Source organism: Oryzias latipes, chromosome 19 (assembly GCF_053564925.1).
Source record: "Oryzias latipes strain Hd-rR chromosome 19, Olatipes_Hd-rR_3.1".
In the NCBI taxonomy this organism is placed as follows: Eukaryota; Metazoa; Chordata; class Actinopteri; order Beloniformes; family Adrianichthyidae; genus Oryzias; species Oryzias latipes.
Genome location: NC_136255.1, coordinates 994,339 through 1,064,019, shown reverse-complemented (window position 1 = coordinate 1,064,019; position 69,681 = coordinate 994,339). Strand labels below are relative to the sequence as shown.

General features: G+C 45.8%; 3 protein-coding genes across 16 annotated transcripts; 1 reads left to right on the top strand and 2 right to left on the bottom strand.

The window, feature by feature from the left end:
• Positions 1 to 10,161: 10,161 nt before the first annotated feature.
• On the bottom strand, positions 10,162 to 36,775 carry LOC101165700 (pleckstrin homology domain-containing family A member 1). Of its 12 annotated transcripts, XR_013651602.1 has the most exons (14): positions 36,651 to 36,767; positions 35,462 to 35,558; positions 33,686 to 33,913; positions 28,974 to 29,030; positions 27,941 to 27,986; positions 27,520 to 27,617; positions 26,895 to 27,020; positions 21,877 to 21,996; positions 20,075 to 20,143; positions 19,613 to 19,677; positions 19,475 to 19,538; positions 19,168 to 19,257; positions 12,300 to 12,464; positions 10,162 to 11,059 (listed from the first exon to the last, which is right to left on the bottom strand). XR_013651602.1 is itself a non-coding variant. In XM_023949531.2 (13 exons), exons 2-13 carry the CDS (start codon positions 33,824 to 33,826, stop codon positions 10,840 to 10,842), a joined length of 1,164 nt encoding a protein of 387 aa, XP_023805299.1. In that variant the 5' UTR covers positions 33,827 to 33,913; positions 36,651 to 36,775; the 3' UTR covers positions 10,162 to 10,839. The 12 variants fall into 12 exon arrangements, 8 of the variants coding, with proteins under 8 accessions (XP_023805299.1, XP_078793827.1, XP_023805297.1 ...); XR_002872120.2 differs by lacking the exon at positions 35,462 to 35,558 and having other exon boundaries at positions 21,877 to 22,002; positions 36,651 to 36,775; XR_013651600.1 differs by lacking the exons at positions 12,300 to 12,464; positions 35,462 to 35,558 and adding an exon at positions 12,839 to 13,749 and having other exon boundaries at positions 21,877 to 21,999; positions 36,651 to 36,775.
• A 9,569-nt stretch (positions 36,776 to 46,344) lies between these two features.
• Positions 46,345 to 61,745, top strand: LOC101161461 (wings apart-like protein homolog). 3 transcript variants are annotated; one of them, XM_011493783.4, is made up of 20 exons: positions 46,345 to 46,684; positions 47,778 to 48,292; positions 49,839 to 50,550; positions 52,070 to 52,413; positions 52,776 to 52,900; positions 53,607 to 53,702; positions 53,777 to 53,947; positions 54,520 to 54,656; positions 54,730 to 54,841; positions 54,926 to 55,165; positions 55,250 to 55,361; positions 55,434 to 55,531; positions 55,660 to 55,736; positions 57,826 to 57,962; positions 58,034 to 58,149; positions 59,518 to 59,691; positions 59,840 to 60,053; positions 60,122 to 60,210; positions 60,884 to 60,979; positions 61,066 to 61,745. In XM_011493783.4, exons 2-20 carry the CDS (start codon positions 47,800 to 47,802, stop codon positions 61,129 to 61,131), a joined length of 3,609 nt encoding a protein of 1,202 aa, XP_011492085.1. In that variant the 5' UTR covers positions 46,345 to 46,684; positions 47,778 to 47,799; the 3' UTR covers positions 61,132 to 61,745. The 3 variants fall into 3 exon arrangements, with proteins under 3 accessions (XP_011492085.1, XP_011492086.1, XP_011492087.1); XM_011493784.4 differs by having other exon boundaries at positions 46,356 to 46,496; XM_011493785.4 differs by having other exon boundaries at positions 46,356 to 46,500.
• atoh1c (atonal bHLH transcription factor 1c) lies at positions 61,531 to 62,398 on the bottom strand. Its single transcript, XM_078937700.1, has one exon. It carries the CDS (start codon positions 62,250 to 62,252, stop codon positions 61,806 to 61,808), a length of 447 nt encoding a protein of 148 aa, XP_078793826.1. The 5' UTR covers positions 62,253 to 62,398; the 3' UTR covers positions 61,531 to 61,805.
• Between the last annotated feature and the right edge of the window lie 7,283 nt (positions 62,399 to 69,681).

Sequence of the window (69,681 nt, the reverse complement as noted above, 5' to 3'; positions counted from 1 at the left end):
TTACATCAAAGGAAAGTATAGCATTAAGTATAACAATACTGTATATATAAATGCTTTATCTTTACTAAACGGCAACAACACAAAATGAGCACAGCTATTATCCAAGTGATTGAATGCTTGTGTGCAAAACACATTTTAGCATTTAGAAACGAAGCAAACATCTCGACACAGTTGTGTTGTGTTTCACATAGCTAATGTTTCTGAGGCACTTGATTGCTATTTTACGGCTTGACTGAACTAAAAAAGACCCCAGTAAAACACAACGTTAACTAACACGCCTCATCTGTGGGACTGTGCTGGTTTTTCAGCATCTCTGTCGCACACATCTGCATCCGAGTCTTGAGGGATTGTTGGTAGGAGAGCCAGAGGAATGTGTTGTCTTAAACTGTAGAATGTGTTAGCGTTGGTCTCGTAATATTGTAATAGAAAACTTCTGTTAGTGGTAAAACTATTAGCATTGCAGCTTGTGTCATGTAGTTGAAAGGGAATTATTTAAGGTAATTATGATTTTCCTAATGTTTTTCCACAGGAATATGAACTCAGAAATGGACAAAGGATTTTCCTTTAGATTATTTGGATTTAATATTTTCTACATTAATGCATGATGTAGAAGATTAATCAGATGGATGTCATGAGAATTAATTCCATTGGCTTAATTTAACAACCAATCAACCATTTGGCTGAGCGTGTTTTTAACTCGTGTGCTATCTTAGATGACCCCCCCCCCTCTTCCATTGAGGTGTTCTCCCTACCATGACAAAGGTGGATAAAGGTGGAAAGATTTCATGTAATCCATGGACACCAGTGAAGATCACAAATCATTGAAGAAAAAAGGTTCAGCGCACTGTCTAGTGGGTCTAGATGACCCCACTCCTAATGTTAAAGTGCCTAGGATAGAACAAGGGTTACAAAAGTAAAAGGTTTGACACTTCTCTTATTGAAATATTGTGACTAAAATTCTGTGAAACCATTTGGTCAAGGGGGGGGGGGGTAAAGGGATGATGTCTGTTGATTGAATTTACTTTTTTTTAACTGCGTTTTCATTTTTGTGTAAGATTCACCAAAGTCACTGATATTTGGCAAAAATAAAGCAACACATTCTGTGCCAACAGTAGCTCAGGAAACACTGGAGAGTGGATCTGAATATCCGTGACATGAATGAAGCATCAATAATGAACAGATCCTGCAGTGTGAGGGTCTGGGGTTCAGTTAAACTGGTATCCAAGAGTTCCCAGCTTAATCCCTTTTTACATTTTTGCTCAGCAACACCCAGATGTATTTAGAGTTTTAACCAGAAAACAAGCACTCAATAACTGTGTGACTGCTCTGCATCCGTCCTGCATATCTGCTGTCATACCGATGCTCAGTCACTTCAGCATCATTCATCTTTCCACTTACAAAAGGTTCAAAGATTTATTGTTACAAAACGCATCAAACCACTGATGCTGAAAGCATTCAAAACACTAGAAATCTCCTCTTTTGGTTTAGAATCAGGTTCATAAACTCCTTCATTTGTCGTGGAGGTTTCATTTATTTAAAGGAATAATTAATGTTTAACTTCAGAAACTATTCCGTGAGTTTTTCAAGCTGGCTTTTATTACCACAGATCCTCCAAAAATAACTGCATTTCCTGTCTAACGCTGACAAAAATAGAAAATTGGTGTTTATTTATTCATATTTAGGGGGAATCAGACTTGAAAAATGGGATTGGACAACTATTCATTAGGACTTAAAGACTGTCCATATAACCTAACCCGGGGGTCGGCAACCCACGGCTCAGGACCGTCAGTGACCATTCCCCACTCCAAGTCCTCCAAGCAAGCCCTCTGCTTGACCTGACAATCAGATGTAAATTGATTTATGCTAGAGTAACAAGCAAACATATGTTTTCTATGCAGCTGTAATTGTCACTTTAAAAAGTTAGAATAAATAAATAATGAGTTATTTAACATTAAGGAGTAGTTACATTTATTTTCCATTACATGTGGTTACATGTATAAGTTATATCTTTCTAACTATTCATCGTCTGCATGCCAGAGAAAGGCTGCGCCGCATTAGAAATGCTCTGGGTGCAACCTGCAACCCTTAATTGGTTCCAGCTGTTGCTCTTTTCCATGTAAATTGTCTTTTTCACATAAATGTATTATAGCGGTGGTTCTCAACAGCAATGTTGCTAAGATGGATATGAACACAGATGGACGTTAAAACAAGCCATGATCATGGAAGTCAGTGAAAGTGGAAACAGGAAAGTTGGGATTTGTTTTGCATTTGGTGAATAAACGACTTTTGAACCGCTTCATGTGTTGGCATGAAGATGTAGCACATGTTGGTTTGACTGTTAATGATAACAAAGACACATGTCTACAGCTGTGTTAGTGGTGATAGAGCATCACAAAAATGTAGGAGGACACACTGCACTTCCATCCATCCATCCATCCATCCATCCATCCATCCATCCATCCATCCATCCATTCATCCATCCTTCCATCCATCCATCCATCCATCCATCCATTCATCCATCCTTCCATCCATCCATCCATCCATCCATCCATCCATCCATCCATCCATCCATCCATCCATCCATCCATCCATCCATCCATCCATCCATTCATCCATCCATCCATCCATCCATCCATCCATTCATCCATCCATCCTTCCATCCATCCATCCATCCATCCATTCATCCATCCTTCCATCCATCCATCCATCCATCCATCCATCCATCCATTCATCCATCCTTCCATCCATTCATCCATCCTTCCATCCATCCATCCATCCATCCATCCATCCATCCTTCCATCCATCCATCCATCCATCCATCCATCCATCCATCCATCCATCCATCCATCCATCCTTCCATCCATCCATCCATCCATCCATCCATCCATCCATTCATCCATCCTTCCATTCATCCATCCATCCATCCATCCATCCATCCATCCATCCATCCATCCTTCCATCCATCCATCCATCCATCCATCCATCCATCCATCCATCCATCCATCCATCCATCCATCCATCCATCCATCCATCCATCCATCCAAGCGGTTCAAAAGTCGTTTACTTCCAGACCATGTCGTGGGGGTAGCAGTCTAAGCAAAGGTGCCCATTTCCCCCTTTGGTCAATTCTGCCAATTGGTCTGGGGGAATGCCAAGGTGTTCCCAGTCCAGTCAAGAGATGCAGTCTCTCCATCTTGTCCTGGGTCTTCCCCGGGGCCTCTGCCTGGTGAGTCATGCTCAGAGCACGCCTTCAGGGGGGCGTCCAGGAAGCTTTAGCCAGTTGAGCCCCCTCATCTGGCTCTTCTGGATGTGGAGGAGCAGCGTCTCTACTCCAAGCTCTCCTACTGTCCAGTCCTTCTTAAGGAGATCCAGTGCCAGCATTCATTGCCAGTTCGTTGCTTCTCTACAGTGCCTAGTCTGGTCGCTCATGAACCTTGTTCATGAAAGTCTGCCTCATGCTAATTTTATGTTTACGCCTTGCCTGCAGGAATTATCCTCCGCGAGTGTCCACCTGGTTACAACCCCCAGTGCTACTCCTACGCTACGGCTCTGCAGTGACCGTTCACCACCCCAAGTCCTTCAAGCAAGCCCTCTGCTTAAACCCTCCAGTCACGCCACAGCCGAGCATTCCGATCCTCATCATACCACGCCTCCACAGTCATCATCAGATCTACATCCAGGAAAATAAGGTAAGTCCAAAGAGATTTGTCATTCTCCTGTGATCCTTCCGGGTCTGTCTCGTTTTCGCAATCATGACACAAAGCTACGTACACAGCGAGCAAGTGTGGTGTGGTCAGAAACACGCGAAACTGGCATTCTTGAACACGCTTTTAGCATATTGATACAGTTGGAGGAGGCTTGGTGTGAAATGTCAAAGCGGTGCAAATCTGGTGAATCTTGCTCCAGGCTGTTTCCTTCACAGCTCTATTCCAACATGTGAAAGACTTGCTGTCATAGAATATCGTTCAGGCATAAGCTGCAATTATTCATTTCTCCTCCCTGATCAGTTTTCAAACAGTTAGCACTTTTGTGAAATAGAAGGAACACCATCCATAAATCAGCACCAAATCCGAGTCTCTGATTGGTCTTGGGCTTAATGTGAGACTTTTGAACGCAAAAGCCTGAAATCTGCATATAGACGAGGGCGGTGTGATCGTAGTGTCATGGAGAAGTAGGCGAGACACAGGCGACAAATGGACTTTTTCTTTTTGTCAAAGTCCCCAAATTCAGGGGACTGTTCAAAGACTTCATGAGAGCTGTTGTGGACGGCCGACAGCCTCTTACGTTTCACCTGCCCACCCTTTGTGTGTTGTTTCACTGTAAGTGCTCATACCTTACCAATGACTAGAGTATGGCGTAAAGGCACCATATGACATCAGGACCCGTCCATCATGAGTACAACCAACTTACATTTGCCTTATGATTACTTCATGACACACTTACCACATGCGCAACATTTGAGTGTTCTATTGTAATGACGTCCCCTGAAGAACCCGTCTTTACGGAACTGCAAAATACACCTACGCTCCTCCAGACGACTGTCCACGGGCCCGGAAAGCACAAAAACCCACAGCACCTCTTCCCACTTTTTACAGTCTTTACGTATCAAATCCATGAAGAAAAACACAAAAAACATTACAAAACCAAACATATTGACTACATTAGAGGGAGTTGGTATGTTCACCTTTCCTGCTCAGTCATAGACTAAAGAGTTATTGTTTAGCAACCCTCACCCATCTGATGAGAGCTTAGCATGGCCATATTGGTGGCTTTTTATGTTCTTAGCAATTGAATTTATTGTTAATTTAAACAATTGCTTTTCAGCTCTTAGCTCCTCCCCCTGTCTCTAAGGGAGCATCCATCGACCCTGAGGAGAAGGCTCATTTGAGTCGCTTGAATCCTGGATCCTTTCAGTCATAACTCAGAGCTCATGACCGTAGGGGAGGGCAGGAAAGGAGCTTGACTGGTAAATAAAGAGCTTTGCCTCTTTGCTTAGCTCCATGACTGCAACGGATCAATCCATCAGTGCCTTAAAGTCATTTTCCTGGCATAAACTATCCTCCCAGATAGTTGCACATTACACACATTCATCTTTCACACGTTAGTGGGAAAACTTTGTGTTCGGACAGCTCATTGCTGATTGAAGGGTATTTGGATCATATCGTTTAGACTTTTTCAGGTTTATCACGTCTGCATATGGTCATATTTTGCCCTCTACTGACAGAACTAATAAAAGCTCAGTGCGGCTCAGACATGTGATGGAAACCTACGTCATTTAAGTTTGTTGCACCACATAGTCAAAACACTTTGTGACATTTGGATGTAAATGTGTCAGAGCTGCCTGGAGGCAGAAGCAATGCAAAGATTTACAGGATCCTCACTTCCAAACACTCTTAAGCATCTTTGTGGCATTATTTCCCAATGAGTCAGCAGCTGTTTGAGCTCAGCACGTCATTACGTCGTGGTCAGGTTGGTAAAAAAGTCCATACATTGGTTCATGAATCTGTCAACTCAAGATGAAGGACTGCAGTTGAGTCTGATCCCTGAGGGGCGTTTGGATGGAAGGTGATGATGCAAAACGTGAACAATGCCAACAGAGGAAGAAAGTCGCTGATTCACACCAACAGCTGTCACAGAAAAGGTCTTTCCCTCTAAAGTTAGCTTCTTTACTCCTCTCTGCAGATGTTTGTTTTATCCCTTTCTTCTTCTTCTTCTTCAGTTTTCTGTGGATGATTCAAAAATGCACAGGCGAGTTTTTGTTCTGGATGCTTCCTGCAGAAACATCTCATTCCCAGCGGTGAATCCACACAGAGCTTCGCTCTACAGTGCAGCCTCCTCTTGTAAATCTTTATTTCTTTAGGCAGTTTCTGGATGATTAGTTCATTCACAAATGTTAAGGGGGTCGGGCGTTCACTGATGCCAGCTGCTGCAGAATTCTTCTGTCACAGCGTCGCCCAAAACAAATTTTAAAAGACCTCAACAAAGTAGTGGGAGCTGAAAGAAATACCAGGCCACAGGTGGATCAGGCAAAGCCCAAGGTGGGAAACAATCAATCAGTTTTAAAAGTCTAAAATATGGAAACTTCTACTTTGGTGTCCTGTAAACCAGTGGTTTCCAAGCTTTCTCAGGCCTTTTCATGCCATGTCCACAGACTGGCCTGTACAAGACTGAAGTGGGCGTCCATTTTCCATTTCTTTTCATTATTGAGAGTAAAGTTTACCTTCATCCTCTGTAAATTATCTGCAGCTGCTTTAAAATGTATTTGTTCACTAGACCAGTGTTTTTCAACCAGTGTGCCGCGGCACATTAGTGTACCGTGGGAGATGGTCAAGTGTGCCCTGGGAAATTGCCCTCATTAACTGATCTAAAAACATTTTCCATCTCCAGGATTTCAGCTCTCTGTTCATCCAAACAGGCCCTGATAAAACACTGAGGAGTTAGGAATATAAAAGATTGTAAAATACCTTTTCTTTGCGTTTATTTTATTTTATTAAAGACATTTTGATAAGAATGACGGTACCGCGATTCAGCTGCACCTTCGGCTGTATTTTGGAAAAGTCCCGTCCCTTTAACTGTCTCCACCAATCATTCTTGGGGGGCTTAATCACACGTCATCAGTCTGACCAATCAGAAGTGGTTAAAGTCTTCACTTCCTTGTCTCGATTTAGCTCGTAAAGTCGCTCAGTTCTAACAAAAATACCAGCTAAAGCTCGTCTTTAGCGGTGTAGCTTTCCACAGAATCCGGTATCAGACCGTGGAACAAGTGAACAAAAGATGAAGCTCTGAAAAGCGATCTCCGGCTTATGCACTACATCTCCCATGATGCATTGGGTTGTGAGAGTGACAGCGCACAAGGAGATCTGTTGTTAAACGTCTTGAAACCAACGAACACACATCAAACTGTTTTTAAATCTTCTAACTTAACTTTTATTACATCTTTTAGAAAAAAACAGCTGCAGTTTCCAACTTTTTCTGTAACAATTATCTCAAAAATGCATGTGAGATTGTGGAGGGAGGGGCTGTAGATCAATACAGACTGAGTTTCTACTTTTTTTTTTTAATTTTTGGATGCTGGTGTGCCGCGGGATTTTTTTTAAGGTTAAAGTGGGCCGTGGCTCAGAAAAGGTTGAAAAACACTGCACTAGATGACCTGTAGGAACCATTAAATTATCATTTGGATTTTCTTTAGCCCACAAATGTCAAAGTGGAAGCTAAGAAATCAGATGCCAACTTCAGCCTCGTCCAACTTTTAAGGTGCAATGTTATCCAAAAAATTGTATTTTCTAGATATTCTCTAGATCTAATAAGACATCAGAATCCACTCTTTCAGCAACTTTATTAGCAGCAGCCTCATTACATCAGACAGCTGGTTACTGAATATTCTGCATTATGATTATGGTCTGAGCAAAAAATCCATATTTGGAGGAAAGACTCCTGGTTTTTGTTGGTTAAATACAAATTTCTCAGTTTAGTGGTCAGTTTAACCCTTGTGCTATCTTGTGGGGACCAGATGACCCCCCCTTCCATTGACGTGTTCTCCCTACCATGACAAAGGTGGATAAAGGTGGAAAGATTTCATGTAATCCATGGACACCAGTGAAGATCACAAATCATTGAAGAACAAAGGTTCAGAGCTCTGTCTAGTGGGTCTAGATGACGTTGGGAATGGGGTCATCTGGACCCAACAAGACAGCACAAGGGTTAAGAAGGTAGTGGATGGATTTTAGAAACCTGACAAAGCGACTATCAGAACCAGATTATAAATAAGATACGGAACATTTTTACAGTTTGAAAAGAAACTTTAAAAAATCAATACAGTCCTCTCTCCACGCAGGGAGGGGGATCCCTGAGTTCTCTGGCAAGACCAGGAGCCGGGGATCACATCACATCTGAGCCTGGGGGTGTCCGTGTCCCTGTGGTGGGGGTTCTGGTCCCTGCCCCTGAGCGCTGGGCCTCGCCAAATTTCCAACTGTGGCCTGGTGGGGCCATGTTTACAACACTTCTTGTGGACCCCCTCTTCTCCTGGGTGTCCTCCTCCTGGGCGGGGACGGCTGGCCCCTGCCTTGCTCCTTCCTGGACCAACCGTGGGCCGGGTGGGTGGCTTCCTGGAGTGTGTGACCCTTGGGGGTCCTGGCTCGTATCTAGGGTTGGGGGGATGCCCAAAACTCCTGGGTGGTGGTGGTGTGCTCGTCTGGGTCTGTGGGCGCTCTTCTGGAGCCCGCACCGGCACGGCGGGGGGGCTGCTCCTCTGGTTGGGCTGGGGCTCGCACTCTCTATTCCCCCTGGTCCTGCTGGCCCTGACCTAGGTGGCAGATGAGATTGCCTGGAGGGTGGTTGTTCTCCAGAAATCCCTTTGTTTATTTTAAATAATTTTTTAAAATGTAAATATGGATCATATTTGCTCACAAATGCTCAATATAGATACTGAAGCTAACAAAGTAATTTCTGACATAATCTTTGTTGTAGTAGGACCATAGGGTCATGATTAGTCCGGACAGAAAGTTTGGTTACATTAGCTTTAGTTTCTTTAGAACTATTGAGCACCTTTATTAGGGATCACATCTCTTAAAATGTGAAAAAAATTATATAAAATATATTGAAGATGGACCTTCTCACAAAATATTGATTGTAGCACGAATATGCTGACAAGTCTTTATTTTATTTAAATGTAGACATTTATTCATTTTTGAGAGATGATTGATTTTTACAGGAGGTTGCACTTTGTTGACGGTCCCTTGCAGGCCGTCTTGCTGCTGCAGTGTCTGCATGTACAGCTCCACTTCTCATTAAAGTGCAGAAAAAAATATATTTTCTCTTTAGAAATGCATTTGGAGTTCACTCTCTGTGTTAATACAGAAGGATTGAGATACTTGCTGTCACATTTGAACGTTTATCAGAAGAGTTATCGAGGCAGGAAGTCTGAAACTGTGAAGATCTTTCTAACGCTACCAAGGGTTCTGAGTCCTGCACTCTGATTGGTTGACACCCCCCTCGCCCCCCTTGTTCCATTATCGGAGACAGATCCATTTTGACACAAATGTCTTGTCAAAAGTCTGAGTGCAGTTGTAGGGAGCTGTGATCCGAGCAGCAGACTTCAGCAGCTAATCACAGATTTGAGGTCGTAACTCTAAATGAAAACATGCAAATGAGAATTTGTCCGTTGTGATTTTGTTTGTCAAACTTTACAGCAGAAGATTTTTACAGACAGATGCAGATTTTTGTGCACAAGTTCTCACATCAAATCTACAAGCTGGTCCATTTAGACACATTCTTACCTTCATACAGAAGCTTCTTCTTCAAGGCCTGCAGATCCAGGGACACTGTGGCGTCGGCTTGGTCTGTCACTTATCCATGTGAGGCTCTGAGCTATGGAGGGGCTGCAGACCACTTTCACTTTCCTCCCATGTCAATCACATCTTTAAAAAATCTGTACATTGTGTGTTTTTGAATAAAGAATGGTTTATTAAAATACAGATTTTGAACATTTTTTCAATAGATGTGAAATGGTTTTATGCAACTATACAGACTTCCTCACACCAAACATGCATCTAAAGGGCCTAAACCGACCAGTTATTTTATAGTAAACTATATCAATGTATATGATAATATGTTACCTTTGGAACACAAAAGAACAATTTTTAAAAATTAAATATTAGTTATTTTCCTGAGCTATTTTACAACTTGACCTCTGAGGCTCCGCCTTCCACGCTGCGTGTTCATGTTGCACATAGAAAAGGAAAGAGTTTTAGGCGCTCGTATTCGTGGATTGGGAGGGGCACATATAAAGAAAATTACGTTTAAAATGACATTTCTGAGTATCTCTTTATTCATTGTTGTGAATCAGGAGCAGATGAAAAAATGCCGTTTGAAAAAGGTCGTATTGTTACGTAGAAAATACCCTGGGGGGGGCCACAAGCTCCCTCCTCAACAACGGGGAGGGGGGGGGGGGGGGTTGGAGTTGTGCCAACAGCTCCGCCCACAACTCAGAGGTAAATTTCTAATAAACTAGTGCCGCTCTGCAGAAACTATGACCAAGAAAACAACACAGGGTTTTTGGTATTTTGGCATTAGAACAATTCAAAGACCACCTGGACACTTTGACACCTGATCAAAAGATGGTCGGAGGGGGACTTTGATGACAAATGGATGCAGAAAAAAGCAGAGGAGTTCAGTGTCTTTAATAAATAGATTAGAAAGAAAGGACCAAAGTGTTCCCGGCTGCAGGGACTTCCAATGATGTCAAAAGTGAGTGAGTCAAGTGGATGTGGAGTTTGGTTGCTTCCTTTTCCCACAACCATAAAAAAACAGTGAAACACAGAAAACCCACCACCAGGGAGGACGGAGACGCTGCACATGGAGCTCAATCTCTCATCCAGACATTAGAGATCAGCAGCTGGAAAAATACAAAGATTTTGAAGCCCTCAGAAAAAGGCGGGAAGCCGGGGCGTCGCCGCCGACCGGCCACAAAAGCTGGTGTCGCCTCAAAAAGAATCCCGTTTGTGCTGAACAGCTCCGCTGCTCTCAGCGCCTTCTGAACGTGGGCTGGAACTGAAGCCGCTCCCAAACGTCCCATCCTTCTTCTGACCTGGCCTTTGAGCAGGGAATGTGTCGGTGCCAATCTCACAGTGCTGCAGTACCGCTGTGAGCCTAAATCTCCTGTCGGCTCCATCTGCATCTCAACATGTGCAACAAGACTGCAGGGACACCACTGGATGCAGTAGGTGTCACTCCCAGAAACATGCGCTGGCACTTTCAGCCCTTAGAGCACAGACATTTGAAGGTCCGGACGTTCCTCCTCACCGTTGCTGCAACGTCTGTGGAGCGACTGGTCCTCCTCTGTCACTCTAAGGACCGCAGCCCCTCCTGCAGGGACAGACGGGGGCGCGTGGGGCGGAGCACCAGCGCGGGATGGACGCCGCTTAACCTCCAAGGCAGAAGACCGAGGTAGTTGTCCTGCTGGCACGTCTCCAGGGAAAGGCTGAGCAGCTGCTGGGGGGCAGTCTGGGTCCTGGTGCAGGGGGAAATAGAAGGTGGAGGAATATTGGGGGTCCCTGCACTCCTGTGGACACAAACAAAGAGGAGATGATGAGACTGAGGAGAGAAGATGGAAGCCAGCCTGGATGGACGGATGGATGGATGGAAAGAGGACCCCACCCCCACAAACACACAGGGTCTCTGCACAGTAGGAGGAACCAAAATAAAGTCTGGAAACACACCTCCTGCTCTGAAGACTGATGAGGAGGAGGAGGAGGAGGAAGCTGTTTTTCCTCTCCTGAATCCTCTGACTTATGTGTCCAACTTTCCTTTTCCAAATTCTACAACAACATTTAACTACAAATAAAAAAAACGCTCTTGTTTGTCTACATCTGTAATTAAACTGAAGATGTGCAGAACGTCCTTACTTATCCAAAGATTTGGTCTGTCTGGATAAAAAAGTCAAGTGTCTTATTGGATCCTCTTCCAGATCAGATAGAATGTCTTACGTCATACTTTGCCCTCTGTAGAACATTCAGGAACTGATGAGTAACCCTAACCTGCTCTGAAGTTAGTGCAGATGTGTGTTTTTTGTTCAGGTTGGTTTCCTAACTTAAATTGTTGCCTACATCAGTGGTCTTCAATCCCTGCAGCTGCACACCGGTACCGGTCCGTGGGTCACTTGGTACCGCCCGCAGACAAAAAAATACTTCGGTTAATTCATTTTCAGATTCTGCAATAAGGTTTATTTTGAAATGACTTAGTTTTGACACATCTCAAGTCGCTCGGTCGCCCGTCTTAAAAACATTCACTACATTTTTTAAAGTGTAGTGAATCAAAAACTTTGGTTGAATCTTTATCACAGGTGATATCATCATCAGACAGTTTCTAATTGTTTGTTTTAAACTACATTTCATGTAGTTGCATTTTAATTTGAAAATGCGATTTTTCCCAAACCTGAAGCCTAACTAAAACAAACGCTTTTGACTATGGAAATATGGTCTGACGTTAAACTGGTCAAAGGCTGGAGACCGCCGGTCTACATGGATGTGAAGCCGTGTCCCGCCTATCCTGCAGGGGGGGGCTGGTGAGCGCATCAAACCAGCACCCAGACTGCTGTCTGCTCAATGATCTGCTTCTGGTTCTGATGAAGGAAAAAAACGTTTTCCTCAGAATCACATGAGTTCCTCGTGGATCTTTAGGTTGGAGTGTTTGTGAAAATCAAAGCTACAGACTGAAGTTTCTTGTTCTCTGCTCGATGAGCAAACCCTGACATGAAACCCTCAGGGTCACACTCCAAGACGTCACATTTATGCCGCACGTACAAGCTAGTAATGCTGGAGCTGTCAGGGAGCAGGACAGGAAGCAGCGGTTGCTATGGAAGCTGAAAGCAGCAGGTGAGATGATTGGACGATGAGCGGCAGGAGGAAGCAGCGGGAAGGATGCGGCGGGGCTCATTTGAGGGGGGGTATAGTGTCAGACCTGAGCCTCTGAAAAGACAGACACAGACAGCAGCAGCAGCAGGTTAGCAAACAGGAAGAACGTTCTGAGGGAACAGGACAAGGAGGCAGCAGGTCAAAGGTCATGGTAATCCATGTGACTTCATGTGACGGGATGCTGCAGCAGATGAATATGCACATGTGACCCTCGATGGTCACACAGCAGACCCCTGGAGCTCATTCTGACCAAAACAGAACCAGAACTGGATGATCATCGTCAGGTGAGACGGTCGTCCACCGTTGACGTGCAGTGAACCCTTTCTGTGGTGCTTGGTGGAGGTGGAGCGGCCACCGTATGAAAGGTCAATGCGTAATAAGAGGAAGCGGTAATGGGTGAGGGGTTGAGGGGGCAGCAGGTGACCTACGTGCTGCAGGACGGCGTGTCCTGCTGTAAAGACGGACTGGAAAGCCGCCTGGCCTGACGCATCTGGAAACGACATTGACAACAGACTCGGTCACAAACAGCAGAATTCCTCCAGCAGAGGAGGTTCATGCCTGTCCGTCACTCATGGACCTCTGTGGACTTTGTCTGGGCCGCTTTCAGAAGCTTGGATGATGTTTAGGCACTTGCACACGTCTTTCACAAAAGTGCACACTCCAAATTATGTGCAAAGGGTTAGGGGTTTGCACATCACTCACACTTAGAGACCCCCCCAGAGAAAATGGTGTTTTGGATGTTTATAGCATGTTCTTTCTATGATGGAGGACATGTAGAAACAAAATTAAGATTAAAATAGCATTTCTGAGTGTTGCTTTATTCAAATAGCTGTGAGTCAGGAGCAGACGACATCATGATGTTTGTTGTGACGTATAAGTGACTACAGCAGGCCTCCAGCTTCCTGCTCTGCTCCATTCTGATCAACAGATCCAGGACCGTCTTTGTTTTCCTGGTCTGAGCTGGAATCTGGATCAGAACTGGACGGATGGTTTGCTCCAATATTACTCACCATTTCATGATGGGGTGTGAGGCGCTGTAAGCTAGTGGGAGAGAGTGTAAACAGATAGATGATGGGAAGGGGGGCTTACTCTCTGCTCTCAGCCCACAACTCAGAGGTCAATTACTAAGGATCTCCTGCAGCCCTGCAGAAACTATGTTCTAGAAACGGCGTAATCATGGTCAAAGGACTCCTGGGAACAGATCAAAGGATGATGGGGGACGGGCTGTAAGCTTGAGTGTTCGTATTTAAAAGGTCCCACATGAAATCTGATTGAAGAGTTTCCTGAAGACAAAGTGGAACTTCTGTAATCCGTCATGGAAAAAGAACAGCTCACCGTGCTGCACATGAAACAAACAAGAACACAAAAACACAAATCTTCACACACGCAATAAAGTAATAAAATAAGCCCCTCATAATAAAATACACAAATAAAAGAAAAATGATTATAAAAAGCTATAAAACAGAGAAGCCAGAAGGCACCGTCCGGTCTGTCCTCCTGTTGGCTGGGGGGTCAGCATTTATGCAGCACCACACACCCCCAGCACCTCCTGCCCCACAGACCCCCCAACCCCCAGGTCCAATGCGCCCAACATGGGCACACCGGGTCAGGAGGACCCGGAGCAAGAGATGCCAGAAGACAAGCAGGGCCAAGGGTGAGAAAACACTGGTGAACAGTCTAGATGTAGAAGTAATAGATAGAAGAGCTAAAATCTAAAAACAGCTCAAACATGAAGATATAGATTTAAATACGTTAAAGCTTGAAAAGTGCATAAAAAAAGTCTAAAACACCTGAAATATAAATGAGAAGAAGCTAAGACGTGTAAAAGAACAACTTGACTTAAAAGCATTAAACAAATAAATATGTGATAAAATAAAGTATAAGAGTAACATGAAGACTTATGACAAGCTGAATGAAATAGATGAAACCTTGACAGTGGATGAGGTAATAATCACATCCTCAGACCAGGCCGTGGATTTATGTCCTGACCCCAGTGACCTTCAGCAGACCCCAGTGACCTTCAGCAGACCCTAGTGACCTTCAGCAGACCCCAGTGACCTTCAGCAGATCCCAGTGACCTTCAGCAGACCCCAGTGACCTTCAGCAGACCCCAGTGACCTTCAGCAGACCCTAGTGACCTTCAGCAGACCCCAGTGACCTTCAGCAGACCCTAGTGACCTTCAACAGACCCCAGTGACCTACAGCAGACCCCAGTGACCTTCAGCAGACCCTAGTGACCTTCAACAGACCCCAGTGACCTACAGCAGACCCCAGTGACCTTCAGCAGACCCCAGTGACCTTCAGCAGACCTCAGTGACCTTCAGCAGACCCTAGTGACCTTCAGCAGACCCCAGTGACCTTCAGCAGATCCCAGTGACCTTCAGCAGACCCCAGTGACCTTCAGCAGACCCCAGTGACCTTCAGCAGACCCTAGTGACCTTCAGCAGACCCCAGTGACCTTCAGCAGACCCTAGTGACCTTCAACAGACCCCAGTGACCTACAGCAGACCCCAGTGACCTTCAGCAGACCCTAGTGACCTTCAACAGACCCCAGTGACCTACAGCAGACCCCAGTGACCTTCAGCAGACCCCAGTGACCTTCAGCAGACCTCAGTGACCTTCAACAGACCCCATTGACCTTCAGCAGACCCCAGTGACCTTCAGCAGACCCTAGTGACCTTCAGCAGACCCCAGTGACCTTCAGCAGACCCTAGTGACCTTCAGCAGACCCCAGTGACCTTCAGCAGACCCTAGTGACCTTCAGCAGACCCCAGTGACCTTCAGCAGACCCTAGTGACCTTCAGCAGACCCCAGTGACCTTCAATAGACCCCAGTGACCTTCAATAGACCCTAGTGACCTTCAGCAGACCCCAGTGACCTTCAATAGACCCCAGTGACCTTCAGCAGACCCCAGTGACATTCAGCAGACCCCAGTGACCTTCAATAGACCCTAGTGACCTTCAGCAGACCCCAGTGACCTTCAATAGACCCCAGTGACCTTCAGCAGACCCCAGTGACATTCAGCAGACCCCAGTGACCTTCAGCAGACCCCAGTGACCTTCAGCAGACCCCAGTGACATTCAGCAGACCCCAGTGACCTTCAGCAGACCCCAGTGACATTCAGCAGACCCCAGTAACCTTCAGCAGACCCCAGTGACCTTCAATAGACCCCAGTGACCTTCAGCAGACCCTAGTGACCTTCAGCAGACCCCAGTGACCTTCAGCAGACCCCAGTGACCTTCAATAGACCCCAGTGACCTTCAGCAGACCCCAGTGACATTCAGCAGACCCTAGTGACCTACAGCACACCCTTGTGACCTTCAGCAGACCCCAGTGACCTTCAATAGACCCCAGTGACCTTCAGCAGACCCCAGTGACCTTCAGCAGACCCCAGTGACCTTCAATAGACCCCAGTGACCTTCAATAGACCCTAGTGACCTTCAGCAGACCCCAGTGACCTTCAGCAGACCCCAGTGACCTACAGCAGACCCCAGTGACCTACAGCAGACCCCAGTGACCTTCAATAGACCCCAGTGACCTTCAGCAGACCCCAGTGACCTACAGCAGACCCCAGTGACCTTCAGCAGACCCCAGTGACCTTCAGCAGACCCCAGTGACCTTCAATAGACCCCAGTGACCTTCAACAGACCCCAGTGACCTTCAGCAGACCCTAATGACCTACAGCAGACCCTAATGACCTATAACAGACCCCAGTGACCTTCAGCAGACCCCAGTGACCTTCAGCAGACCCCAGTGACCTTCAGCAGACCCCAGTGACATTCAATAGACCCCAGTGACCTTTAATAGACCCCAGTGACCTTCAGCAGACCCTAATGACCTACAGCAGACCCTAATGACCTATAACAGACCCCAGTGACCTTTAATAGACCCCATTGACCTTCAGCAGACCCCAGTGACCTACAGCAGACCCCAGTGACCTTCAGCAGACCCCAGTGACCTTCAGCAGACCCCAGTGACCTTCAGCAGACCCCAGTGACCTACAGCAGACCCCAGTGACCTACAGCAGACCCCAGTGACCTTCAGCAGACCCCAGTGACCTTCAGCAGACCCTAATGACCTTCAACAGACCCCAGTGACCTTCAATAGACCCCAGTGACGTTCAATAGACCCCAGTGACCTTCAGCAGACCCCAGTGACCTCCAATAGACCCCAGTGACCTTCAGCAGACCCTAATGACCTACAGCAGACCCTAATGACCTATAACAGACCCTAATGACCTATAACAGACCCTAATGACCTATAACAGACCCCAGTGACCTACAGCAGACCCCAGTGACCTTCAATAGACCCCAGTGACCTTCAGCAGACCCCAGTGACCTACAGCAGACCCCAGTGACCTACAGCAGTCCCAGTGACCTTCAGCAGACCCCAGTGACCTTCAGCAGACCCCAGTGACCTTCAATAGACCCCAGTGACCTTCAGCAGACCCCAGTGACCTACAGCAGACCCAGTGACCTTCAGCAGACCCAGTGACCTTCAGCAGACCCCAGTGACCTTCAATAGACCCCAGTGACCTTCAACAGACCCCAGTGACCTTCAATAGACCCCAGTGACCTTCAGCAGACCCCAGTGACCTTCAATAGACCCCAGTGACCTTCAGCAGACCCCAGTGACCTTCAATAGACCCCAGTAACCTTCAATAGACCCCAGTGACCTTCAGCAGACCCTAATGACCTACAGCAGACCCTAATGACCTATAACAGACCCCAGTGACCTTTCAGCAGACCCCAGTGACCTTCAATAGACCCCAGTGACCTTCAACAGACCCCAGTGACCTTCAATAGACCCCAGTGACCTTCAGCAGACCCCAGTGACCTTCAATAGACCCCAGTGACCTTCAGCAGACCCCAGTGACCTTCAATAGACCCCAGTAACCTTCAATAGACCCCAGTGACCTTCAGCAGACCCTAATGACCTACAGCAGACCCTAATGACCTATAACAGACCCCAGTGACCTTCAATAGACCCCAGTGACCTTCAGTAGACCCCAGTGACCTTCAGCAGACCCCAGTGACCTTCAGCAGACCCCAGTGACCTTCAATAGACCCCAGTGACCTTCAGCAGACCCCAGTGACCTTCAGCAGACCCCAGTGACCTTCAATAGACCCCAGTGACCTTCAGCAGACCCCAGTGACCTACAGCAGACCCCAGTGACCTACAGCAGTCCCAGTGACCTTCAGCAGACCCCAGTGACCTTCAGCAGACCCCAGTGACCTACAGCAGACCCCAGTGACCTACAGCAGTCCCAGTGACCTTCAGCAGACCCCAGTGACCTACAGCAGACCCCAGTGACCTTCAATAGACCCCAGTGACCTTCAATAGACCCCAGTGACGTTCAATAGACCCCAGTGACCTACAGCAGACCCCAGTGACCTTCAATAGACCCCAGTGACCTACAGCAGACCCCAGTGACCTTCAGCAGACCCCAGTGACGTTCAATAGACCCCAGTGACCTACAGCAGACCCCAATGACCTTCAGCAGACCTCAGTGACCTTCAGCATACCCTAATGACCTACAGCAGCCCAGTGACCTTCAGCAGACCCCAGTGACCTACAGCAGACCCCAGTGACCTTCAGCAGACCCCAGTGACCTACAGCAGACACCAGTGACCTTCAGCAGACCCCATTGACATTCAGCAGACCCCAGTGACCTTCGCAGACCCCAGTGACCTTCAATAGACCCCAGTGACCTTCAATAGACCCCAGTGACCTTCAGCAGACCCTAATGACCTACAGCAGACCCTAATGACCTATAGCAGACCCCAGTGACCTACAGCAGACCCAGTGACCTACAGCAGACCCAGTGACCTTCAGCAGACCCCAGTGACCTACAGCAGACCCAGTGACCTTCAGCAGACCCCAGTGACCTTCAGCAGACCCCAGTGACCTACAGCAGACCCAGTGACCTACAGCAGACCCAGTGACCTTCAGCAGACCCCAGTGACCTTCAGCAGACTCGCGCCTCAGGACTTAATGGCTCTCGGAGGTTCATCAGCTTTAAGAAGGATTAAGACCATGAACACTTTTAAAAACTATTAAAATAATCTTAAATCCATCCTGAAGCGGACAGGGAGCCAGTGCAGAGATCGGTGTAATGTGTTTCCTCTTCCTGGTTCCTAAAAGGCGGCCCTTTATGATGACGCCATAAGGCTTTAGCGTATGATAGGAATCCATGTCCTATAATGCATTTGGACCTCTGAAAAAATACTGCTGGTGGCGTGCTCGCCATACTGGCGTGCTCGCCTGAAATTCACGCCTTGTGTGTCAAGAATCTTCTTCCAAAGACGCCCAGATTCCCAGCAACTGAAGACTGTAGACGATCGTCTGCAGATGCGCTTTATGTCTCTAAGACTGAAACACCATATTGGTTTTTTTATATTTTTCTTAATAAACAGACTTTTGTCTCATAAATGTATGACTTCAATTTTGTAAATTCTAAACTTATAACTATATTTTATAAAAAACTTATCCTACTCAATGTATTTCTGTTGTTAGTATTCTGGTGTCATGGTTCTGTATTTACCAGCCTTTGTGATTTCTGTTAGCTGAAGCCACGTTCCATTAAAGAGTTTTGTCCAGATGTCCAGTTTCCTCTACGGACCCATACAACCCAAAAACCTGTCGCACCTGTACAGGTCAGCCCTCTTCCTGCTGCTTATTGCAGATTCCCACACGCTCAGTGTTAGACTACATGCAGGTAAAGAGTCAAATAAGACATCTGCAGGTGAACATGTACCGTGTTTGCTGACCGCCCCGGGCCGCGCTGTGCAACAATGGCTCCAGAGATGGCCTTGATCCAGCTGTGCATTTCCTCTGGACTGTCAGCCTGATGGATGGAAAAAGAGTCTGAAGTAGAACATCACCCAGCCTCTTTCTTTGTCTCCACTGTCATGTGAATTCCCATCATGTTTTTAAACAAGCTTCAGCCAGTAAACAGACATTTCCAGTTTCAGAATCTCCTCATGAATTGGGAGTTTGGTGAAAATGAGTGACCATCAGGAAGCTCCAGCCCCAGGTCCTGAAGACAGAGAGGCAGCAGGCACCTGTATGTAGAAGGTTCTGGAGCTGGTCACCAACTCAAACAGGTTGTCCCTCAATATCAGGTCGCTGCAAAGCAGAGAAATAGCTGCTTAGCCTCTGGAAGAGCTCAAAAACACACAGGTGAGTTCAAGTCAACTCACCTGTGCTTGCATTCCTGGATTTTGTGGATCTCCTTTAGTGGGACGACTCTGAGGGCCTCTCGGTCCTGAAAAAACAAAAACACCACAGCTGAGTTTACGGGCTCAGTTCTGCCTCCAGACACAATATTTAGTGATGGTAAATCCACATCAACATGTGTGTGCCTGTTGACCCCCACACAACCCAATCCAGCCTGCAGAAGCAGGTCACATGCACACGTGCACTGGGTGTGTCTGTGCACGTGCTCAGACAGGCTGTGGTGAGCACATCGCCCACTGATCTGTCCACACAGGCATCATTCCACTGAAGGACGCATGTTGCAGCATGTGGAGAACAGCGAACAGGCCAAAACATGCCAGACACACACACATACACACACTTGTCCACACGTGTGTATGGGGGGGGTTCAGATGGATTTATTAGAAGCCCCGGCTCTGTGACCAAAGGAAAATCAAGGCTCTAACCAGGTCCGACTTGAAGTATCTCACAGCTTTTTCATCCAACATGAAGTACCTCCTCTTCCAGTTCTTCATCTGTAAAACCCAAAGATCTCAGATGAATTACAGAAAAACCATCACAGGTGATCAAAGTCCTGCTTAAAGGTCCCTCACGCAGTGAAGAAACATCAGAATCATTAAGCTGTAAAGAAAAAAAGAGGTTTGATGCTTTTTAACTCGTTTGCTTTAATCATTACCTTAGTCACAGCATCGCCCCTCAAAAGTAAAATGGTAAAAAGCTCCTGGTGTAAATTGGGATTCCAGCTCATAAAACCCACAAAAAACGGGATTTCAGAAAAAAGAATCCCATTTACTTCTGAGTTTTAGCAAAAAAGATCAAGACAGAGATACTGATACCATCAAAGCAAACAAAACAATGTGTTTTCTAAATGACAGCTCCATCTTTCATACTTCAATAGTCGTCTCCATCCAGATCCTCAGCAGAAGGAACCATGAAGTGGGATTTTGGGTTGAACAGCAGAGTTTCCCAGCATCGGACCCCAAATCCTGACTGACTGTGGAGATTTCACTCTGGACCTGCAGCAGCTCTGGTTCTGCTCCTCACCAGTCTTCCTCCCATCCCTCTGACCATGACGCCAAATGAAAGGCAGACCTTTGCTTTCATCACAAACAGTTCAGTCCTTCTTCTACTTGGTTCAGTTGAGACGTTCCCTTCCGTTGGTCCAGGCTCAGACGTTTCTTGATCCGAGGAACCCGATAGTTGGACCCCTTCCCTTGAATGTGGTGGTGTTTGAAGCTGTTCCTCCGCCTCATTTCACTCTTTCTGCAGTCCATCAGTTTCTTGAATCTGGTCCTTTTGAGGATCCGCTGGAGCTCACGGTCGTCTCTGTTGCAGCTGCCACAGTTTGTCCTTCCTTCAGACTTTCTGTTGATCTGCTTGGAACAGCCGCCTCCTTGGCGAGGAACTTTTGAGGCTTACCCAGACTATGGGGGGGATCAATGATGGTCCTCTGGCTGGTGGTCAGGTCTGAAGTCTCCCCCATATCCAACCCAACTGAACCAAACTGAACCTGTGGAGCTGCTTTGAGTTAGATGATCAGTTGGTGAAACTCAGCTCATGTCCCGCAAAATGTAGACAGATTTCTCACAGTATTCTCCTTTTTTCTTTTTCTTTTATGAGCTGGAACTCCAATTTATGTAAAAATAAACAAAGACTTGAAATCAATTAAACTGTGTCTTTATTCTACAAAAGTTTATTTTTTAAATTGAATGATGGAAATGAAACGCTTTTCCATGATACAGTATTCTACGTTTTGGAAAGGGTGAGTATTGGAAAACCCGTCTTTCCACAGCAAACAGCTCCTAACGACTACTAACGGCTACAGCAGACGGTCTTTGGAAAAGACTTTAGAATAATGCAGAAGCCGCTTCATCAGCTGAGTCCTCCACTTGTCTTCAGTCATTTTGAACCTTCGTTTTTAAATATCTACTGACTTTAACTTTCTTTAGCAATCATCGGAGCTCTACACTGACTGTAACCATTTTTAACTAGTTCATCTCTACCCACAGCGACCTTTAACCCTCTAACACCACAGCTTTAGCTCCAGTGGTTACGTACTTTTGACATCCGTAACATTTATACCGCTCATGTAATGAATGTGGTTCTGAAGCGCAGAAAAGCGGCTCTGTAATACTTCATGTCAGAAATATTTTGATGTGATCCTGGTCTTACCATGGGGGGGTAAGACTTTTGGGGGTGTTGGTGAGTGAGCTGGATGGGTGGAGTGTGTCGGGGGTGTGACTCTCACCACAGCTCCCTGTTTAACGCAGTATCCGGCCTTGATGAAGGGCTGGTCCTGGACTGTCCGGGATAGGAAGAATGGCAGCTGGTTGGGCGCCCGCCTCCCCTGATCCGACCCGCTGTCCCCCTGCTCCTTAACACAGACATCAAGCACCCCACCAAACTGAAATCCGACAAACTGCTCTCCTTTTTTCTCATTTCCGTCAAAACTCACTTCTCAAATCACAGAGTAAATAAAACAACGTACACTTTCAAATGGCGTGACTTGAACATTTTTCAGGCTTTTGATCCATTCTTCTGTCTCAGTTCTGCCTCATTTCTCTACCAACATTCAAACGTGTTTTTTGTTTACATCTGTCTTCAGACACATTCTGGTCATCTTTCAAAATGGTTCTAACATCCATTTTCAGGAAAACAAATGCGTTCCAGAACAGACTGAAATCTCCTAAAAACATCAGGTCTGGACAAATGTGAGTGAAGAAACACTGAACGCCTAAAAAGGACTTTTGAAGTCCTTCAGGACGGAGACCCACAGCTGCTCATTCAACCAGGCAAAGTCACAAGACGTTCCAAGCTTTGGTGAGGTGACAGCACTGGAAGGTCCGGCTGGTTCTTGTCATGCTGGAACGCTGCTGCTCTGTCAAAGCTGAACTTTAACTCTACGATATGAGTTCTTTACCAAAAGTGGAAGAACTCAGAGATCACACGAGGCTCAGATCTAAACCGACTGATTTGGTTAACTACAGGTCCTCATTTACAGTGCAGCCTGGAACTGCAGGGGAGATTCATGGCAGGACGTGAGCGCTCCTCACAGACACCACTGGTGATTGACAGCTGCAAGAACGAACACGATAGTCTGATTCACAGGAGGTTCCTGACAACACAAGTCCGGCCAGTCTATACTTGTCCCAGCGCCTGCTGGGTTGCTGGACCTGGGGAGCGGCAGGGACGCCATAAGTTACCCGTAGGCAACATGCTCCAGAATAAAAAAAAGGTTGAAAACGTTACTCAGTGCTTGCAGAAAGTGGCTTTGTGCTGCTAACAGAAAAGCGCATGGATGGAGGCGCTTTGGTCTAGTGGTGAGGACAAGTCCTTCATATTTAGTAGCGGTGCACGCGCCTTTGGCTGAACGGACGGCTCCCAGCTCAATGCCTGTAACCCAGAGATGCTTTTTCCACTTTAACCTCCACTGTATTACCCCTCATATGTGTGGAGACCAGAGACACCCGCGAATACGCAGAACCCCCCCCATCAAGCCGAAGAATGTCCGTCACCGACCCTTCCTCATTAAAAACCCTCAGAAACATTTCTGATGCCTGTAAAACATTTACTCAATGGAACATTACTTCACAAAAAGACTTTTTAATTCAGAGCATTAGACCGTAGTGTATTTTATAAAGCACGTTAGGAGAGTCACTGTCTCTACCTCCTTTATCACTAAACTGAGAGTTTCATCCATCATTCATTCATCCATCATTCATTCATCCATCAGTCGTTCATCCATCATTTATTCATCCATCATTCCTTTATCCGTCATTCATTCATCCGTCATTCATTCATCAATTATTCATTCATCCATCATTCATCCATCCATCCATCATTCATTCATCCATCAGTCGTTCATCCATCAAACATTCATTCATCATTAATTCATCCATCATTTATTCATCCATCATTCATTCATCAATTATTCATTCATCCATTATTCATTCATCCATCATTCATCCATCCATCATTCATCCATCCATCCATCATTCATTCATCCATCAGTCGTTCATCCATCAAACATTCATTCATCATTAATTCATCCATCATTCATTCATTCATCCATTGTTCATTTATCCATCATTCATTCATCCATCATTCTTTTATCCAATATTCATTCATCCATCATTCCTTCTTCCATCATTCATTCATCCATTATTCATTTATCCATCATTCATTCATCCATCAATCATTCATCCATCATTCATTAATTCATCCATCCATCATTCATTAATTCATCCATCATTCATTCATTTATCCATCATTCATCCATCATTCATTCATTCATCCATCCATCATTCATTCATCATTGATCCATCATTCATTCACCCATCATTCATTGATCCATCATTCATTCATCCATCATACATTCATTCATTGATCCATCATTCATTCACCCATCATTCATTGATCCATCAGTCGTTCATCCATCAAACATTCATTCATCATTAATTCATCCATCATTCATCCATTGTTCATTTATCCAATATTCATTCATCCATCATTCCTTCTTCCATCATTCATTCATCCATTATTCATTTATCCATCATTCATTCATCCATCAATCATTCATCCATCATTCATTCATCCATCATTCATTAATTCATCCATCATTCATTCATTTATCCATCATTCATTCATCCATCATTCATTCATTCATCCATCCATCATTCATTCATCATTGATCCATCATTCATTCACCCATCATTCATTGATCCATCATTCATTCATCCATCATACATTCATTCATTGATCCATCATTCATTCATCCATCATACATTCATTCATTGATCCATCATTCATTCACCCATCATTCATTGATCCATCATTCATTCATCCATCATACATTCATTCATTGATCCATCATTCATTCACCCATCATTCATTGATCCATCATTCATTTATCCATCATTCATTCATTGATCCATCATTCATTCACCCATCATTCATTCACCCATCATTCATTCATCCATCATTCATCCATCCATCATTCATTCATTCATTCTTCGGCAGCCGGTAAAAACGCCTACGGGCCGTGTGCATATCTGCCCCCCTCCTCCCCCACAGCACCCCCTCCAGACGCAAACATTTCATACAAGCATCTTGACTTGTCTGCGTTTTTGTGATGAACCGGAGGACTAAAAAAAAAGTGGAACACGACAAAGAGGGGGGAGCAAATTTTGGATTCAAGATAAAGAAAAGTCAGAAAGGAAATGTTGCATACATGTTTTGTTGCATACATGTTTTGTCGCATGCATGTTTTGTCGCATACATGTTTTGTCGCATACATGTTTTGTCGCATACATGTTTTGTTGCATACATGTTTTCTCGCATACATGTTTTGTCGCCTACATGTTTTGTCGCATACATGTTTTGTCGCATACATGTTTTGTCGCCTACATGTTTTGTCGCCTACATGTTTTGTCGCCTACATGTTTTGTCGCCTACATGTTTTGTCGCATACATGTTTTGTCGCATACATGTTTTGTCGCATACATGTTTTGTCGCATACATGTTTTGTCGCATACATGTTTTGTCGCCTACATTTTTTGTCGCCTACATGTTTTGTCGCCTACATGTTTTGTTGCATACATGTTTTGTAGCCTACATGTCTTGTTGCATACATGTTTTGTAGCCTACATGTTTTGTTGCCTACATGTTTTGTCGCATACATGTTTTGTTGCATACATGTTTTGTTGCATACATGTTTTGTAGCCTACATGTTTTGTTGCCTACATGTTTTGTTGCATACATGTTTGTTGCATACATGTTTGTTGCATACATGTTGTGTTGCATACATGTTTTGTTGCATACATGTTTTGTTGCATACATGTTTTGTAGCCTACATGTTTTGTTGCATACATGTTTTGTAGCCTACATGTTTTGTTGCCTACATGTTTTGTTGCATACATGTTTGTTGCATACATGTTTGTTGCATACATGTTGTGTTGCATACATGTTTTGTTGGATACATGTTTTGTTGCATACATGTTTTGTTACATACATGTTTTGTTACATACATGTTTTGTTGCATACATGTTTTGTTGTATACATGTTTTGTTGCATACATGTTTTGTTGCATACATGTTTTGTCGCATGCATGTTTTGTCGCATGCATGTTTTGTTGCATGCATGTTTTGTTGCATACATGTTTTGTTGCATACATGTTTTGTTGCATACATGTTTTGTTGCATACATGTTTTGTTGCATACATGTTTTGTTGCATAAATGTTTTGTTGCATACATGTTTTGTTGCATAAATGTTTTGTTGCATACATGTTTTGTTGCATAAATGTTTTGTTGCATCCATGTTTTGTTGCATAAATGTTTTGTTACATACATGTTTTGTTGCATACATGTTTTGTTACATACATGTTTTGTTGCATAAATGTTTTGTTGCATACATGTTTTGTTGCATAAATGTTTTGTTACATACATGTTTTGTTGCATACATGTTTTGTTGCATACATGTTTTGTTGCATACATGTTTTGTTACATACATGTTTTGTTACATACATGTTTTGTTGCATACATGTTTTGTTGCTTACATGTTTTGTTGCATACATGTTTTGTCGCATGCATGTTTTGTTGCATACATGTTTTGTCGTATACATGTTTTGTTGCATGCATGTATGTTTTGTTACATACATGTTTTGTTGCATAAATGTTTTGTTACATACATGTTTTGTTGCATACATGTTTTGTTGCATACATGTTTTGTTACATACATGTTTTGTTGCATACATGTTTTGTTACATACACGTTTTCTTACATACATGTTTTGTTGCATCCATGTTTTGTTGCATAAATGTTTTGTTGCATACATGTTTTGTTGTATACATGTTTTTTTGCATACATGTTTTGTTGCATACATGTTTTGTTGTATACATGTTTTGTTGCATACATGTTTTGTTACATACATGTTTTGTTGCATACATGTTTTGTTGCATACATGTTTTGTTGCATAAATGTTTTGTTACATACATGTTTTGTTGCATACATGTTTTGTTGCATAAATGTTTTGTTGCATACATGTTTTGTTGTATACATGTTTTTTTGCATACATGTTTTGTTGCATACATGTTTTGTTGTATACATGTTTTGTTGCATGCATGTTTTGTTACATACATGTTTTGTTGCATACATGTTTTGTTGCTTACATGTTTTGTTGCTTACATGTTTTGTTGCATACATGTTTTTCAGTGAGGTTACTGCGGCCCCACAGTCCAACCGCTCTGCTGCAGGGACAGCAGGAAGTACCTGCGTGGCTGTGATGATGGGAACTCCTCCAACGATCTCCGTTTTGTAAGAAACCTGCTTCATAGCACCAAGGACTTCCTGTGGATTCTCCACATGGCTGCTGTGTCCTTCTCCAGGTTTTGGCACCTTCATCCCAACAGAGAGAGACTCTTAGGCAGGTGTTTTCTGAACTGACAGGAGCATTAACACCACAGGCACAGTTCCAGTTTTGTCATCACTGAGAAGCATTTACTGTGTATAAGAAGTGGACTGAGTGTGACATCACCAACAGCAAACGGTTTACTTCCAGCTCCAACAAAGTGAAGTCAATTCAGTCGTTGTTTCTTCACGGTAAAGACGGCACCATGTTGGAGCCAGACGACAGTAAGCAGTGATTGGTCCGAGTCGGTCGGAGTTATCGTTTCTATGGGAACTACTGTCACCAATTACCAACCCTCCAGTTTATTTTTAGCCTCAGCTCTCTGGTCCAATCAGGTCTGGAGTGGGATTTATAGATGCTCTCTTTGTGTTCTGAAACTGAGCTTCATCTGTCTGCTTTCATGGCCCATTTTCCAAAACTAAAGCGTGGCCAACAGGGCCACCTGTGACCCGTGCCCGTGAGAGGATGTTCGTGGAACGTGCTCACCGTGATCTTGGTGGCGTTGTTGAGGACATTGATCCACTCCACCAAGTCCTGCTGGTCGTTGGCCTGCAGGTAGAGCTTCCTCATGCCTGCATTAACCACTGCACAGACCACAGAGAAGGATATGAAAATATCTGCCCCCTCCCTGCAGGTCAGTTTATTGTCATTGCAGTTTCCTCCTATTGAGTGACAAACAGCCACTGTTGAACATTGGAGGAACAACAAGCAGACAAAACAGAGGAAATACACCAAACAAAGAGTGGGGGGAGGAGGGGGGCACTCTGAACGAGACAACCAGGTTCATGTTGATGGTAAGTTTTAGCCTGAAGACCATTTGACAGAATTCAGAATACTGAGCTCTGGATGACGCAGAGGAAGAAGAAAACGGAGAAAGAGAAAAGGGGGGAAACCAAAGCGGACCTACCAAAACAAAACTCTGCCTTTGGTCTGAGCTTGGTGGCATCGCTGACCTGAAACGGCATCAAGCATCAGAATGGTTAGGTGGGTGGGGATCCAAGCACCACTTTAGAGCCACTGTGGATCATCAGTGACTGTAAGAACCATCGTGAACTGAGGAGTCACGTCAGGACATTTATTTAGTCATTGATGAACATTTTTGATCAAAGTTAGCTTTTAAATGAGAAACATCAACAGAGTCTGACATTCCCGATGTCATCACAGGTGGATGTGGGTAAACCTGTGCGCAGGCGGCACCCACTAAATATCACTACATATCTAGAGTGTACACCGCTAGGTGAACATGGAGAGAAAGCCTGCAACTTGCAAGGTTAAGAAAGGTCCAGTACAGAATTATGTTTGAAATTAACCTCCGCTTTGTTTCATTTAACTGAAAGAAAATGTCAAAGCCCACAGAACCTAAGTAAGGAAGGTTTCTATAGTCCAGTAATTGGGATTAATTACTGAAATATGAGCTGTAATTCGTTACGTTCCTCCATCACTGACAAAAGTAATTAAATTACAATAATATGTTACTTTGTAATCTGTTCCCCCCAACACTGGCTGTATGTAAAAGAAGTCATGACTTTGAGATGTTAAGTTTCAGATGCTTTTGGTGTTGAGTATGACCACAGAGATCCCAAAATAGCCATGGGAGAATATTATGGAGCTTAGAGATCTAACATGAGCAGAGATGAGGTCCAGAACAGAACCCTGTGGAACCCCAAAGGACGGGCAGTACCAGATGAATCTTTTCTCCTGATAGGATGAAGTTTCACTCTGAATAACAGCACTTAGATCATTTAAAAACAGTGCCAGAGCATTTTGTCTAAACAGATGACATGAGGTTTATGTTCTCATCATCCACTCTGTCTTATCTGGAGGCTGCAGACAGTAAAAATCTGCATGGATGTTATACACCGTATGTCATGAAAATAAATAATCTAAAAAAATCCAAAAGTGAGAGCTGGTAAAAGACGTGTCCTCTCCCAAACACTGACCTTAGAGATGTAGGTGAGTTTGAGACATCCCACCTTCTCTGCACCTGCAGGCAGATTCTGCAAAGAAAGCAAAAACATCAGCTGATGACAGAAACAACTGCTTACAAATATTTGCGTAGAGGGATCTTAAGGTTTTCCCTCGTTTTCTGAAATTCATCCTCAGAGTGAACAAAACATCAGAGTTTAAACATGGACAATCCATAAAAAGGTTTAATATTTTTTTTATTGTTTGTTAGAAATGAAAGACGATAAAAAATCTCCAAAATTAAATAATTCATTCATTCATCTTCTTCTTCAGTTTGTCCCTTTCGGGGTCACGGGGCTGCTGGAGCCTATCCTGGCCACTTGTGGGCGAAGGCGGGGGACACCCTGGACTGTTCGCCAGTCTGTCACGGGCTAAAATAATAAGAATAATAATAATTGATACTTTATTTATCCCTCAATGGGGAAATTCTTCTCTGCATTTTGACCCATCCCCTGGGGGGAGCGGTGAACTGCAGGCTGGCCGCGCTCGGGGGGGCGACAGCTGGCTGGGGAGGGCGGGGATCGATACGCCGACCCTTCGGTTGTTGGATGACCTGCTCTACCGCCTGAGCTACACTGCCGCCCAAAGAGAGAGGTAATGAGCAGAAAACGTTTTTTTAGCCTTTCGGCTCCTCCTTTGTTGCCACAGCAAACCTTCTGCCTCCATCCATCTTCATCACCAACACCAACCAGCCTCACATCCTCCTTCTCCACATCCATCAACCTCCTCTTTGGTCTTCCTCTTTCCTGGTACCTCCAACCTCAGCATCCTTTTACCAACATCATCATTATTCCTCGTCTCAACGTGTCCATTCATCTCCACGACATGATCTGTTCCTCAGATGGATTCCCAAAGAGAACCTTAACATCTTCATGTCTGCTGCCTCCAGCTCTTCCTCCTGTCTCTGAACCAACAGCATGGCTGCTCTCACCACAGTCTTCTTCACCTTTCCTTTCTTTCTGGATGACACTCTTTAGTCACACCTGAAACCTTCCTCCACCCGTTCAGACCTGTTTCCACACACCTCCTAAGCACTTTAGGACTGTTGACCCTAAGAACTTAAAGCCCTCCACCTTCTCCCCCTCTGCTCCCTGTAACCTCCTCGTTCCACTCGAGATCTTCTCATGTATCGTCTTTCTGCAGCTGACCATCAGAGCAAACCTCCACCTCTCTGGATGTTCCTTCACCTGTTCTCTGCTCTCACAACAGATCACAGTGTCATCTGCAAACATCATGATCCACAGAGATTCCTGTCCAACCTACTCTGTCAGTCTGTCCATCACCACAGAAACAAGAAGGAGCTCAACGCTGATCCTTGGTGCAGCCCCACCTTCAACTCCTCTATCATGTTCCTCCTCCATCTGCTTTTCAGAATTCTCCTTCCGTCTTTTCATCACAATTAACATATTTCCATCAATCATCCTAACCTGCCGAACATCCTTCCTTGCATCTCGGTTTCTCCATCTCACCAGTAAAGATCCTTTGTCTCATACAAGTCATCTCCACCTTTACCTTGTGGTGCCCCCCCCCTCCCCCGTACCTCTGTCTCCTGTCCTCCCTCCACTCTTACATGTCTCCCTGAGTTCCTCTGTTTTCTGGAAAACTGTCTTCAACACTGACATTTCCATTCTTTTAGTCCACCAGCACCATCTGTCCTTCTGCATTCCTGTCCTGAACACCAAACGTGACCATCGCTTCCTCGCCACCTTTGTTTCCTTTACCCAAAGGTCCGGTAAAAACAAGAGTCAAAGCAGGAACCTTCTGAAGGAGCTGGCGGTTTTATACCACAATGCTTACAATCTTTCAAATGAAAACACAAAGAGAGGAAACCCACGGCTGTGAAGCCTTTGTAAGGACATTTAGCTGCTATTTTTATGGAGCTTTTATGAGTCATCATTCAAAGTAATAAGCAATTCTCAATAAACAATTCAATATGCAATTCATGCTTGGAATATAAAAATACATTATGCAATTTAGAATTCAGTTTTTAAAATGTAGAATTCAATATGATAATTTAAAAAATAAAATATTAAATGAATTCATTTTAAAGTCACTTTAAATCTATTGCATTGTAATATTACAATGTTCTCAGCTGAATTTGCACAACAGCTGATAGCTTCAGTCATTTGTTGATGCACAGTTATATTTTATGTTTGGTGTGAATATCTTCCTGTAAATATCCTACCCTATCTTTACTTTATTTAACCTTTGACCTTTTGGCATTCAGAGTGAACAGCAAAGTAAACATCTCATTGTGCAGGGAAACCCGTTTCCTTACTGAGCAAATGACAATAAACCCCTTTGAATGCTTTGAATGCTGTTTTGGTGTCAAAATGCAAATGAAAATGCAAAACAGCACCTCCTGTTGTAATGCATTTTCATTTTCATCGCATCGTGCTTTATATGTGTCTAGTGCTAATATCGCATATTGGGAGTTTTCCTCGTATCGTGCAGCCCTAACACCAAGTCTTTCATACCGCTGTGAAAGAAAAAGCCCGGAGCAAGATTCACCAGATTTGCAGCGCTTCAACATTTCACACCCAGCCTCCTCCAACTGTAGGTGGTGGGCAACAGTAGACAGAGACTTAGAAGGCCCTCCCTGCTTCTCCAGTGTGAACACCATGGACTAAATTCAAGAATGTGCGTTTGGTGAAAAAAGGTAAAACGGTGAGACTTTCAGAGAAATGTCCCTATCGCCTGGATCAAACCAGGAGGAATGGATCTGAAATTTAGGCCAATACGAGATGAGGAAAACTCGCAATTTGCGATATTAACGATCAATACTGCCATGACGATAGAACTTGCGATACATGTCCAGATACCAAAATAACCAAATACATCATTTCCATTTCACTGGAACAGTGTAATTTTAATAAGACTCAACATACCTTAAATTATACTCCAAATGACCCTAGTTTAAATAGGAGGCGAGCATCTGACATGAAAGGATTCCATCCGATTGGTCAATTTTATAAATGGATTTATTTGATTCGTTAAATACTTAAAGTTGCCATAAGGTTGTTTTAGCACATTTAAGGTAACTATTTGTTGCAATTTTAGCCGACTTTTGCGATACGCGTAATGCACAGCTTGATATTGCGATAAGGATAAATGTGTGCCATTTATTGTGTATGTTTACTTTAAATGTATCCTTTGCTTGAAACAAAAGGAAGGAAAATAAAATAAAAACATTTTTGACCTGCTATAAATAAAGATTGTGTCAAAGAAAAAGAAAGTAAAACCTCTTTCAGGAATCTGACAAAAGAGTTCCTGATCTTCCCGTCTCTGCAGAGGTTCCTGTTCCAGCAGGTCTTAGAGTTTAACGCCGGGACTTTTCTTACAGGCCACTTCAATACATTACTTCCTTATTGACTGGAACCTCGTAACAAACCAGCTTTTATATCTGAAAGGCGTCATCTCTAAGCTGACGTTCCTCCTGTATGTAGCGTGTTGGCAGGAGGAGAACGACAGCAGACCATAGCCAGCACGGGGGGGGACAAAAAAAGGTTAAAGGAGGAGGAGAAGGACAGGACATGACTTCCACAAATAGAACAAGTCTGAATGAACGGATACTTTGTCTTATTGATGCTAGTGTGCAGCTCCTCCTCTTCCTAGTCTTCCCAAAAACCCAATCCTTCTACTGTAAACCGGACACACAGATGCCTTTTCTACCAACAGTGGGATCTGCTAGTATTGATTTGAGCAAATATAGACTCTGAAAAAATGTAAATGCAACATACATGAACAGAGATCAAGTACCGGTTCACAAAGAGAAAGCGTGTCTAGGTTAAATAGCACTATGAACTACTTTATGTGAACTGTATGCATATGGATTCTGCAAACAGCCCTTTAGAAGTAAATGTACAAACAAATTCTATAATGATATCTTCTCTAACTTCAGAATTACAAATGACATCTTTTCTGTCGCCTTTTCCCTTTTGGTTCCTTTGGATTGTTTTAGACGACTTTGTTTTGTTCCTTTTGTCTGGATGTTGTTTTCCTTTAAACACATGAAGTCTACCTACAGAAAGGTTCATTTAGAATGTACCTGAGGATTCACATGCATTTGGCTTCTCTGCTGTGTGGTTATGAGCTGGCTTTATACCAAACTCTGCTTCTTTACATTTATATCCCGCTAGATCATCGTCCACACGGTGACGGGCGCTGAGGTTTGAGTCTGCTAAAGTTCACGTTCTGTTCCCCGTTTGGACCCCAGAGTCAAAGGACAAAACTGTTTACATCTAACCAGGAAGTACAGGAGCACGGATCTAAATTAATGTGATGAAACGGAGTGAAACTAAACCGGAAACGTTTAAGGAAGTACAGCGTTAGTAGGATTCTAGATGTTTTAAGGTTGTAAAACCCTCACTACACACTAAATACACTTTTCTTAAACATGTTCATACTTTTCTCTCTTGTTTACACTCTCAAAGTTTAAACCTTCATAGAATAAGTCCAATATAACAGAACAAACACTAAGATCAGAAAGCTGAACGCATTCTGTACAGCAGACATTGGTTGACAATAGTCTACAGCCAATCAGGACACAGAACACAGAAATGTGCAAAATAGGACTAAAAACTCCTGGAAACATCAAGAGCGCAAAAAGGGGAACCGCAACACAGAGAGGGAACGCTGAGTAGAAATGTAAACATGCAGAACTCTACAGCAGCTGCACACGGCTCACCTGGGGGTTGTCCATGTACCACTGCAGGCTGCCCTGCTGGCTGTCCAGGATGAAGTAGCGGCGCAGGAAACGGCCGCTGTTCTCATCCTCCTCCACATCCAGGAAGCCACAGATGCGGTTCTGTCGGTCCACGTACGGCATCTCAACCCCGGCCAGCTCAGCCCGCCCTGGGGCATCACAGGGACTCTGCGTTCAGCTCCAGTCACGCTGACTCCTCCAATGAGCTCACTGGTTGAAAATGATGTTTTACCATCAAAAATACAATCCCCGGTCTAAAGCCCCAGTCACAACTGCCCTTACGACGTGCAGACGACGCATATTCATCCGTGAGGGCAGTTCAGACTAGGGGTCGTGTCACACAACCACTACGTACATTTTGCGCACGTTGCACTGATTAAAACTTGGTAAACGTGAAAACATACGGAAAAAGTGAGAAAAGTTGTGGTCTTTATGTGAAATTTTCACAGATGTTTTATGAGTTAACCATGTTAAAACCATGGAAGCAGTACGAATAAACCATGGAAAGAACATGTAAATCAAAGTAAAACATGAACTGTGCGTGATTATTGCCCTTTTTTATGCAATTCCTTAGGGATTCGTACGTCAATTACATACTTTTAACGTGATATGTGTGATATGTGTGCTGTATATGCATATATTATATATATATATATATATATATATATATATATATATATATATATATAAAAGGTGTATATGTGTGGTACATCCCTGAAAGGTCCATTAGATCAGTGTTTTTCAACCTTTTCTGAGCCACGGCACACTTTAACCTTGACAAAAATCCTGCTGTTTACCAGCATCCAAAAATTAAAAATAAAAGTACGTAGAAACTCATAGTCTGTATTGATGTACAGTCCCTCCATGATCTCACATGTATTTTTGTGATAAATGTGGCAGAAAAAGCTGGAAGCTGCAGCTGTTTTTCTAAAAGATGGAATAAAAGTTAAGTTAGAAGATTTAAAAACTGTTTGATGTGAGTATGTTATGGTTTCAAGACGTTTAACAAAGACGACTCATTGTGCACTGAGACACTGTCAATTTAACCCAATGCATCATGGGAGATGTAGTGATGTCAGACAGACTCTCTTCTCTGAGCTTCAATGTTTTGTTCACTTGTTCCACGGTCTGACACCGGATTCTGTGGAAAGCTACACCGCTAAAGACGAGCTTTAGCTGCTATTTTTGTTGGAACTGAGAGACTTTATGAGCAGAATCTGAACAAGGAAGTGAATACTTTAACCACTTCTGATTGGTCAGACTGATGACATGTGATTAAGCCTCCAAGAATGATTGGTGGAGACAGTTAAAGGGGCGGGACTTTTCCAAAATCAGGGCTGTAGGTGCGGCTAAATCGCGGTACCGTCATTCTAATCAAAATGTCTTTAATAGAATCAAATAAACACAAAGAAAAAGTATTTTCTGATCTTTCATATTCCAAACTACTCAGTGTTTTATCAGGGCCTGTTTGGATGAACACAGAGCTGAAATCCTGGAGATGGGAAATGTTTTTAGATCAGTTAATGAGGGTCATTTGTGTGCCACGACATACTAAAACTGGTTGAAAAACACTGCATTAGATGCACGTGGGGCAGTCGTGGAAAGCCATAAATTGCATATGCATCTTGCTAAAATAATGCATGTTTGCCTAAGATTTACATAATAAATGCGTATAAACTATGTAAAATACGCATAAACTGCAGAAATTCTCAGCCGACCAAAAAATGTGAACAGCTCAAAACGAAACCCTCGACGGACCTCTGTGCACATCGACGAACGCAAGAAACACATGAATGATGAACATCACAATGGTGCGCAGCATGGTGGTGTAAGGCTGCTGATGTGGGCTCTTCAACTGTGGGAAAACAAAAAGCAAAAAACCTTTGAGAAACCTCTTGATGAGTGGGCCTGTTCTTGACAGAAGACAAACATCTCTCACATTTTCCGTCTGCATCCTTCTTCTGAAAAACCACACCCCCACTGTGACATCACAATCAGCTGATTCTTTGGATGGTTGTCAGTCAGATAGACCTGTCAGGTCTGTGACATCACAGCAGTGGTTTCAGGAGAAGACAATCACAGGTGGGTGGCAGTGCGGACGCCACTGGAACTCGGTTTTGTCGTCTGGATAAGTCCAGAATTTGGATCTGCCGTGTCCTGATCCGAGGATCTTTTACCTGACCCAGTCCCTGACGGTTTTGCTCATTTTGCCGTGTCTTATCTCCAGTTCTGCTCATGTGCAGATCAATGTTTTGATCTCATGCAGCGTGCGTCACGTCTAATCTCCAGCAGATATTCAAAGCGCTCTGGAGAATTTGGCCACCGGTGTGCAGTGGGCAAAGCCCACCAGGGCTGCATCTCCGATGTCTCCTTCAGAGGTTTGGAGAGTGGACAGGTGGAAGAATCTTTGACCTCAGGACCAGCTGACTGTCAAAACTTGGAGTGCACTTCCTGTCACATCTCACACTTTGCAAGGAGCGACTATTGAGGGAATGACCATGATTGGCTCTACATCTGCAGCACGTGAGCGTGCCTGCCCCATTGCGCCTGCGTCAGACCCTCACGTCTCACCCTGGGGTTAGTGGTGTCTGAGGGCTTGTCCCACTTTGGTAAAGGTGTTGGCTGGGTTCGGACCCTGAAGCACCATCTACCAGACAGAGCAGGGAGCCACTGGCCTCACGTTTCTGTCCAGATTATTTTCCAGGGTTTATCCTATTCGCGCGCGCCGCTCAGGTGCTGAGAAAAGCGCTCGTGGCTCCCATCATGCCCCTAACTGCTCCTCACGTAAATAATCGACTGCTGTCACGGACGGGCCTAACAGCCGCGGTTCTCGTAGCGCCGCCGATATTGTTGGTCAACTGTTGACTCGTATTTCTTGTTGTACAGACGTTCGCGCGCGCGCGTGTGTGTGTGGGCAGGAGAGCGCTGACGTTGATGGAGTACTTACAGAGCTCGGCTCAGTCCGGGGCTGGTCAGGCAGGCAACTGCGCGGTACCACTGTCAAACCCAACGTCGACACGGCGCACCACTTCCGGTGGCTTTGTCAAAATAAAAGACGGGCGGTGTTTCAACGAGAATTTCAAAATAAAAGATCTTTTGGAGAAGAAAAAAAAAAAGAAATGTGACATCACTGCAAAAGTTGTGAAATACATTATTTCTAGTGTATTAGGATGTTAGGACATCCAAAACAAGCACAAAAGTAGATTTAATTGCTGTGTTTTTCCCTTGCTTTGCAGCTTAGCAGGCAAACAGGAGCTTCTTGTATGCACAGATTTAAAACCCTGTTTATGTTACTGTAAGTTTTTTTCACCCATAATTCAAAGGAATGTGCAATTTTTAATTGAAAAATCAATTTGCAATTTGATCATGTAATTTATGCCACTAAATTAACTTTTAAGTCTGTTAAAAACAAAGAAAATGTGTTTTCTTTTCATTACATCCCTTTAATAAGTTTTATTTCTTGTTAATTCAACTACATTAACAGTTTTTTCTTGTCCAGCAGCTGAGCAAACAGATCAGAGATGAAGGTCTCCTGTGTTTGACAGATTTTACTGTTACAAGGGGGGGGGGGATATGAGCCTACTGACACACAAGGAGTATATTTGTGTAAACCCTTTCTTGTATTTGAGGAACTTTATTTTTAATAATTAGTTTGTGTACATTTCTTGTTCGACTGAACGGAAAAGAGAACAGAGGAGTGAGTGTAATGTGTGGGGGGGGGGGGGGGGGTGTAAGGCACGGAAAGGGGGAAAAAAGGGGGTTGTAGAAGTTGGTTAAAAGACTAGGAGAAGAAAAAATTACAAGAAGAGGCAACAAGTCGTTGGAGGTTTATCAATATTACTGTCACATGAAGATGTGTATCACAAGGGGTGGGGCCTGTCCACAGATGCACTCAATATTACAAATAAACCTGTTGGTTCCAAAAACCTTCACACACAAACATGTCAACATGTACACAAAACAACTACAGAACAGCCCAAATGCACTTATGCATGCAAACACCTGTCATGTATATCATTCTGTCGCACATACTATTTGTGCAAAGGTAAGAGTTTGTTGTTTCTACTGTGGTGGATTATTGCATTTTAAAAGATGGGGAGCACCTAGTTGCCCCACACCAAGGCCCCCACCAAAGGCGAGGCAGCAGTGGCAGCCAGGGCCTCCCAGACACCTGCACGGGCAGCAGATCAAGGGAATCTGCTTGTTGGACAACCCAACATCAGCCACCCAGACCAGGCCTGGAAAGATTGCCATAGGGGCCCCCAGCACCAGAGAGCAGGGGGACACAGGGCACACAAGTCCCAGCCCAGTCAGAGACCACTCTCCCGCTGCATCAGAAGGCCCAGCACAAGGCCCCAACCACCGAAGAGGCCCCCCAGCTCCAAACGAGCAGCCCACCACCAGAGCAGAAACGTGGAGATGGTGTGGTCTGCTATGTCATGTTGCCTGGCTCTGGCAGTGCTCCGCCTTGCACCAATTCTAAGGTAGCAGTTCTGCTGCTGGGTTGTTGCCCTTCTACAGCCTCCTCCGATTCTCTTGATGTCCTGGCCTGTCCCTAGGTAGACAGACACATCAAACTTGCCATCATCCGAGCTACACCACCTGAGCCACGTGTGTGGATTGTAGACTTTTACCTCATGCTGGCGTAAAAGCACCATCGTCATTCACAATGACTAAAACAGCAGGCAGAAAGCATCAGGACTGAGATTTGGTCTGTACCTACCTTCTGCAGGACCACTCCTGCTTATTGGCAATAAGTTCCACCTGTTGTCTACTTCATTTGTAAAACAGAAAGTGAAATTGATTGTCAATCAGAGTTGCTTCTTAGGTGGACAGTTAGATTTCACAGAGCTCTGATTGTTGGTTGTTGACTTGGAGTTATATTGAGTTGTTTCTGTGTTCTCCTTGTTTTTGTGAGCAGTGTATTTACTGACCAAAGACAGACGAAGAGGCGCTTTGCAGCTGACATGCAGTTGGTGTCCTGCCACGTAATCCATGGACTATGTGAGGCGGCGAGTCTCCAAACTGATGATACCCAGAATCCCTGAAGGAAAAACTCCATTCAGTGTCAATTTTAGAATCAACACTGAAAGTTCCTTGAATTCTACTCTCAGGACAGTTACATTTAATTCAACGAGTGTTGATCTGCTCTAACTTTTTAACAGTTTTGAATTTGCTGTTGTGGAACCATTAAGGTGTTTGAACTGCTCCAAGTCGGACTTGTCACCCAGGACATGTCTGCTATGGAACACTGAAACGGCCTTTAGCCAGAGACAGGTTAGCTCCCAGGATCACTCAGGCTCTGATGGCCCTCCACCATGGTAGGGTGGTGTTTCACTGATGGCCTTCCACCATGGTAGGGGGTGTTCCACTAATGGCCCTCCACCATGATAGGGTGGTGTTTCACTGATGGCCCTCCACCATGGTAGGGGGGTGTTTCACTGATGGCCCTCCACCATGGTAGGGTGGTGTTTCACTGATGGCCTTCCACCATGGTAGGGGGTGTTCCACTAATGGCCCTCCACCATGATAGGGTGGTGTTTCACTGATGGCCCTCCACCATGGTAGGGGGGTGTTTCACTGATGGCCTTCCACCATGGTAGGGGGGTGTTTCACTGATGGCCTTCCACCATGGTAGGGGGGTGTTTCACTGATGGCCCTCCACCATGGTAGGAAGGTGTTTCACTGATGGCCTCCACCATGGTAGGGTGGTGTTTCACTGATGGCCCTCCACCATGGTAGGGTGGTGTTTCACTGATGGCCTTCCACCATGGTAGGGTGGTGTTTCACTGATGGCCTTCCACCATGGTAGGGTTGTGTTTCACTGATGGCCCTCCACCATGGTAGGGTGGTGTTTCACTGATGGCCTGCCACCATGGTAGGGTGGTGTTTCACTGATGGCCTGCCACCATGGTAGGGTGGTGTTTCACTGATGGGCCTCCACCATGGTAGGGTTGTGTTTCACTGATGGCCTTCCACCATGGTAGGGTTGTGTTTCACTGATGGCCCTCCACCATGGTAGGGTGGTGTTTCACTGATGTCCCTCCACCATGGTAGGGTGGTGTTTCACTGATGGCCTTCCACCATGGTAGGGTTGTGTTTCACTGATGGCCCTCCACCATGGTAGGGTGGTGTTTCACTGATGGCCTGCCACCATGGTAGGGTGGTGTTTCACTGATGGCCTGCCACCATGGTAGGGTGGTGTTTCACTGATGGGCCTCCACCATGGTAGGGTTGTGTTTCACTGATGGCCTTCCACCATGGTAGGGTTGTGTTTCACTGATGGCCCTCCACCATGGTAGGGTGGTGTTTCACTGATGTCCCTCCACCATGGTAGGGTGGTGTTTCACTGATGTCCCTCCACCATGGTAGGGTGGTGTTTCACTGATGGCCCTCCACCATGGTAGGGTGGTGTTTCACTGATGGCCCTCCACCATGGTAGGGTTGTGTTTCACTGATGGCCCTCCACCATGGTAGGGTGGTGTTTCACTGATGTCCCTCCACCATGGTAGGGTGGTGTTTCACTGATGTCCCTCCACCATGGTAGGGTTGTGTTTCACTGATGGCCTTCCACCATGGTAGGGTTGTGTTTCACTGATGGCCCTCCACCATGGTAGGGGGTGTTCCACTGATGTCCCTCCACCATGGTAGGGTGGTGTTTCACTGATGTCCCTCCACCATGGTAGGGTGGTGTTTCACTGATGTCCCTCCACCATGGTAGGGTGGTGTTTCACTGATGTCCCTCCACCATGGTAGGGTTGTGTTTCACTGATGGCCTTCCACCATGGTAGGGTTGTGTTTCACTGATGGCCCTCCACCATGGTAGGGGGTGTTCCACTGATGGCCCTCCACCATGGTAGGGTGGTGTTTCACTGATGGCCTGCCACCATGGTAGGGTGGTGTTTCACTGATGGGCCTCCACCATGATAGGGTTGTGTTTCACTGATGGCCTTCCACCATGGTAGGGTTGTGTTTCACTGATGGCCCTCCACCATGGTAGGGGGTGTTCCACTGATGTCCCTCCACCATACTAGGGTGGTGTTTCACTGATGTCCCTCCACCATGGTAGGGTGGTGTTTCACTGATGGCCCTCCACCATGGTAGGGGGGTGTTTCACTGATGGCCTTCCACCATGGTAGGGTGGTGTTTCACTGATGTTCTGCCACCATGGTAGGGGGATGTTTCACTAATGGCCCTCCACTCCTCCTGTTCTGTTTTTCATTTTTCCAAAACACGATTCTTTATTTTTTCTTTGCTCTTTGTCTTTTGTTCTTTCACTGTTTTCTTTTTCTTTTTTGTGATCTATATCCAGCTTTTCCAGCTCTTGTTGTTAAGCTTCATTTCGTTGCTGTATGGGCTGGAATGGTCACAATCTTCCTCATATTTTTGTTCCAGATCATCTGGAGAAATGTGCAGGTTTTGCCTGACAGTTTCCTTCTTTTCTTGGATCTTGGTGTTAAAAACTTTCACAACCCTCAAGAAAAGTGCACTCTTCTCCGTTGCATCATCATGTTTTACTTTTACAGCTTCATACTTGACCCTCATTTCTTCCAGCTGGACGAGTTTGTCTTCCACTCTTACTAAAGTCATTTTTCTTTGCTGGACTGTAGTGCTGGAACTCTCTGCCACCTAGTGGTGAACCTAAAGATTTGAAAGCCTAACCTCCTGTCTTATTCTGAGCCTGTCTGGATTCTGGGCTATTGCTGACCCACCCCATCTCACAAAAGTGTAAAGGCTAAAATGTTTGTATTTTGATTACACGCTGGTCACATGGAACTCAGAAGATCCAGCCATCTAGAGTCAACTGAGCTCAGCATAACATTTGTCGAGGCGTGGGGCTCAAGTTAAGACTGCTGTTCCTCCTTAGTGTTTGTTCAGTGCAGACCAAAGAATATGACCCACCTCTTGTTATTTGTCTGTGAAGACTCTCATTCATCCAGGTAGATTCCATCATAGTAGTAGGTTTAAAGGTTGTCATCTGGACTTGGTTTTTAAAGTTTCACCTCTTATCCAAAAGGCTTAGTCAGTTCGTATGGAATTGACTAAGCCTTTTGGACAAGAGGTGAAACTTTAAAAACCAAGTCCAGATGACAACCTTTAAACCTACTACTATGATACCTCCTGTTAGTAACCAATTTCTCCCTACTTTGTCTGATGTTTGTGCTGACAGAGTTTGTCTGTTCTGACTGGACAATGGACAACATGCAGGAAACCAAAAGACTCCAAAAACGATTCTTTCTGTTCATCAGTGAGACTGTAGACTTTTTGAATCCCAGAAAATGTCCTCTCTGAACCATCGTCTCCCAATAGCTGGTTGTTGTGAGATGCTCCGTGTCTCCCCTCCTCTTCTGCCTTCGTCACAGATGATCCAGCGATCTTAGTGTCAAAGACCTGATTGTTTTTACAGCACTCTCTGCCAGCTTTGATGACAGATGCTGTGCAGTGTCTTTCTGCCAAGCAGTGTGACGCCTAAAGTTTCCAGGTGTCACCAAAAATTTCTGCCAGATTCTCAACAGCGAGCTCCTGCTCAGGGAGTTTTTTGGCATCCTTGCAAGACTCAGATCTGCTTCTTATTGTCTGGATGTTGAACCCCCTAGTGGTACAGCAACATTGGTCTGATGGGCTGGCAGAACGTCCGATGCTGGCACAGCAGAGCTGGGATTGCAGGGTCCCAGGCTGAGCTCCTTGTAGTCCTTCTTTTGCATAGATTGCGGGGTTCCAGTGAGCTGGGCTTCAGGCCAGGATGACTTGACTAACAGCCGAGGACGCTGTGCGAGTCAGTCAGCTTCAGGGCCTGGTGCTGAGAAGGTCGACAGCAGAAAACAAACTACTATAGAAGCGCCACTGTAAAAGAGCAACCAGGGATGCCGGCACAAAATACTTTGATGAAACACTTGAGACACGCTACGATAAAAATGGTGTTTTGATGTTTTCAACATGTTTTTTGTGGCATTTTTCCTCCTATAATTTCATTTCTGAGTATTTATTAATTAAAATTGTTGTAAATCAGAAGCAGACTCAAAAAAGCTGTTGGAAATAGCTTGAAAGTGGGACATAGAAGCTACCGTGGCAAGCAACAAGCTCCCCTCTTCCCATTCTGATCGTCCACCTGCAGACCAACAGATCCATGACCGTCTTTGTTTTCCTGGTCTGAGCTGGATCTGGATCAGAACTGGACGGATGGATGGATCTGATACTGATCACCATTTTTGTTGCACGGGTTATGTTAGGGGGTGTGAGGGCCTGTAAGCTAGCGGGGGAGAGTGTAAACAGATGGGTGGTGGAAAGGGGACGGGCTTACTATGGCGGCCCAGAAGGGTCACAACACTTTTATTTTGCAAAACAAAATAACGCGCTACAACTCTGTCACAACACTAAAAAAATTAACTCACAACACGAAACAATAACTCACAACACAATAACTTAGAACAATAACACATAACTTTCAACACAACACTTCAACTTACATCACAACACAATAACTCACAACACAAAACAATAACTCTCAACACAATAACTCACTTCACAACACATCAACTTACAACACAACACTTTAACTCACATCACAACACTTTATCTCACAACACAACACAATAACTCACAACACAACACACTTTAACTCAAAATGGAAGTTCCTGTGCTTTTATTCTGAAAATTCCACTGGGCTAAAACATCGGTAATCATGTCTCCATTAAAGGTTCATGGAACTTCAAGGTCAAATTGATGAGAACCACGAAGAAAAAAGTTTCTGTGTGTCGGTGTGTGGAACTAAACTTTGGAACGGTTTAAGTAATGAGCTCAAAAAATGTTTAAATATTCAAGAAAATTTATAATGAAACTCTGATTTCAGGATATGAAGATAAGAGGATTTATGGATCAACGGGTGTTTTTTTTTTTTAACTTGTCCTGTCCAACAGCTGGGCAGACAGATGAGAGCTGAAGGCCTCTTGTGTTGGACATATTTTACTTTAACAACAGGGGTTATGAATCTTCTGACAAACCAGAGGTATGTCTGAATAAACCCCTTTTGTAGTTGAGGCCAAACTTTATTCTTTTTAATCATATTTGCAAATCTTTTGTGTTGGACCGGACGGAAAAGGAAAGAAGGGAAGAAGAGAGAGGGATGGTAGAGAGGGGGGGGGGGGTGGAGGGTGATCATAGGAGGGGGGAGGTAAAACCATGAAGCAGCATAAAGCAACAAGTTGCTGGAAGTTTATCATTACAGTAAGGTTCAGATGTAGTACAAATCTCAATCACGCAAACTATTAGTGCAAAGGTGAGCTAACACCTGTGCTCAGGTGAGTGTTTATGTTCTTCTAAAATGGATGGTGGAATGTGAAAAGGAGGGAAAGTGCCCAGCCATCCCCACACCAAGACCCCTGCCGCAGCAGCAGCGGCAGCCAGAACCCCCAACGCCACACGGCAGCAGGCAGAGAACAACCGCCCCCCGGGAGATCACATCCACCACCCAGGCCAGGGCCAGCAGGACCGCCGCGAGGCCCCCAGAGCCAGAGAGCAGGGAGGCATGGGGGGAAAGAGAGGGCCGCCCCAGCCCAACCAGGAGAGCAGCCCCCCCGCCGCGCCGGGAGGGCCCAACGCAGGGCCCCAACCGGGAAGGGCGCCCACAGCCCCAGACGAGCACCTCATCACCACCCAGGAGTTCTGGGCATCCCCCGCCCCAACCCCAGGTACGAGCCAGGAACCCCCATAGGGAGACCCGCTCCGCGCTCCAGGCAGCCACCCACCCGGCCCACGGTTGGTCCAATAAGGAGCAAGGCAGGGGCCAGCCATCCCCACCCAGGAGGGGGGCACCCCGGGGAAAAGGGGGGCCCACCAGGGGTGTTGTAAACATGGCCCGACCAGGCTCAACAGGTGTTTGAATAATTCCACATACATGTGTGAACTTGATTGTGGTGAAATAATCAAAGCTCTTTTAATTGCAATCAATGAGTTTTTACATTGTAATGTGCAAAAGGATTACTGAAAGGTTTGACTTGAATCTACGAACGCTTCTATCATTCGCTTCTATGACACGTGTCTATGACACGCTTCTACGACATGCTTTCTACGACACGCTTCTACGACACGCTTCTTTGACACGCTTCTATCATATGCTTCTATGACACGCTTCTACGACATGCTTCTACGACATGCTTCTACGACACGCTTCTATGACACGCTTCTACGACATGCTTCTATGACACGCGTCTATGACACGCTTCTACGACACACTTCTATCATACGCTTCTAGGACACGCTTCTATGACACGCGTCTATGACACGCTTCTATGACACGCTTTCTACGACACGCTTCTACGACACGCTTCTACGACACGCTTCTACGACACGCTTCTTTGACACGCTTCTATCATATGCTTGTATGACACGCTTCTACGACATGCTTCTACGACACGCTTATACGACATGCTTCTACGACACACTTCTATCATACGCTTCTAAGACACGCTTCTATGACACGCGTCTATGACACGCTTCTACGACACGCTTTCTACGACACGCTTCTACGACACGCTTCTTTGACATGCTTCTTTGACACGCTTCTATCATATGCTTCTATGACACGCTTTCTACGACACGCTTCTACGACACGCTTCTTTGATACGCTTCTACGACATGCTTCTATGACATGCGTCTATGACACGCTTCTACGACACGCTTCTACGACACGCTTCTATGACACGCTTCTACGACAGGCTCCTATGACACACTTCTATGACACGCTTCTATGACACGCTTCTTTGACACGCTTCTAAGACACGCTTCTACGACACACTTCTATCATACGCTTCTACGACATGCTTATATGACACGCTTCTACGACACGCTTCTATGACACACTTCTATCATACGCTTCTACGACACGCTTTTATGACACGCTCTTCACCTCAAGAACCTTTTGATCAAACTCCTCTTTCCAGATCTCTCCGTCTGTTCCTCTTTTCATCCACACCATGATGAAACTGCTTGAACCCTTTCTTCTTAACGTCATGCCGTTTATAAACTTTTAAACTATTAACTATATTCTTTTTCTGTTTTCTATCAATAAAACACAATAAGTTATTGAACAAACATTGGTTAGAACAAGCAGAAAAAAACTTAGCAGACAAAATGCAATTTGAAGCTAAAAAAGAATCAACACTGAGAAAAGAAATGGGGGGAAAATGACTAAAAAAGTATTCAAATGTTTTAAAAAATATATATATGGTTTTTTTTTTTACAAGGGGAGACTATGGATATGAAACGGTGTCTTTAAAAATGCATTCCTAAATATAACAACTAATTTTAACAACACCGGGTATCATTTAAGTGTTTATATCTGCCTCGTTTTTACTTTATTTTATGAAGCAGCAAGGATGACGCATTTCCTGACTCTCACATTGTGGAGGATTTTCTCCGAGTTTCAAGGCTGTACTTGAATGTACCATCGGTGAAGATGTGAAAGTGGAAAGATTACATCAGAACTTCCGGTTAATTTATAGAAGTAAGTTCATCTGCACACCGCTTTGATTTTAAGCTGGCTGATGATGAACCATTTAAAATATTACAAATTGTGATTGTTTATATATAATACATGCAATAAAACTGATTTTAACATCTGATAAATAAATTATCGTCCGACCTTAATTTTGTAGGGTATCTAGTTCCGGTGCTCTCACGCCATCCGCTTGGTTTGATGCGGTGGAGGATCAATGGCAGCCTCGGTTTGACCCAGGGAGAGACCATTGTAGACGGGTTTGGCCGATAATTCGAGCTGGTTTCCTCGCGTGTCATCGTAGGTATTTCCCCGCATCTGCTTCCCTCCCGCACTGTTTTCACGCACTGACCTGCAGGAAGCGGCCTCTACCTAGTCTTGTTTATAGTAACGAACAGCCCAGGGCAGGGGAGCGGGCCCGGCCGCTTGCCGTTTTTTGGCCATTGGTGTTCTCGGTGGTGTCTTAAATCGCCCCTTCGGCTGCTCAGGTATGTGTTCACATCTTCGGTACTGGAAACTGATCGCCGTGGTTGTGTTTTTGGATCGGCTTATGCGGAGTTATTGTTAGCTGCTAGCATCGAGCTAGCTTGTCTGAAGCTAACGCCTGTGTTAGCTTTCAAGAAACGTTTACACAATGAAGGAAAGTCAAATGAATACCATAGATTTTTTTTACACCAGTTTACTTATACTTATCCGTTACTCTCATCTTCATGACTGCTTTCGCTGCGTTATTACAAAATGTAGCAGGTTAGCCCGTTAGCATCGTCCGGCTTGTTAAGCAGCTAGCTGATCTGTTGCTACATCCTTTAGTGGATTGATCAGGGTAAGGCTGATTCATAGACGTATTACTGAGGGTGTTATTGCTTTAAAGTGGATATGTTTTCGGTTGTGTGCATCGTAGAAGGACCCAACTTGAAAATCAGTAACACTGAAGCCATAGGCCTTAGGGCGGCCACTTGTGTTTTCACTTTTTACTGCAAAGAGGAAAACCGTAATTTCTTTCTTCTATGTTCGACATGTCTCTGCGTGGATATAAACCTCTGTTGGTTATTTTGTTTATGCATCATTTTTGCTTTGATTGCTTGAAATAAAACATTTCCAATCCAATCTTGTGAAAACTCTGTTAAGCTGAGATGCAAGTCAGTCCTTCTGCTCATGTTTTGGTTTTGAAATATTCTAAACATTTAAGTCAGATTTTGCGGCCTTGTTGTGTTATGCTTTTGTAAGCGTTAAGCTAACTTTGACAAAATAAACATAAAAATCCTCTCATTTAAAGTATTTTTCTTTAGTTGGAATCTTAAAACAACAAATAACGATTAACAAATGACTTTGTAATCGACTGAGTTACATTTTTTAGTGTGTGTGTGTGTGTGTGTGTGGGGGGGGGGGGGGGGGGGGGGGGGGGGTTAGCTGGTAATGACCTCGGACTGGGAGGTTGTGAGCCTGGCTTGACATGATTCATATCTAGATTTTCTGTTCCAGCTGATTGCTTGAGAATGAAGACGCACTTTAAACACTGGAACTTTTTCACATTCTGGACTCCCTCATTTGTTTTTTGTTTTTTCTCCTCTTTTGCCTCAGAGATCATGAACCACATTCAACAATGACATCCAGATTCGGTAAAACCTACAGTCGCAGGGGAGGGGAGGGCACCTCCAAGTTTGACGAGGTTCTGTCCACCAAGAGAGGCACCCTCAGTACCAAATGGGGCGCCACCACTTACAAAGCCAAGGTGGGCTCCAAGCGAGCCGGGGCCCCCAAGAACGACTCTTTCCTGGAGGTCTCTAAAAGGTCCCGGCCCTCCAAAGGGGACTCGGAAGACCCTTTCGGGTTCGACAGCGATGAGGAATCCAAACCGGTGTCATCACGAGTGGCCAGCAAGTCATCGCCAGGCAAACCAGCTTTTGGGGAGCCCCCGCAAGCAGAGAGGCCAAGCGTTTTTCTCGACACGGGAAGCAAATCCAGCTTCCTGGGATCATCACGCATTACACAGTCTGATCAGGGAGTGTGGTGGGGGTCTACCGACACAGGCCAGCCGGACATTGTGATGGAAGACACCCCTCGGTTTGGGACCACCGGCAGCAGCACGAGCACAGGTAATGCATGCCGAGTTCATGCGTGACGTCATGGTCCAGGTTTCCAGCTGAAAGTCTGTTCAACTACAGTCAATGTCGTGGTTACTGGAGAAATCGAAAATGTTTAAAGAAGTTTCTCTGAAAAATACGTGATCATTTAAAAACACCAGGCAGGCAAAACTTCTTCCTGTTAATCAGATTTCATTTATTTATTATTAACAGTAAGGATGTTAAATGTCACACTGGTTTACAAGGACTTCTCATAAAGTTTAAGGGTTTAAAAAAGTGGAAAAGGGACAGAATAAAGAACACATACATGAACACATGTATCAGGTCTGCTAATGTCCAAAGTAAAACCTTTTTAAGTCTTGCAGGAAATCTAAATCTCTAAAATGTGGTCTAAAATATTTGTTCGTCAGCTTTTCCGTGTGTGTTTACCTTCAATGAAATCCTGTTAGTAATCCACAGTTTAACGTGGCCCGCGTACCAGCCTGAAGTCTTTACATCGCTTCAGAAATGTCTAGAGGAACATTTAACGATGTCCCAGAAACCCATTCAGGCTTACGGTTCTCTCCTGGTTCTAAATCATCTATAAGATGTTCTGTCAGGTTGACTAACCTGCACAAGACTCAGTTCTTAGAACCCAAACTCATTCATGTCTTCACTGACCTTCCATGTTCCCACAAACCCCCTATGAAGTTGGAACTATGGAATTAGTTTGACCAGATCTACAGTGAAGGACTGAACCCTAATTCTGAAAAACAGATCCTCTTCTCTCTGCCATAAAATGGGAATAGGCTGACAATTCCTAACATTTTAAGCTTTAAGGGGATGTCTCCGCTCACATCTCGGTTGAATGCTGATGAATATCCTAATGTTTTAAATATTTACATTTAAAACAAAAATTCAAATGAATCCCCTTTTGATTTGATGAAAGTCAGACTACGCTGTAAAGACCTAACCTGGAAAAGAGCATCAAGCCGCGTTCTCTGTCGCTGCAACGGCTGCCTTCAACGCACAAATGCACACGTGGACATTCTTCAGTTTCACTTCACTCTATACGATTTTATGATGTAAAAACCAACAAGAAAAACTGTAACAGAAATGCTTATTTTGCCCAGAAAAACGAGCTGTTGTTTGTTTTTTTAAAGTAAATATCTGCAGACTATCATCTAGACATCTTTACCGTAGAACCTTTACTGATCGATTCCTGATTCCTGCCTGCTCCTTACCCCCTCTGGTGTTTGTGGTTGTGGATGGGTGGAGCCTATCCCAGTTGTCACGACCTCGACCCATGCGTCTGTTCAGAAAACGCCGCCTCATTTGCAGTCAACCAGAGATGAAACATGAAAGCGAGAGCTGACGTGCTCACACATCCGTCATTTCAGCTGCAGAGCTCACCTCCACTGCAGGTGGAGCTTAGTTTCCATTCAGACTCTGCAGCCCTTGTTTGAAGCAAAGTCTCCTTTAGGTTTCCGTGAATGTCTTTACTAACGTGTGAGTCTGAACCTGGCTTTGTCTTCTGAAGCTTTTTGGTAATCAGAGCTGATTCTGCTTCTGTCTTCAGGAAAATCCAGACAGGGCTCATCTTCATCAGACAACCAGCACAGTTACTCATGGTACCAAAATGCCTCTGAGAGCGACAGGAAGCCCTTGGCCCAGACCACCACCCTGAGGACGGGCTCCAAGACGGAGCCCAGTTGTGAGTCCTGGGACGTTATCATGGGTCTGCGTCCACCGTCGCCTAACCAGGAGCCTCGCAAACCTGCCCCCACACTCTCCTGGGCTTCAGCAGGCATCTCAGTGGAGAATCTGCAGCCTTCTTCACACTTCAGCAGCCCGAGTGAAAGATGCGACGTGGTGAGGGAGTCTGATGTGTTGGAGGTGTCAGATGTCTCCCAGATGTCCTCGTTGTCTCTTGAAAGAAATTTGAACTGTCGGACTTACCGGAGGCCTAACAAGCAGTGCTCTGGCAGAGTCTCAGAGTCCAGCTGCTTCTCTGGCTCTGGTTTGGGCTCAGATCTTCCCAAAGCCATAGCAGAGGACTGTAACACCAGAGCAGCAGGTGGTGCCGGCAGTCGGAGCAGGACAAGGGACTCCACGGTGCTGCACCCGTCCTCTGTTTCCGTGTGCAACGTCACCATCCAGTCCAACGCGGCTGAAGAGTTGAACAGCGACGCAGCGCCTACTAGCGGTGGCGACACGGCTGCCTCTGAGGGCACCGTGCAGCATGGGGGACCGGGATGGCAGCGCAAAAAGGTGGAAACGCAAAACTCAAGGTAACCTAGCAACAAACAAAACCAAGCGCTAGCTGGAAACACCATTTGGTGAAAATGTATTCTTTATGTCTGCTTCAAGAGTCCAAAACCAGTGGGTTTTTATCTGTAGCAGACAAACGTTTGGAGGCAGGAAACAGCCTTGATATCAAGCCATCCTGACCACATCCTTGTGCGTTTGTGTCATGTGTCCTTCACTGCTCTCTCCTGTCACACTTTGTTCTCCGAGTGCTTCTGCTGAAACCGGTTCAATGCTCTGTTTGGCGTAAACATGTCACAGGAAATGAACCCGGGTTGCGTCGCTCTTCTCCTGGTGCGGGTGATTCTGGGACCGCTGTATGTCATTCAGAGGTTTATGATTGGAAATGTCCTGATCAGGTTCTGTTTTTGGCTTAGATCTGATAGTTTAATAAATGGTTAAAAATGAACAAATGTAAAATAAACGGGTCCATTTTTTCCCTTTATTTTTAACTTTATATTTTCATTTAACACTTAAACAGAAAACCTCTGTGACGTAGCTTCAACAATTAAGCAAAAATAGTACAACTATCAACTAGAAAAGATAGTGAACTATTAATTAGGTGATGGGCTGCACGGTGGCGCAGTGGTCAGCGCTCTTGCCTCACAGAGAGAAGGCCCTGGTTTGAATCCCGGCTGGGACCTTTCTGTGTGGAGTTTGCATGTTGTCCCTGTGCATACGTGGGTTTTCTCCGGTACTTCAGCTTCCTCCTTAAGTCCCAAAACACGCTTCATAGTTGGTTACTCTAAAGTGTGCATTGGTTAGTGGGTGTGATTGTGTGGCTCTGCAACAGAATGGCGACCCGGTCCAGGGTTCACGTCGCCTTCAACCTACAGTAGCCGGGACAGACTCCGGCTACGCCGTGACCCCGAAAGGGATAAAGCGGATTAGAAGGATGGATGGATAAATAGGTGAAAATTAGTCATGTGTGAAAGTGCAACTTTAGAAGTGTTGAACATTTTTGATCATATGTGATTAATATCTGCATTAAAGTTTCTTTCAACATCGTTGTCGTAGCATAAAATGATGCTGCGTATCCATGATGTAACCGTTTCTGTGAATATCTTGCTAACTTTACTGAACTGTTTTCGTATGGCTCCAGCTCAGAATGCTGTGGTTTTCTGCTGGGACAGTAAAATGTTGTGATGGTAGAGCATTTATCTGGACTAACAAGCTTAAATATATAAACACTCAGGATGCAACGTTCCATTCTGATGGAATCTGAAACAATGTGATCGGATTGGGACATCTCTGTTTCTGATCATGAGCTGCTGGGGAAGCTGAAATCCACTAGGATCTCATCTTCATCAGCACTCAAACGTGTCAAACGTGGAGCTAAATATGGCGCTGGAGCGTTTTCCTCTACCCTGGGTGTGTAATGTCAGCGACCCTGCAGATCGGGCTGGATTTCCTCAAATCAGGGCATCGTTCCTTCAGTTCCTGCTTGGGTCTTCCTCACACAGTAACCTTCCTCTTCCTCCTGTCCCTGTGTTTCATGTGCAGGTTCAGGCAGACCAAGTCCAAGAAGGAGGAAACACAGGACCTGTTTGGTTTTGACCAAGAGGAGAACAGCTCTACCAGAACAGACGGCAGCTCTACTTACAAAATCAAATACTTTGGCTTTGATGACATGAGTGACAGCGATGGCGCCGAAGACGACAACGTGCACAGCTCCAAACCCAGACAAAGGGCCAAAATAAGCGACGTGTCTGCAGTTCCCCTCTTGGGTCCTGTGGACGAAAGGTCTGCCGACATCCCAGACCCCTTTGAGCGGCTGCAGAGCCAGGAGAAGCCCCCCATGAGGGAGAGCAAGAGGCACCCAGAGAAGCGGGGCGGCAGGATAGCAGGTGAGTGCACACGGTCATTTGGCACTGGAACATGTGGTGGGAGGGGGGCCGGGTTGGTCAACATAAAGCCTTGATGTTAACAGATTCCTACATTTGCACACTTGGAGATCTCGAGCGAGCGCTGAAGTCACAGGATTGGTGCCTTTGGCTGCTGAAAGGACTCACCTTGTTCCCTCACATCAGCCTCCGCTCTGTCACATCCGTTTGTCCATCGGTGTGTTGTGGTGCCGTTAGACTGGAGCTGACATCACTGCTGTTAGTCATGTCAGACTGCAGGGGGAAGCTTTTGTCAGTAGGAGCAGCAGCTTCATTTCAGGCTGCATGTTCATCAGTGATTGTTTGCCTTCCGGATCCTCCTACAGATGCTCTGGACTTCTCGGACGATAGCCTTCGGGTTCTGGCCGGCGGTCCCAGGAGGCCACCCCCCAGCAAACCACCAGAAAAGAACGCAGACTCTTTCCGAAGGATCTTCAGTGCACAAAAGAAGGTCAGAAACCACCGTCCATCACTCCAAACGTTCAGTCTTCCACTGAGGGACAAATGAAGGGGTGGGGGTGTGCATGCATGGGGCATCTAAGAAAGTACCCCAACCCTTGGACTGGATTTCATCAACCAGCACTCATTCTGGTCTGTATGGTCAGCCAGGACACGATGTGCTGCGTTTGTGAGATGGTTTAAAGAGCACCAATACAGATGTGGAATGTCTCCCATTTCACCTCAACAACCCTCACACGAAGCCTTTCCCCTCACATGACCGCCTGTGTAAAAGGGGGGGGTCATCATCCCGCCTTTATTGACGTGGATCAAAGGAAGGAAGACTTTAGCAGTTTTTGCTCTCAATGTTTTCAGACAAAGCGTGGTGTTTGGTTTAAAGCTGCAGCTCTAGTCTGAATGAGGTTCATTCAGACTAGAGCTGCACGATATGCCATGTTAGTGATCAATACTGCAGTGACGACATACATGAACACACAGCTACACAACCACTGCAACAGTTTCATTTAAACCAGAGTTAACCCTGGTCAACATAGAGGCCAGCATCTAACATAAGGAGTCCATCCGATTGGTCAAATGCAGAAAGGGCCTTATTTCATTTTTTAAATACTTCCAGCTGCCGTTAGATTGTTTTAGCACATTTAAGGTAACCACCATCCTTTGCGATTCACAAAGGCGCTTCTGTGGATTTGCTGTTTCAGTCTCCCACCAAAGCCGTGTACAACGCCAGACACTGGACTGTGGAGACTGAGGAGGAGCCCCCCCCGCCGTTCTTCTCCCGCTCACATCCGGTTAACGTAGGAATATTCTCCGACACGTCGACGCATCCCATGGAGATGCCGCAATGCAGCTTCCTGTCTTCTCCTTCCAGGCATCCGTCACGGCCGGAGAGTCCAGCAAGGAACCGTCCACCTCCCAGAGAGACGATGGTCTCTTCAAGGCTCCTCCCCCTCCACCCAAAGTCACCAAGTGTGTGAGCGTTCCTCTGGACCCCTGTCAGGACACGGTCACTGCACTGAAGTGCCACAAAGAACACAAGGAGGTAAGTAAGGAGCTTTTCTGTCAGCATGTGGGCCTGTTTTCAAGTAGACAGCCAAGCTCCGCCCAGCAAACCCAAAGACCTTGAACATAAACTACTGAACTGTGGTCAAGCCTCAAATCTATAGACCTGAACCGGAGGAGAGACGAACCCTTCCTGCCCCGCCACACCTTAGAGCGCTAACTTCCTCAGAACTGTTGCTCCTGTTTGCTGCTCAGCACATCTGTGGGCAGCACACATGCGTTACCATGGAAACAAAGGTAGAAATAGGTGCTGGTCGGGTTAAATGTTGACCTAAAGTTGAGAAAACTCAATCTTTTCAATGATTGTCTTGTATGGAGAGAGGAAATGTCTGGCTCACACCGTCAGGAGTGCAAAGGTGCTGCAGGGAAGCATCCAGCAACAACCTGATGGAGTCTGGGACATTTTTCTGTATCAAACAACGGATCGGTTCTTTTCCATCCACCTTCTTTCTTGTTGCTCCTCATTTTCAGGTGTGGGTGGGGCAGTGGCATCTAAAAAGCAAATGTGTCTTCAGTTGGTCTGAAGCTCCGCCCTCTCCATGTGTTTTCCAGCTGTACACGGTGGTCCAGCATGTGAAGCACTTTAATGACGTGGTGGAGTTTGGAGAAAACCAGGAGTTCACTGATGACTTTGAGTACCTCGCCACCGGACTGAAGAGTGGGCAGCCCCTCAACACCCGCTGCCTCAGGTGAGGAGTCTGCTGGAGAGCAGCAGCAGCAGCAGCAGCAGCAGCAGCTCACTCTTCTGTGATGTTCTCCCAGTGTGATCAGCCTGGCCTCTCGATGCGCCATGCCCAGCTTCAGGATGCACCTCAGGGCTCGAGGGAAGGTGGCCCAGGTCTTCAAAACCCTGAACGATGCCCCGCAGCAGCCGGTAAATGTCTCACACACAGACCCAGGTGAGTGTGGTGGAGGCGGGAAGTGTGCCCATCTAAGTCGCGGCCTGTCGTCTCTGCAGAACTTGGCCTTGTGCACGGCTGCCCTAATGTACATCCTAAGTCGAGATCGGCTCAACATGGATCTGGACCGGTCTTGTCTGGACCTGATGATCCGGCTGCTGGAGCTGGACCAGGATCAGGGGGGTGGGGCTGACTCCAGCGTTCAGTTCAGCGCTAGAGAGTTGGCCAAGATAAAGGAGAAAATCAGGAAGCTGTGTGACACGGTGCACAACAAGCACCTGGACCTGCAGAACATTACGGTACCAAAGTTTGAGCACTTTGCAGTCCGGCTGCAGGTCTGCTTTGGTTCTGCGGTCTCTGAGGCGTGTTCTCACTCTCTGCAGACGGGTCATTTGGCCATGGAGACGCTCCTGTCGTTGACCTCAAAGCGAGCGGGGGACTGGTTCAAAGAGGAGCTGCGCCTGCTGGGAGGCCTGGACCACATCGTAGATAAAGGTGAGCTGGAAAACGGAGAGCTCGGCCCAAAGGAAAGAGTCTTCCTCACTGTTCACGCCTCTGTGTCCACAGTGAAGGAATGTGTGGAAAACCTGGACCAGGAGCACCAGGAGGAGAAGCTAGTGACATCGTTGTGGGGGGCTGAGAGGTGTCTGCGAGTGCTGGACAGCGTGAGTGGACAATCAAACATCGTATCAGAGCAGACATCTAACCCTTGTATGGTCCCTGCATGCAGGCGGTGGTGGGGTGAATAGGCCAACGCAGAACCGGACTTAATGCTGCATTTGTTTTCTGACAGGTAACCGCACACAATCCAGAGAACCAGAGCTACCTGATAGCCTACAAGGACTCCTCGCTCATCGTTTCTGCTGCAAAGTGAGTGGAAATGCAGATGTGCATGATCCCCGGGGTTGTGCATCATTTCCTGGTGGTGTCAGTCACAGCGTTGATCTCTGACCTGTGACCGATGATCAGCACAGATGAGACATGACCTCTGTAAACGGAGGTTTAGCATGACCGTGACCTTCATGGTCCTTGAGGGTGGATTTGAAGAAGATGAGCCTGAAGGAGATCACGGAGGGCTCCTGTTGGGCTTCACCGCCGGCCTCAGTGTGAGCCCTCTGCTGTCTTAACTTGATTAAGCTCAGGCTGCTGTGCCCCCCCGTCCTCCTCCTTCCCCCTATTTCCTTTCTTATTCTCCTTTTTCCTCTCCTGTTCTCTGTTTTCCCTTTTCCAACTGCCTGTGAGCGCTCCAGCTGTCTGCCAGCCTAATTTAATAGTAATATCAAACGATCACTAATCTGTGTAAGCAGCTTTAACGTTAATCTGGACCCCCAGTTACCCGTTAACCTTTAACCCCGTCACACCAGAGCTTCAGCTCCGGTGTTTACATTCGCGTAACTACCGTAACTCTTCAACTCTTGATGCAATCGCTGTAATTCCAGCGTGATCTCAGTTTTGTGCAAACAGAATAAAGAAAAGTATCAGTTGATGGCGTAAATATTTCACTACTGTAAAGTATTGTATCTTAGCTCAAAGCTGCTTTTCTTTGCATCAGAATCCAGTAGAGTTGCGTAAACGGTTGAAGAGCCAACGGTCCTGTGTTAGCAGGTTAAGCTAGCTTTGCATCATCATCAGTTTAACTACCATCTCAAACAGTGGTTACCACTTTAAACTGAGCTAAAGTCAAACACTTTAGTCCAGGGGTCGGGAACCTATGGCTCGCGAGCCATATATGGCTCTTTTGATGGTCACATGTGGCTCGCAGACAAATCTTTAATTATACTTTTTTTATCATTAGTCCAGTCCTTCTCGGGCGCGAAAAAAAAAAAAAAAAAAAAAAGAGGCGCGCAATAGTAGCGGTGCTTGGAGAGAAAAATCTGCGCCAGCGCTATCAGTTTACTATTATCTATAATTTCACAGAGTTTGTACCAGCTGGAAACCTGTGAATTGCCGTGCCTAAAACTGCGCGCTCCCGTCTCTGAGAAAGAGCGCGCAGTTGCGGGGACGGGATGTCAGAGGATGAAAGCAGGGGGGTGGGGCTGAGGTGTTGTGGGGACAGGCAGCAGGTGAATCGCGCAGGGATTGTAAATAGGTAAAACCCACTGCCTGTCACTCACTGCAGTGTGTGAGTGTGTGTTTGGCTCCCCGTCTGCATGTGAGCAGTCTTTGTCACATCTACAGAACATTCAGACCTAAGATCACGTTTAAAGTCTCAACGCCTGCGTGAAGCAGAAACTCACCACGTATCAACCAGACTAGACCATCAGCAAAACTACCACGAGAAATACTCATCATTTATCAGCAACAGCATAACAATGTTATTAAAAAGAATCCACAGACTTATTGTACTTTAAAAATGTTGAAATTACATCAAATGCACACATTCATTTGTATATTTAGTTTTAAACATATTGTCGCGGACTGAGCGGCTGTTGGGCCGCGTTGAAAGTTCTGGAGTTCATTGACCGCATCAAGCAGAGATCTGATTGGCTCTCAGTTCTGTCGCTCAGCCTGTTGTTAGGTAGTTTGGACCAATGGGGTTCAGCTATGGGCCGAATAAGGGAAATGGGAGGGCTGGAGCGGGAGCAGGTGAATATAAAGTTGGTAGAAGCGCTCTCTCTCGTCTCGTGTCGACAGGAGAGATTAAGGAGTTGCTGAATTAATTTTACGGCGTTTGTTGTGGTCTACAGTAACCAGAATAAAGAACCTTAAAAGAGGTTAAGTCTCCGTGCCTCAGTGTGGGAAACTACATTATTGTATGGCTCTTTCGAAATTACATTTAAAAATATGTGGCGTTTATGGCTCTCTTGGCCAAAAAGGTTCCCGACCCCTGCTTTAGTCCATAAAGTAGCGCCCCCCCCCCCCCCCCCCCCCCCCCCGCTGTCTTGAACAAGGCCACAGACTGGTCTTCAGGGTGTTTGGGGGTGGAGAGCAGACGCTCATGAAGGCTGTTGTGTGTCAGGGCGCTGCGCCACTGCGAGCACATGATCCAGCGCTACAGCAGGGAGCTGAGCTCGGACGGAGCGGCGATGGGGAAGGCGGTGGAGAACTGCATGAGGGCCATCATCGGAGTCCTGCTCAACCTGACACATGACAACGGTAAGTCTGTGCAGTCCTGCATGCTGCCAGCTCCTGGACGGGTTCTGATCCCTTCTTGTTTTATTCCTCAGAGTGGGGCAGCACCAAGACTGGAGAGCAGCAGGACCTGATCTCCACGGCTTTGAACTGCGTCCTCAGAGTGCCCCAGTATCTTCCTCAGGAGCAGAGGTTCGACGTCAGAGTGCTGGTGAGCTCTGACACTCCATTCACACGTATGGAAAGGCTTTGCTTCATGCTGCTGAGGGTCTGCAGCCTCTCATCTTCACGGCTCTGGAGACTTCTTAAAATGTTCTGGTTGTATTTTAGTCCATCTGAATGTGGTTGGTGTGGATCATGGAAGGATGGACAATGCTTCCTCTGATTCTTAAAGCTGGAATCAAACTTTTTCAAAGCTTCATATAAGCGGTGTGAGGTGTAAGTGGAGGATATAACTAGAGTTACCACAACACCATGTAGGACTGGAAGAGAAGGTCCAGAATCATCTCCAGGTCAAAGGTCTCTGTCAGATCTGAGGTTCAATGAGGGGGTGTGATCCAAGTAAAGTGATGAAGAAGAGTTTGATAAGCTAAGACGGCAGATTGTTGGCAGAAACTGCAGAGTTGCATCAGATCTTCCAGGCAAACGGAAACTATTGCCAGACTTGATATAAGTGTTAAAGGTGGAGACGTTGGAGAGAACAGTCAGTGTTGTCTTTAGGAACGGTCTCTAATGCTTGAGCAGTGCAGCTCTGGCTTTGTGTGGGGAAAAAGGAGGCTGGAGCTTGGGCTGTGACGATAACCGCCACACGGCGCCCCCTGCTGGTTCATCACCACGGTGATCAAAAATCCCACACCGTCACAGCTCTAGCTGCAGCTCCCAGTTGTTAGTCTGACACAGCAGTTTAAACGTACTAAAGCAACCTGGACGACCAGAGTCCTAAGGTGAAGCTCCTGAAGTTTCTGCAGGAACAAAGTGGAAGCCAAAGACCACAGACATGCAGCTAGAGCTCACGGCCAAAACTCTTTTGCTGTCTAGTGGGGTCATCTGGACCCACTAGACAGTGCTCTGAACCTTTTTTCTTCAATGATTTGTGATCTTCACTGGTGTCCATGGATTACATGAAATCTTTCCACCTTTATCCACCTTTGTCATGGTAGGGAGAACACCTCAATGGAAGGGGGGGTCATCTGGACCCCATAGGATAGCACAAGGGTGAAAAGAAAAAAACCTAAATACACTGCAAAGATACGTGGATGGAGGGTGGGTGGAGATTGGTTGTAGAGGACTCGGTACTGTCAGCTCACTCTCTGCTGGGTCAAAAGGGGAGGAGCCTAAAGCAGGTGTTGGGTCAGGTGATTTTAGGATGTGGGGCATAAATAATAGGACGTAAAGGAAGCTGGTTATCTGAAAGTCCCTGCGATATGGGATGTCTTTGAAGTCTCAACCTGGTTGTACTTCATTTGAATTCATTTATTTTTGTATTCTTATTTTTGGGTTGGACCTGTGTGTTTTGGAAGGCTTTTAGCTGATCTGTTGTAGGTTTCCTGCTGGACTCACAGCGTCTGTGTGTCCTCAGGGTCTGGGTCTGCTCATCAACCTGGTGGAGTACAGCGCCAGGAACCGCTACTGCCTGATGGAGATGGAGATGGAGGAGGGTCAGGGTCCCTGCGACTCCACCGTGCTGCTCGCCCCACAGCCCCAGCACGTCGCCAGCACCGGCCCGCTGAGCGCCATCGCTGCTCTGGTGCAGGTAGAGTCGCCGCCAGCAGTAGAGGGTTGATGGGAATCCGGTGGAGCTTCAGCCCCACCTCTGCCGAAGCTCCCGTCCGGACTCGGCGTGTCAGAATTATTGCTGAGTCGACCTCTGTCGATGATGACCCAAACTCCTTGGGTTTCAGCTCTTCATTCAGCGGGAGCAGGCTGCCATTCTGGCAGAGGCGCAGACCGATGACCTCATCAAAGAGGCTCCAAAGCCGGCCCTGGACCAGAGTGGCGAGTGGCAGGAGACGGGCGGGGAGATCCAGTGGGTGGCCAATGATTCAGACTCCAACAGACAGGAGGACAGTATTAAAAAGAAGGAGGAGGAGGACGAGCCGCTGGACCTGAATAAAGGTAGATGAGCGGTTTTGGTCCTGATGGAGGATCAGGAAAGTCCTGATGCAGGTTTTCTCTGTTCCCAGCTCTTCAACATGCAGGAAAGCACATGGAGGACAGCATTGTGGCCTCCTACACCGCACTGCTGCTGGGTTGCCTCTGCCAGGGGAGCCCGGTGAGTGCACGTGTTTCACTGTGCACGGCTTGATGTTTGGAACAATACACTCAGAAAGGATCCTTTCATGACCTGGACCGTCTGTCATCGTTCATTTGATCAGTGAAGTGTGAAAATCAAGAGTTCCACTTTAAACAACTTGTAGCCATTTAATTGCATTTCATTTTTGGGGAAAGAAGTATTTGATCCCCCAGTAACCAGACTCTCCAACATGGAAAGACTAAACCGCTTTCAGTGGATTTAAGGGAGAAGTAAACCTGCACAAGACCAGAATGACTACAAAACCATCAGCAGGAAGCTGGGGGTTACCGTGGCAACGGTTGGTCCGGCAAAACCATCCACCACCTTTAGGTCTGGGCCTCCAAACCAGATCTGACCTGGTGGGGTTTCCATGATCATGAGAGCAGTGAGAAATCAGCCTAAATCAACACGGCAGGACTGTTTTTGGAGGATTTAAAGTGGATTCCTCGATTTTCTTTCATGAATCTGCCGTTAGGACGACAGACTCTGTTTGTTTTTACACGGGCAAACCTACAAAGTCAGCAAAGGATCAAATACGTAGGAATGTTCTAGAGGAGAAGGAATGCTTCTGTGCAGCAGAATCTGTAAAGTAATGTTAGACTGCATGCTTATGTCCAGAAGAATAACTGAAGAGCTTCTGTTGTGTGACCAGATGAATGTGACTACTGTGAGGGAGAACCTGCCCAGAGGCGACTTCTCCATCATGACGGAGATGCTGAAGAAGTTCCTCAACTTCATGAACCTCACGGTGAGTTCCGCCTTCACCTCTGCTCTGTTCAGAGCTGGTTCCGGTCGGGCTGGCGTGGTTCTGATGCCGTCCGCTTGTTTCCACAGTGTGACGTCGGCACGGCCGGACAGAAGTCCATCTCCAGGATCATCGACTATCTGGAGCATTGCTGAGGCCCCCCCTCACCAGCTGCTGGGCTTTGACGTTAACGTTGCTCAAACGAGTCCATGTTGAAGTTCTGACCCTCTCTAGCCCCCACACCTCCATCCTTAAACTTTCCCCCTTTCAAAGAATTCCAGTGTTCCAGTTTTTCTTCCAGCGTCGAGGCGGAAGGCTTTAACCGAAAGGATTGGACTACATTTCCCATCATACCTCTGAGGCATCTCACAACACTGCTGAGAAGGACCTTTTTTGTATGAAAAGGTGCCCCCCCCCCCCCCCCCCAGACACAGGAGAAAGCCATGGTTTTAGATTTGTGTCATTTCTGCCAGAGACTTTTAACGTCATGAGTAAAATGTTTTCCAGAGCTCAGCGGAGGAAACAAACACACAAACAGATGTTTTTGTTGCAGAAAGTTTTACTCTCACAGGAAGCAGCATTTGTACATAGATGCTGTAAATACACGGAGGGGGGGCGATTGAGTCTTAACTCTACTTTTGTGAATCTATTTTTCCTTTTCTAAGCGCGTGCTTGTTGTGCACGGAGGATAGCTGCACCTTTGTACTGATTTCAGGGCGTGTGTCTCACCTGTACAGTCTTCAAAGAATAAAGCTTCATACTTTTAGTAGCCCCGCCCCTTGTGTGTTCGTAGAAAGATGGAAAGTCCTTTTGAAGAACAAGCAGGCCTTCAAGCGTCGCTTTGGTCCCCCGCGTGCTCCTGGGGCGCGCGCGCGCCGTCGTGCAGCAGCTCGCTGAGCGTGCTGATGTAGATCTGCGCCATCTGCAGCGTCTCCGCCTTGGACAGCTTCCTCTGCAGGTGCGGGATGACGCTCCGCAGCCGGTCGAAGGCCACGTTCAGACCCAGCATCCGCCTCCTCTCGCGCGCGTTCGCGGCCAGCCGCCGCCGCCGCCGCTGCGCCCGCTCCAGGGCGCACTGGTCCGGCTGCGTGATGAGCCTCAGCGCGCCGCCGGAGGGGCACACGCGCAGCTCCACCACGCACGGACTGTCGCTGCAGTCGCTCTCCGGGCCGCTGCTCGCCGGGGTCGGGCTCCGCTGCAGCAGCGCGTGGATGTCCGCGGGGCACAGCCCCCCCTGCGACTCCAGCGGGACCAAGAGGGTTTTACGCGGCGGCATGGCTGCTCCGAGGCGCAGAAGACTCCTCCAGCTCCACGCCTCAGGGGGACATTTATGGAGGAGAGTGACGCACGCACGCACGCGCGTGGCGTGCTCCGGGGGCGTGGAGGAGGTCGTGTGCTGCTTAATGAACAGAGCGGCGGGGGGTCCATCAAAAGAGGATTAGACGCGTCTGAGTGCACGCTTTGGACCCAGCCCGGAGGAGGAGCCACTGGCACGCGCGAACGCACGCGGCTGCGCTTCTGTTCGGCCTTTCAATGAGGAGACAGTTCACGTCTTTTCCACAAATCGATGCATCAAAGTTTTGAAGAACTTTTTAAGAGCGAAGCTTTTAGACCACTCACTCATGTGAGTTGACCTTTAACCTCTTTGTCTTGTTCTCCTTTCTTTCTCACCAGACTGCCAGAAATGAACAATCAGCCGGTATGTCTCTAATTTTTCCCAGTTTGGATTTGTCCTCCTTTGAATGTTTTCCTGGTCTACATGACAGAGATTCAAAGGGTTTATTATCATATGCACAGTAAAGAAACGGGTTTCCTGCACAATGAAATTCTTTCTTTGCTGTCTGCTCTGAATGCCAAAAAGTATACAGGAAACTGAAACAATTCACACGCAACATACACACAAAACACAAGATGTCGAGTGGCAATTCTAAATGTGCAAAAAGTGATAACAGTAGCAACAATGAGGATGTGCAAAGGTGCAGTTTGTTGTTCCAGACTCCTGTCAGCTGTTCAGGAGTCTGATGGCAGAGGGAAAGAGAGTTTCTGAGTCTGGTGGTCCTGAACTTCACAGTCCTGCACCTCCGTCCTGAGGGGAGGAGAGAGAACAGACCTGGTTGCGGGTGGGTGGGGTCAGCTCTCCTGCAGACCCTGCGTTTGTAGATGCTCTGCAGCGAGGGGAGAGGAGTCCTGGTGATCTTGGACGCAGTCTTCACCGCTCTCTGCAGGCGTTGGCGGTCCGTGGCGGTAGAACAGCCGTACCACACTGTGATGCAGCTGGGCAGGATGGACTCAACCATGCAGCTGGAGAAGCTGCTGAGGATCTTTGGGGATGCAGAACCTCCTCAGAAAGTACAGCCGCTGATGAGCTTTCTTCACCAGCTGTGACGTGTTCAGTGTCCAGGTGGGGTCCTGGCTGAGGTGGACCCCCAGATATTTGAAGCGATGTACTTGACCCTAAGTCAGGGGCCTGCAGCCTGAGGCTCCACAGCCGCATGGCGTCTTTCACCTCTCTGCAGCGGCTCCCTGGTTCAAATGAAAACGTTTTTCATTGAATCCAGTTCAAACGTATTACGCTGCCAGGCTTCTGAGCACATAGTACCTGTAAAGCTCCAAAAGTTCATCAGTTTGTCTTCGTGGTTTAACAAACTGAAACACTTTTGACAGATTTCTGAGTGTCGTGGATCACAGAAATTCAACTTAAGGATTCTAGGAGTATTTATTGTTATTTTCAGTGAACAGAGCAGATTCACAGAATAGGAGTTTGCTGCGGTGCTAATGTGACATAAAACACTTAAGAATAGAAAAAATGAACCCTAAGCAAAATAAGAAAAGGACACAATGGTCAGAACAATAAATAGAAATAAACGGTGCAAACTGAGGATGAAGGAGGTCCAGGAAGAGGACAGGTGACTGGACTTACAGGTGAAAAGGTTTGAAGGGGGAGGAGTTAAAAAGTGTTGATGAGTCTGACTGCAGAGGGAAAGAAACTGTTCGTGTGTCGTGAGGTTCTGGTCCTGATGGACCTTAACCTCCTGCCTGAAGGGAGTGGCTCCAGTAGACCATGTCCAGGGTGAGACGGGTCGGCTGCTATCCGGCCTGCACGTCCCCGAGTTCTGGAGACGTAGAGGTCCTGGACAGATGGAAGGCTGCAGCCAATCACCTTCTCAGCTGAGCGCACACTACGCTGCAGTCTGTTGATGTCCCTGGCTGTGGCTCCAGCGTCCCACACGGTGATGGAGGAGGTGATGGTGGACTCTATGATGGCCGTGTAGAACTGAACCATCGTCTTTTTTTCCACAGCTTAACTTAAGGTCAGTAAGCACAACCAGAATTTAGGAGCACCGAATTCTAAGGTGGATTTTCTCATTATTTAATTAAGGATTTTACGCCTTAATATGGTAAGGGTCACTTTAATAGTTCTAACTTTAATTTGGTTAGATGAACACATTTCTGTTTGAGAGGCACCACAAACGGTAAAACTCACTTTTTATTCTTTAAAGTCTCTGCTGACATAACACTAGACTGCATTTACTGCAACGAGATGATCTAATGTGACACGGGGGGGGGGATGGGGGGGCTTTTATTTTATGTGAACCTCTATCAAAAAATTAAAAACAGTTTCACAGTAAAATAAAAATAATCTATTTTCTCTAAATGTTTGTTTTATTTATGCCCAAAAAAGCAAAAGTTAATTTATATTTATCATAATAGTAACTACATAAATACAAAAGTTAAGCAGTTGAACTTTGACCAATCAGTGACTCCAGTTCGGTAGTGATGAATGGATAGCAGTGCCTTTAATCCACGGAAGTGACAGCCCTTTGAAGGAGGAACGAATATTTGTGGTTTGTGCCTGGCTGGAATTATTTGACACCAAGTTTTTCATTTATGGGAATAGAGCTGTGGGGGGAAAAAAACTGCAGCAAGATTCACCAGATTTGCACCGCTGTGACATTTCTCACCGAGCCTCTTCCAGCTGTGAGTGGATGAGCTACCATTGACAGTCCAGTGTGAACACCATACGCAACAATGCGCTGAGCACGGGTTCTTGAACCCACAACCCATGCTGGGCGTGCACGTAGCACTGAGCGAACACGGTCCTGTTTCCTTTATTTTCTAAACCCACTTTATTCCTTTAACAGGGTTGCTGGAGCCTATCCAGGAGCAGTCAGCTTAGATTTATTGATTGATTTCAAGCATTGTAGTCAAAGCAATAAAGATTGATCAAACTCATTACAGAAATATTGAAATTTATAGATGAAAAAACTGAAAATAAAACCAAAAAAGTCACTTAAGTCACATTTGCTTAATTAATTATAGTGGCCATTAACTAAAGTCAAGTAGAGCTTGATTTATTGCTTGAAAAGGAGCGGGAAGAAGTGAGTTGATATAACCCCCCCCCACACACACACACACTGAATTTATTAATTTAAATGTTTTACAGTTTTTGAAATCTGGTTCTGATCCAATAGATTCTTTACAAGTTACTAAATCCAGTGTCTAGTAACGATTGATCATCTTAGGAAACATTCATTATCATTAGAAAACATGATCACAATAAACCAGTAATTATTGTTACACATTACAGATCAAGTAAAATCAATAGTTATTGATTGTAATTAAAAGATCTTTGATTATTTCACCACCATCAAGCTCACACATGGATTTGGAATTATTCAAACACTCAGGTAAGGGTGGGTTTACCCTGGACAGTCCGCCTGTCCATCACAGGGCAACACAGACACACAACCTCCCACACACCTACCTAGGGACAGTTCAGAATCTGTAAATAACCTATGAAGCATGTTTTTGTACTGTGTGAGAAAACCCAAACATACATGAGGAAAACATGCAAACTCCACACAGAAAAGACCCAGCTGGGATTTAAACCAGGGCCTTGGGGTGAAAGTGCTGACCACTCCACCGCTGTGCAACCTAATAAGGTCATTGTTTCTTTTTTTCCCTGGTAATTATCTTTTCCTGTTCTCTTTCCAGTATTATTCCTTTTCTGGCTGAATTAATATATTTTTTTCCTTTCACAAAATGATAGGACGTTTTCCAGGATCTGATCATGACAGCCTGAATTCTCATTGCGATTTTGTGATTTGTACACTGAGTGTTGTGCGTTTGTGTTACAGCACACCTAGATACTGTAAGTAAAACACGGCAACAGTTTCAAGAAGCTTTGAAACTCCTGTTTTCTGAGGTGTCCAGCACTATTTGAGCATTGAACCCTTTAGATCTTCAGCGTTGACACCATTTTCACTCTGTCAGGTGATTATCTTCCAGTGGCTGAATCTCATCACTTGGGTTTGTGGGTCTTTAAAGCTACATTTGTTACGTTGCCTGGCGTACATGCAGCATTTGATATGGAAAAGCCCCATTACAGCAGCACAACACTGCCTCTCATGATGGATAAAATCCTAAACGTTTGCCTCATTCTGAACTCAGGTGGGAGTTCATCAGAGCTAACGAGCCAAAGGCAGAGGCTAAAATGAAAGAAATAAAAGGTTTGTTCACAGGAGACGACATTTATATCTGTGTGTAACCCTTGTGCTATCCTAGGCACTTTAATGTTGGGTCATCTAGACCCACTACACAGTGCTCTGAACCTTTTTTCTTCAATGATTTGTGATAAAGTCGTTGTTGCATCCACAGGACCAGAGCACGAAAACCTTTGATGCAAGTCTGAAACAATAGAAATAAAACCAGAGTTTTAAAGACAAGAATTTTTTTTAAAACAGTACTTTCACTGAAATGCTCTCCAAACAAACATTTTTATATGAAAACACTATCTCATATTTGGTTTGATGCTTTTCTTTTAAACATTCGCACAGTGTGAGGGTTGGTGGGGGTTGGTGGGGTTGACCATTCAAAAAAGCTTGGAAAGCTTTCATATAGATGGGAATATTTTTTTCTGACACCTGTTGGATGCACCAGGTAGAGTTTGCTTTACCTGAAAACGTTCTTCTGCAAAAACTGCTAAATATTTGTAGATTATTTTATGTTTTGATTAAAGCAACTCCCCGTCTTCCTTATTTAGTGAAAAAAATTCTAAAGTTCATGTCTTCTTTGATGGAGGGAGCCGGTTTAGCTCATGCTGGTTTGCGGCGCCTTCCTTCCGTGAAACCAGGGTTCAAATCCAGGCTGCTCCCTGTTCCCTTCTCTACTTCTGTGTGCCGGTCCCAAGCCCGGATTAATTGAGAGGGTTGCATCAGGAAGGGCATCCAGCGTAAAACATTGCCAAGTTAACCATGCGACTCGTTGGCTGTGGCGACCCCTGATGGGAAAAGCCAAAAGTGAAAAAAGATGTCTTCTTTGATGGACACCTCTGTCCATGAAAAGGTCATTCTTTTTTATTCAGCTCTTTAAAAAAGACATTATAAGTTCCAGGAGACCCCTGTCTCTTCTCCTGGCTTGAAGGCAGACCTGTTGGAAAGAGCTCAGCTCTGCAGATCTGCATACATTGGAAGAGCTTTGAGTGTCAGAGAAAAGTCCAATCAGGTGTAATCGTTCAGACAAAAGCTGCAGAAGCTCTGACGCTGTGTTTCAGGCTTTCTTTGAGGCAGCGTGTCTGAGGAAAACCCAGACTCTGTTCTCAGGTGTTGAAGGATTGAAGCCGCCTTGGTTTCTGATTGATTTCAGTCCATCATTCTGTGAACCCATGGACGAAAGAGACCCGCTGCATCCCCACTGTGTTCCTCAACGTTCTCCTGAGAACCAGCACAGGGTCCCCTTTACCCCTTGTGCTATCTTGTGGGGTCCAGATGACCCCACTCCCAACGTTTACGTTACTGTGTTTGAGGTGCGATAAGTTCCAGACCTTCAGTGCTTTCACTGAACCCCATCACAGGTGAGGATGGTTTATCCGTGTTGGACTGATGCAGATCTCTTCCTGAGTCTTTGTGTCCTCATGGGAAACATTGAAGCATTTCTGGTTTTAGTCAGACTGAGGTTATGGTCTCAAAATGAACCCAAGAATCGCTGACGGCTGTGGAATCATTCTGCCAGATCTGCTCCAGACTTCTGTGAGGCTCGTTACAAACACAGTGCTGGTCTGACATGTTAGCGGCTGTCCGACACGTTAACGTCGACATGTCAGCCGCCTGCGTTTGAATCAGCTGCCAATGAGGGCTTAGACTCCGGATGGCCCCCACCCTACAGCTTATGAATGAATAAAAATCAGCTGTTTTGACATTTAGACATTGCAAAATCCCAGTAACCCTTTAAAAACTGGAAATGTCGCCAACAGCACTTAAACAGCACACGTTCTTTTACGGCATCAAGGTCAATCAGCTGACTCTGGCGTGGAGAAAAGCAGCTTTTCCCATCGACATTGCACCGATATGGAACTGCTGTAGAGTGATGCATGCAGGCACAAAGCCGCTGCGCTCTTCAGTCCGCTGGAATCACGTTGACTGCCTCAAGTGTTGACGAGTTTGTCAAAAGATTGTAACCACTGGAGCTAAAGCTCGGGTTAAAACCTAAACTCCAATTGTCCAGTCTGAAAGAACGAGGAGGGCTTTGTCTGACCTGCAGAGGGCCGTTTGTCAGGACGCCTTTTTTCTGTTTGAGTGTTTGGTCTTCTCTCCACGTGAGGCATTCTCCAACCTAAACGTCACAGTAGGCTTCATAAACGTGCATGCTGGTGTGGTGGTTAGCATTTTCACGCTGCAGAAAGAAGGTTCTGGCTCCTTTCCATGTGGAGTTTGATGTTCTCCTAGCTGGGAAAAAACGCTGCGATAGGCTCCAGCAACCCCTTGACCCCCAAACAAGAACAGGTGGATTCTAGAGAAATGATGGACAGTTTAGGTGATGAATGCAAATGTTTAGACTACAATCTGAAATATGAACATTAAGACTTTAAACCTATTAGGTTCACACCTCAAGGCGCATTCAAGCAACCACTTCCAATGGAACGTCCATGCAAACACGCATAAATGCATGTTTCGTGTGTCGCTGCACACGTTACAACCGTCTTTGGGCTCTACGTAAAAACCGCATGTCCACTGAAGGCATGTTGAAAGTTTAACCCGTTGAACTTTGACCAATGGGTGAATCCGATTTGGCGGAAACGGATGGATGTAGTTTGTGCCCGGCTGGAATTCGATGACACCAAGTCTTTCCAATGTCAGAACAGAGGTGTGAAAGAACAAAGCCTGGAGGGAGATTCGTCAGGTTTCCACCACTTCAACGTTTCACAGCAAGCCTCTTCCAACTGCAAACAGTAGATAAAGAAGGAGAAGCCCATCCTTGCTGGTCCAGTGTAAACTCCATGTGTGTAAACGTGTGTTCAAGAACCTGCATGCAGCACGTTCTCAAACATGCATCACAAGTCCCGATGAGTCATAAAGTTCATTCTGATTTTACATCCACCTATCTAAGCAAACATTCACTTCTGCTGCAGACAATAAACATTTCTGCCCTCTGGAAGAGATTCATCTTGTTTTCCAGGGTTATTGAGAGTGTAGCGCTCGCCTGCAGAGGAAGCTTCATGATGAGTGACAGTAAGTGCCCCCCTCTGGACTTTTTGTAATAGGATTTAGCAGCGTGTCCCAGCGGCTGTGTGCCAGAGCTGTGGCAGTCTGGGCCGGGCCTTAAAGGAGGCCTCGGCGTGGCGCAGCGAGGCCTCAAAGATGGCTGTGGGACACACACAGAGCAGAATGGGCTCCTTTTGGGCTCCACTGTCCCACGCCTCTTTTCAT

What these genes read in the sequence shown, in the direction of transcription:
- LOC101161461 (XM_011493783.4), top strand. Translation starts at nt 47,800, where the DNA reads ATGACATCCAGATTCGGTAAAACCTACAGTCGCAGGGGAGGGGAGGGC. An exon ending in GTGGAAACGCAAAACTCAAG is followed by an intron (nt 50,551 to 52,069) that starts GTAACCTAGCAA and finishes TTTCATGTGCAG; the next exon opens with GTTCAGGCAGACCAAGTCCA. An exon ending in TCAACTTCATGAACCTCACG is followed by an intron (nt 60,980 to 61,065) that starts GTGAGTTCCGCC and finishes TTGTTTCCACAG; the next exon opens with TGTGACGTCGGCACGGCCGG.
- atoh1c (XM_078937700.1), bottom strand. Translation starts at nt 62,252, where the DNA reads ATGCCGCCGCGTAAAACCCTCTTGGTCCCGCTGGAGTCGCAGGGGGGG.
- LOC101165700 (XM_023949529.2), bottom strand. Translation starts at nt 33,826, where the DNA reads ATGCCGTACGTGGACCGACAGAACCGCATCTGTGGCTTCCTGGATGTG. An exon ending in CCATCATCACAGCCACGCAG is followed by an intron (nt 22,003 to 26,894) that starts GTACTTCCTGCT and finishes GTCTGTGTTAAG; the next exon opens with GAGCAGGGGGACAGCGGGTC. An exon ending in GATACTTCAAGTCGGACCTG is followed by an intron (nt 19,678 to 20,074) that starts GTTAGAGCCTTG and finishes TTGTTTTTTCAG; the next exon opens with GACCGAGAGGCCCTCAGAGT.